Genomic DNA, 54,510 nt, shown 5'->3' on the forward strand with positions numbered 1-54,510 from the left:
GCACTGTTCATATGGTAACTGTCGGATAAAATGGGACTTGTCGGATAAAACGTCCGACAAGTCCTTTCATGAAACGCCCCGGCCCCCTGAAAATTCTCGCCCATTCATTATTTTCAATCTGTTCCCCATACACGTTATGGAAGCGATGCGTTGCCAAGGTATTGGGTTAAACAATTTTGTGCGATCTCGCTCTCTCGGCGACTTCATCCAAGAATGCAATGTACAGGAAGCCGTATCACTATACACTACTTTTAAAATTATTACGCTCACTAATCGATTTCAAAGAAATAATGACCAAGTACTCAAATTAAGATTAGATTGGATCAAAATATTCCTTAACTATTTTTACAAAATTATTTGATATGGTTTTGTTATTTCAATGAAAGAAAGTTATTGAATATGGGTATCTCATTAGGACATAGCGGAGGCATGGATAGTTTGTGATGCGGCTCTTGCTATTAACGAAATACTCAAGGAAATGGAAAATATGTTGTCTTTTGCCTAATATTCAGAAAAAACTACATTTTGAGCATCATGACTTCAGAAGTAGAAGAACATGTCCTTGCAAAATATGAAATAAAGAAGCGACTGGGAAAAGGAGTAAGTGATTATGATTAAAACAATAGTTCAATGAGTGGTTGTTTATTATGTTTTCGGAACGAATTAGACTTGTGCGGCCAGTGAGATGTCTGTAGGCCAGTGGGTACGGCGTGAGATAACCGCGGGCGCCGCTGAGTTCTGCCTTGCGAACTAGGGCATGTTGCAGTATGATGGGGTGATTATTACCATTAGCCTTGCCCTTGAGGACTCCGTGATGATATTTTAAATATTTTTACATATACTTTTGGCCTTATCCTGAAATAAGTCACCTCTCTTCTCGTTTGTGTACGCTCGTTGTGAATTGTGTATGATGGGGTGTCCAAACTTCGCGCACTTTTCAAAAATATTCATCAGGCTTAAATATTTTCACAAAATATTCATAATTTATACAAAACCAATTCAAGAAATAGTTACCACATTGACGGCAAGATCGTAAACTATAAAATCATGGACGAAAATGTAGGTCAAGGGGATTCGACGGTATTGCGATCTCAAAATTCTATTCCGATCGGCAAATGCGCGCTGTGCTGGAAAACCGTTCAGAAAAAGTGTGACCTAATTTCGCGGACCAAAGTTTTTGTGGAGATTTAAACAAAATCTCAAGCTCAAAAAGTGAAATATTTATATCAGATTGATGGCAAAATGCTATAGAATCGGTTTGTACCACATTTAACTCACATTTTTGATGATTTCTGCTTGCAAAATGGTGATATCGTTATGCTTGTTGAGAATATCAGATTTCTTCAAAACGGGCGCTAACGGTGACAAATTTGCCGATCTTTTGTCAATATTTTTCATGAATACTGAACTCATCCTAAAGAAACTTATATCAAAGGGTAATTTTAGGTCGCTTTTCACGTTGATGATGTCAGATTTTAAGGATATTGGCTAGTTTTTTAGAAAATGACCGTCCGCGAAGTATGGACACGCGCGAAGTTTGGACTCACTGCCATACAAAGAGAATGCCACGGGATCGGGAGAGGAAAGAAGTCGCTGCTGCTGACGAAATAAACGGCAGTGAATGGAGTGGTGACTTAAACCAGAAGAATGCTGTACTTTTCATCACAGAGCCTTGAAACCCTCCCCGTACTTGCCTAAGCAGGACATATAAACAGGGGGTGGATTTCCCTCGGAAATCCATAATTAAACTAAAGCTATAAATTATACTATAAATCAGCTAAATTTGTTGGATTTTATTTGTCTATAGACTATACACCTTTATACGCCTAATACGAATGAAGGAACGAAAAAACTGTTAATATAAATATGAAAAATGAGAGGTTTCTTACCAGACTGATCTCGTGTAGATCCCTCGATCCATTCGTAAACATCACAAATACAATACTTTAGGCTTGACCCTTGAAGTTGAACTGCTTTGTTATGACGCAGCTTCGATAACCGATTTACAAAATGCCGTTTTGAAGAACAATTTATAGATGAAATTTAGGCTATTATTTAACAGTTAATAAAATTTGAACCTTGATTATAAATTATTATTATAATAATAATTATTTATAATCAAGTTTCATTTTGTTCTCAAAACGGCATTTGAGAGAAACATTTATTTGGGGGAACTGCAACACTAGTCATGTGTACGCCGCCATTTTACACTCTTCGTTAATTGCTACTTGTTCAATAAATTGATGCAACATTTTCTATCTTGATACCATTTTAGGCATATGGCATTGTGTGGAAGGCCATTGACAGGAGAACAAGGGAGATCGTTGCTTTGAAGAAGATCTTTGATGCTTTCAGAAATCAGACAGATGCTCAGGTAAGACTTGAAAGCTAAAGGTTCACATTCAGAGACCCAGCTTGTCAATAATGACAATGGGGCTAAACTTGATTTAGGTGTCCAAAATAGCCCCTGCAGTTGGGTTCATTTCAAAAGGGTTATTTGGAAATAAAAGGTTGAAGATAACCCTAAGTACAGATTGATTCATTCATTTTGTATACAGTCATTTTGATTACTGTGAAATATGTTTAAAGCCTTATTGCCAGAGCCATAACCAAACCATAAAAAGGACTGGAATTAAAAAAAAAGATGAGATTAGATGACTTTGAGCAGAAGAGTCAGTGAGTTCAGATGAATTGAGAAGCCCTTGAAGTAACGAGGAGATGAAAGGTTGAGTAGATTAGCTGGGTTGAGAAGAGATGACAGCGACGAATGGATGAGCAGGTGATGATGAGATGAGCAGTGGAGAGTAATTGGTGAATAGGAGTCTCACATTCTAGGCAGCTTGACTTTCAATCCTCATTGGTTTACATGTATCTGTCAAGATTCTTATAATGCTCATAGGTCAATGGCAAGAGGTTTACTGTGTTTTCAGTTCATTGCCCCCTCTTGTTTGATGCAAGAAGGCAGTGCCATTAGGGCTAGAGATCAAAGAGTACAATGTGCTTTCACAATAAGTTTCACCACAAATAACTTAGATATTATCCTTCAAATAATGATCATTATGTTAAGCTACAAATATTGTAGATGGACACGTAGATTGTTTCCATTCATTCATTTCGTTTAAATTGTATAAAATGTCTCTTAATTTTCTTCTTGCCACGTTTCTCTTTTATTTTGCAGAGGACATTTCGAGAAATCATGTTCTTACAAGTAAGTTATTACTTTTTCTTGTATGATGTTGAATGAAGTAAAGTCATTAGATGTGGATTCCTTCTAGTCTGGTGTGGGTTTTGCCCTTACTTGTACGTTGCTGTATACAGAGTTGTTGTTTTTAATTCTTTTGACGAATTAAAGACTCATTTACTTCCCTAGATTTTTATAAAGAAAGTGATGTGGATAATATCCCAGACTGCGTTCCATTTAATATTCTTTGAAACAGGGTGCCACTCTATCATTTCTCATCTTAGATTTTCACTCTTTCTTTTACAGGAATTCAGTGACCACAAGAATATTGTTAAATTATTGAATGTGATGAGAGCAGAAAATGATAAAGACATCTACCTCGTGTTTGAGTATATGGGTGAGTTTGATTTTGCGCACCTTCTAAAAAATCTGTGCTGCGTTACTAAGCAGAAATCAAACAATACGGTTCATTGATAGCGGCTCTCTCTAGTATTGTTTTGTCGATGATTATATTAAATTGTATGAATTGGAGAAGCCGCTTGCAGGGTTTACTACAGGAAAGATGCAGCTCTGACTCTTGGCAAAGTTACTTGGACAAATGCGTTTTCATGATTCTCTTGTAAAAAACTACCACCTCATTAAACCCTTAAGAGATTATTTCATTAAAGTACTGCAGTGAGAATATTACAGAAACTATTTTATTATGAAGTGAAAAAAAAAATAGGGCTGAGTCAAAATGTTTTAAACGCTGTTTGAACAAGCGTTAAATTAAAATTACAATTTGGTCATTTTGTCAACGGTTTGACCCGTGAAAAAAGGAGTCTTTCCCAAAAGTTGCTCCAATTTCACATATTTAAATTCATGAATCGTCCATCAATTGCCTGTATTTCCGTGATATTGTTAGAAAGCTTCCAAGAAAATAAGGAATATTACCTTTTACTTGACTGAAATATTGATTTCTGGAAATTTCAGATATTGTTAGATTACTTTTAATGCATCAATTGTGTACATTTGGGACTTGAACAGAACAACACAGGACCAGACTCTGGCGAGGCCGTGTGAAAATTTGTCATTTATTTACCACATGTTATGCCGCTGGGTAATTCAATAATAATAAAGTCATAGAATCATTGACTTTGAACTTATGCTTTTGTGGTTCTTTTCTTGATTTGAAAAAAAAATTATGAACTTCGAGATGAAGTCTTTACACATAATGCCATCTTGCTCAACCTTAGAGCCAATACAATTACTCTTTCTCATGATTTCTGTCTGCATTCCTTTTGTTATAACAAAACTTGTTTAGATATTAAAGGTTCCGATTTTGATATCTGTATCTTTTTTTTTAAACAGACACTGATCTCCATGCTGTAATCAAGAAAGGAGGGATCTTAAAGGACATTCACAAACGTTATATAATGTATCAGCTTATTAACGCAACCATGTACTTACATTCTGGAAATGTAATACACAGAGATCAAAAGGTAAATAAAAACTGGACTATTGCAATTTTTCTTTCTTGTATTTGTTTACCTGTTTTGCACCAGTTGCTTTTATTAGAGAGAAAAAAAAATCAGAATTTGTTTAGAATTTCTACAGGAAAGCGTGTTTTTTCATATTTATAGAATTTGGAGAGTATCATTTTGATTATTGGTTTGATGAAATGAATTTATTGCTTTGGAATTAATCTGAAAGAGCTTTTATGATTTCAATCATCCGTACCATTTTTGGTCATTTTAGTACATGCCATGCAAAACACTCAATAATGTGTGTATTTTTTGTTTTTAGCTTGAATGTATAATGCATTTTTTTTCGTAATACTGCCCTCAAACATCATATTAGACAATGCTTTGTGAAGGTAGACAACTTTGGTCTTACCTTTTCAATAACACAAATTGATACCATCTTGAGTGAAGACTAAAAGAAATGCCAGCGCAAATATTCACTGCTGAATGATACGCGCTGTATAAGCTAAAACAAAAACAACAACATCCATTATGCCAAGCTCTACCAATTATGTACATAATTTCCATTTTAAGGCTTGAATGCTATCTTCCTTTCTTCGTTTTTTCTTCATACTACAGCCGTCAAATATCCTATTAGATACAGAATGCTTTGTGAAGGTAGCTGACTTCGGCCTCGCCCGTTCAATAACACAAATAGATGCAGTCTTGAGCGAAGACAATCCTGCGCTGACGGAGTATGTGGCAACGAGATGGTATAGAGCTCCAGAGATTCTGCTAGCTTCTAAAAGGTACCACTAGGGTTCCATATTAGCCTTTTTATTTGTACTATTTCAACAACCCTAGTAGGGAGTGGAGAGTGTTGGGCCTATACTTAGTGAGCTTCACAAATGCAATTTGATTTCCAATTTGAATTAATTTATTCCACATCTCCTAAAATGTAACAGTACATTAGAAATAATTATTGAAAATAATTAATATGAATATGAAAACATGAATGCAGCATGATTTATGATCATTGTATTACTCCATTCTTATTACATCATAACAATGTCACAGGGTGCTTTACACATATTCTTCTTTGAAGGCCAAGTCCACCCCCAACAAAATTTTGATTTGAATAAAATGATTTGAATAAAAAGACAAAAACCCAACAAGCAAAAACACTGAAAATTTCATCAAAACCAGATGTAAAATAAGAAAGTTATGACATTTTAAAGTTTTGCTTAATTTCACAAAACAGTTATCTGCACATCCTGGTCTGTATGCAACTGATGACATCAATCACCTACTTTTTCTTTTGTATTTTATTATCTGAAATATGACAAATTCTAAATTTTTCCCTGTTGTCCTGTGAAACAACGTTTTATTCCTCCCTGAACACGTGTAATTACCATTGTTTAAACACTTCATGGTTCAGTCAAGTTGGTCATTATTGCCAAATTTGAAAAAAATCAATTATTGTATAAATCAAACAATAAAAAAAAAGAATTAGTGAGCATGGGACATCATTGACTCTCTTTAATATTTGCATGCCACTGAATTGTGCATAACTGTTTCGTGAAAAATAAGCAAAACTTTAAAATGCCATAACTTTTTATTTTACATCCGATTTTGCTGAAATTTTCAGCATTATGCTTGTGTGATTTTTCTCTATTGATTAAAATCATTATCAAGATTTTTCTGGGGTGGACTTGACCTTTAAAAATCAAGTTTTGGTCAACAGTAGATTTAGTCCCTGTTGGAATTAATCTCCTCATATATTTATATTATCTTGTCAGTCATATTTTGGCTTGCCTTTACTCGATATATGCACCTACTCCACTCCTTGCAGATTGTACAACGTCTTCTTAGCTTGTCGTATGTGAGCAAATAGGAGACTGAATGTCAAACATTCTTACCGTTATGTACTGTCTGTAATGTACCGTTGTGCGGTCAGGAACATGGTGACGTCACTATAAGAATTAGGATTCAATGCATTGCGCTTAGTTAATGGAGGAGTAATAAGCGTATGGCTTACCTGGCTAAATGCGCATTGCTGCTGCGGATCAGATGCGTTTTCTTATTTTCATAGATTAACATTGGAAAAAAATTAATATTTGTATTTTCGCTAACTTCCGAGACATTGTACAACACAAATAACGAATATTCTTATTCGTTCAATGGTGCGACATTTCGCATTCGGTGAAAGAAAGAGATACTCTTCAACTCATCTTTCTTTCATCTCATTCAAAATCTCAAACCATTGCACTCATGCCTATTCCCTAATTTGTATACCATTCCATGTATGTATCATTCTTGTATTTAACATCTACCTAATTTTTCTTCTCTTGAAGATACACTAAGGGAGTGGATATGTGGAGTGTCGGCTGTATACTTGGAGAGCTTATCAAAGGCAAACCAATGTTTCCTGGTACATCTACATTCAACCAGCTAGAGAGGATAATGGCCATTATTGACCCACCCAACAAGGCAGACGTAGAGGCTATACAGTCAGACTATGGAGCTACATTTGTAGACATGTCAAAACTCAGGTAAGAAGTGGGATGCCCCATCAATGGAACAGTTAAAATACAGCTTAAAATCAGCCTCTTTGTGTTGTAAAATAAATGATGGTGCACACTCTTCCTTTTTCTTTCTACCTGTAGCTAACCTCAACATTTGATCAGAGTTAAACTGAGTTCACAGTTTTGGCCTGTTTTTTTCAAACAGACTTAAATATATTTTTGTTCTCTCTCACCAGGCACAAGCAGTCGATAGAGGAAGTCTTACCGGGCGCGCCAGCTGATGCAATAGATTTGATAAGAAAACTATTACATTTCAACCCAGACAAGAGATTAACTGCCAAACAAGCTCTTTCACATCCATATGTAGCCAGGTACGTAGTAATTCATACAGGTACACAGCTTTTATAAAGTCAAGACTTAATCTCTTTAGCTCATCAAATTGGCAATCATTGTTAATTTTCTGTATATCATCATTCTTTTAAAAATTCAAATTATAAATATAGCATTGGTCAAATTGTATGATAATAGGGCAATTTTAATCCAAAATGAATAATAATTTACATTTATAAACTTTGATTTTATTTGTACTGCATTGCCAATTCAGAATGTGTAATGAAAAACAGCTGTTATTCAAAAGCAGCATTACATACCACACTGAAAATTATAACAACATATATGCATTGTTCAAATGAGTTTCATAATATGCAAACAATTTACTGATTCAACGTCAAAGTATTTGAAAGTTGCCATTCATTTTCACTAATTTTTTTTTTTTTTTTAATTATCAGATTTAGAATTAAATCTGGTGAGATATTTCTAGACTATGATGTAGTCCCACCCCTAGATGATGATGTACAGCTCTCTGTCAATGAATACAGGTCTAAACTATATGAGGTAAGAAAATATCTAGGATGGTGTTGTTTTACTCCCATACCGCTGGATGCAAGGAGGGTAGGGTACACATGTATATATCCTGCACAAAATGAATGAAAGTATTAGAGGCTCCATGTATGCACAGATAATACAAAGCGTTTTGATATTGATTATCATGAAGCAGCACTTCCACTGGAAGAATAACAAGAACATATATGTATTACGTTCCTCACATAAGGCTGTCATAATAGGTTTGGAGTAAATGATCACCTGCAAGTATATTTATTTTCATTTTATAATACTTATTATTATTACCCTTCTCTCCTTATTACCTTTTACTGTGGTGCTCACTCTTTTGATGCCATGCATGGATTCACGAGGCATTGCAAGAAACTTTCAATCAGTTGAACATCAATTTTGTGTTCCCAAATCAATCATATGTTTTGCAAGTACATGTGATTGAAAATTTGTGCTCAATTGATTGTCACCATTTTAAAATAAGAGGCTTCTTATTTTCTATTACAAAATCCATCTATCAATCTGCAGTTGAAATTAGCATTTGATTTAGCAATTCATTGCAAATAATTTCTTGCAACACTCCATTAATCTCATAAATTGACCCATTGGCAGATGATGAAAGAGAAGAAAGCGAGACACCGTCAGCAGCTACGCGAAGCCCAGCAAGCCCAGAGGAGAGGGAGCCAGTCATCTACCCCACCCTCCGAGCAGGGTAGTCCCATGGTCAATGGGTCTTCGGCCTCAGCTCGGTCTAACCAGGCCGTCAGCAGTAGAGGGACAAGTAGACCGAGACCCCATGCGGTTGGTGCAGGAGGGGCAGCGGCAGTAACTCAGGCCCCTTCATCAACGACATACACAAATTACACAGGTATGTGAGATTCAAACATTGGATGCATGGAATTTTATTCAAATTAAGACTGATAAACCAAAGTCCATGTCACACTGTGTGATTGGATTCTTTTTGAAGATGTTTGTGGTAGGATGTTTTCTCAAATATTTGACTTCATATTATCAATTACTTTGTGAATAGAATATCAAAATTGCAGAAGGCTATACCCCATCTAGTTCTGGACAACAACAAAAAAGGACGAGAATCACAATGACATAACGAGGATCCCTGGTATCTGATATGATCCTCTCTGATTTGAGTAATAAAATTGAAAGCAAATTTGTTATTTCTACTTGGATAATCGTTCTGAATCTCAATCAAATACAATTTACAATACTCCATATCCAATCTTATTACAATTCCTGTTCAAATCCATTAGCATTCTATCACATAGTGTGAGGTGCGCTTTGGTTTTATAGCAGCAGAAAATAAAGGGATCCAACAGTATTCTTAATTCTTAAGGGTTTTGTGGATTGTATTCATGTATTAGTTTATTTGCATGAAACTGTCTTGCTGTACACGCAACCATTTGTGGAATTTGACATTTGCACCTCAATAAACTGCACGTTTTCAATACTCTTTTCAACATGTCCTTGTGTTTCAAAAGTAGAGTAGCATTTGTTAATCGCAGCTTTTTTTATGATAGTAGAAAACGTTGTGTTTTCTTTCAGATTGTAGAGATGGGTTTTCTAGTCCTTCTAATATGTACAGTATACATGTATGTATAGGTATGTTTTGTATATAAAATGATGCCCTGGACCGTATTTGTTGGGCAGGTGCTTTAGAAATAATTGTCTTGATCGTATATTGCCTTGGTGTTTCATTGTGCATTTCTATTTCTGTCTGCATGTTTTGTATATTCTTTGCTGTGATTGTATCTATGTACTGTCTCCTGGTGTTGGCTTGCTGTGTGATGTGTAGCCGAGGCAAGGAAACACAGACCCCCACTGAGCTCTGCTTCAGCGAATGGACACACCCCCACCAAGCGCCTCCACCATACCTCAAGTGCCCCCATGCTACATTCAGGTGAAACACCATCACATTGTTTGGTTCGCATCATTCTTTCCCATCCCCAACCTACATCTAGATTCATTTACATTTGCTTCATTAACATTAAGGAATGATATCTGGAGGAGATTATACAAAACCAAGAATTATAATCAAACATTAGATTGCTCTTTGCCCATCATATAATAATGCATGAAGATACTTGAATATTAATGATATGTGGTTCTCTGTTGCTTATTTCCTTCCTTTGTTTTGTGCTACCTATTGTTTCTTTGCACCAGTGATGCTGATTTGGTCTCATGATTTCAGATAATGAACATACCAGTCAATAAAAGACATATATTTTGTTTATAAGTTTTTTTCCCCATCAAAAGCGAATATGTCTACCTTCAATGTTGAAATGTGCATGCCTTTATGTATGTATATCTTTTTGCTCCACAGGAGTAGCATTTGGTAGAACAACAGCAGACCCCGCTCCTGCCCCTATGCAGAGGAAAAACTCAGTAAGGCAGAACCTACAGAGACAGAGGAGTCTAGAAAACATTACTGCCGTGAGTATTAAATGAAGAAATTAATGATTTCTTGTTCAGGAGATCATAAACATACTGGGTGTATCAGAAAAGAGAAAAACCCAACTTTCTTTCACACTTTATTTGCATTCAAATGTAATCCCGGGGGGGGGGGGGGGGCGTTTCATAAAGCTGTTCGTAAGTTAAGAGCTACTTTAAAAATAACTTGTGATCCTTTCTTACGCACTAAATCATCGCCAATGAATATACTATTTACAACAAGAAAGGATCACCAGTCGTTCTTAAAGTCGCTCTTAACAGCTTTATGAAACACCCACCTGATTATGTTTTTTTAATGTATTAATTTTCATTTGAACCCATGAGAATAACTCATGGGTTGTGGAGCCCTGGCCAGTTGACACAATTTTTAAGTTTTAGATTGGTATGGATTTTTAAAAATTAACAAAAACAATGTAACAAGAAAATTTCACTAGTCAGAATACTTTCCATTGATAACACTTGAAAGACTTTTAGATTGGTATTTGTAGTCTGCAATGTACCATTTTCATGTTTCAAAATTAAAATATTTTTCTAAATTGAACAAACTACCATGCAAGAAAACCAACATATATTACAGGAGCATATCTAAATACAATTTTGATCAAATGGTAAGAAATAGTAAATTTTGACTCAGATATATGTTAACAACAAAAGAAAATTGGATTTCAGCTTCAGCTGACAAATTGGGATGATTGAGAATCTTATTTAGCGCCCCGGGACGGGTCCCCAGTCACAAGTGAAGTCATTTGTAACTTTATGAACAGCTTCATGAAACACCACTTGGGGTTGAATAATGATAGTAAGATTCAACATTTATAAAGTGTTCAATACAAATGGTTCTAAGTGCTGCTTATCATTGTATCGTTCAATACAAGTGGTAATCTAAGCACTGTTTATTATTACCCCTGCTTTAGCACTACTCCCCTGACCAGGCACCCATTTACCTCCTTGTTGGAGACTGGTAAAATACATTTTAATTGTGTGCGAAAGGATTTGAGTGATGCTATGGGATTTGAATCCTGGAACTTGTATTATGTTGTCCTGAGACTTACCCTCTTATAAATGAAATCATCTGCTTCATTCTTTGATCTCTACAGGGTCAGTACAATAGCAATGAGAACCAGTACCAATCATCCGGCTATGGTCAGCAACGTCCATCGTCCGGTCACCACCAGCGCACCAGGTCATTCTCAGCCGGTATACGCAATAGCACCATCACTAGGGATACCAAGGGTCATCAAGGTGGGAGTCTGGCCGTGTCCAGCTCGAGACTAGTAAGTTAGCCAAATTCATCATCATCACCATCACGATCATCATAACCATCATCATCATCACCACCACCATTACCATCATCACCATCATCATCACCATCATCATCATCATCACCATCATCATCATCACCATCATCATCATCACCACCACCATCATCACCATTACCATCATCATCATCACCATCATCATCATCACCATCATCACCATCATCATTGTCGTTGTCGTCATCATCATTATCATTTATTTCAGTCAGCATGTTCTCAGTTATGAATGGTCATTGAATCTCATGCTATGAGGACACTCCCAGGTTATAGGATCATCTTGGAGAAACTCAACATTTTCTTGCGTGAAATTATCAGCGTGTAAATTTTTTTATTTTTTAGATTACATAAGGGTTCCCAGCCCATCAGGAAAAATTATTTTACTTTTTTCCAGTCAGGGAATTTGATAAAAAATACCTCATATCAGGGGAAAATGCCTCAAATGAGGGAAAATTAAGGGAATTTTGATCAGCTCAAAAGTCGAAAGCACAGTTGTCGGTCAGACTCTGTTATATTTTGTTGTATATCAAAACAACATCCATTGAATGACTGGTTATGGTGGTATTATTATTAATAAGTTTTACATTATTGTTTTATACTGAAAATACATGTAATTCACTGGATTAACAGCTTAGAAAACATGCAAAACTGGGAATGGGTTTGAATAATTATCAGGGAATTTTTTAACTTCATCAGGGAAAAATCAGGGAATTGTGTTTACTTGTAAAGCTAGGAACCCTGTACATGATGCATTTTGTGTGTAATTCACTCTGTTTGCAAGAAGTAATTATTCCATTTGACCATTTGGGTCATAGTGCTGTCTCGGGATGAGATGCAAAGAATAGTTGCATAATAGTTGTAACAAAATATGGCAGCTCAAAAGCAATGTTAAAGCAATGCTTTTGTAAAATTGCTTGTCCATAAATTCAAGCAAGAAAGTCCTACATGGTAATCTTGTTTCCATATTCCAACTTGATTGATAATATATGAAACTATTACAAAAATTAAGTTCTTAGATTGGTTACTTTAAAGTCTTGAACTCTGTGAATATGTAATTCTTTTCTCATCAATCCACCGGAATGCAGAAAATTCTATATGTGACTGGGAGCATCGCTCGGATACCAGAGGACAATTCCATTTGACTCTTTCTCAGCTTGCTGAATTAGTAATCCTCGTTAGGATTCTGTATTATTTACTTATTTAAATGAAGAATGCACAGGCATTCCAATGATCACTATCAATTGTAATGATCCTTCCATACCCAGATTAATTTGATATTGCAAATGAAAATAGTTTCTGAATTTGAAATAGGTATTTAGTATCTTAGTGCTCAAAATATTTTTAGTTAAAAACCCTCAATTTCTTCCTGCCTCCCTTCAGTGATAAAATGAGACAACAGATATCCTGGTAGGTTCTGCATATCTTTTTTTTTTTGTGGATGGGCTGAAGTGAAGCAAGGTCACCCTGACCTAGAATTTATTTTAAAAAATATAATGAAAAATCAAGCAAGCATAGTGCTGAAAATTCATCAACATTTTATGTAAAATTAAGGCATTTTATATTTTGCATGTATTTCACAAAATGGTTTATATGCACAACATGGATGCTATGCAAATTAGAGAACCAGTGATGTAATTGAGATCATTGAGAATATGGATAAATGAATTTTCTCAAGTTTGGTTGCTTTTTGTCTTGGAAAGTTGTAATTATCAATCCAACATGGTAACAATCCAAATTGTAACAACTTTGAGACCTTATGGGAGCCCATGCTCTTTAATGTTTCTTACTGATAGATGGCACTGTTCATCACTTTGTGATCTCAGGAAATCTGAGCTCCAAATAGCTTTCTATTGCCCAAGCCATTTGTAAAGCCTTGCTTATCTTTAGTATTGTGTCATGATTTAGGTCTCTTGATCCTTGCAGTGCAGATTCATATCAGATTATGGAGATTAACTTGTGACGTGTGTGAGGGGGTGGGTGTGTGTGTTTGCATCTTCTTCCTCAACACTTACGATAATAATCTGACACAACAAATTCTGAGGTCACCCCTCCTCTAATAATTAAAACAAATATATAAATGTACATGTAGAAGTCCACAGTTTGCAAGAGACATCTCACACACTGGGGGGGGGGGGGGAGGTGTCTCTGATTAGCAACTTGAAGATTCAAACACCCATGTCCTCGTTTACGATTGTAATACCCACTGCGGATGGCAAATACAAATGTGTGTGTGTTTGTGGGTGCACAGATACATGTATGTGTGTACACTCTATCACCATTTTCATGAAATAACCCCTTTCATGCACGCAATTTTTCCCTATTTACCGGTAACCTGAATAGGCTATCATAAGCCAAATAATGATGAAAATATAAATTTCATGTTTTTAAAGTGATTTACACTGCTGGCCTCCAGTACTTGTTCAGGATATTTTGCAATTAGACTTACTTTTGGAATTAGTAGTGCGAATCATATAATGGGCTCTCTCTCTCTCTCTCTCTGTTCTGCAGACAAAAGGGATTGGTCATTCTTAAACTAAAAGTGAGATGTGCCACTGTTCAAGCCTTGAGATATATACACTTGTACATTTTTATACATGTACCTCACTGAGGATCTACGCATTCAAGAATATCTGAAATCTACACAGAAAATTATGCCATTTACTACACAGAAGGCTTTAACAAGAATAAACGATCTGTACTGTACTTGACTACATGTGAATAGAATTTTTCTTTGTTACAATTAAGGGAGACAAGATATTTCAATTTGCAATGGTACTTCTGAATCATTAGGAGTGATGTGAAGTGTTTTTGCATGCTGTTGGGGGTTATTTTCTTACTATATTAATCAAATGTTTCCAAGATAAAGTAGAATTTCTTGTTCCACTCAATTAAACAAATTATATTTAGAGATAGTTTTAAAGTGGCAATGTCCAGATTTTCTTTGCTTGGCTCAGTCTGTCCCCTCTACAGTCTTACAACATATGGGAGAAATGATGGTCGTTGAAATGTTCATAATGATAAAAGGAATCCTTCACAAAATTCCGGCCAAACGTCCAGCTCAAATTTATTTTAGCCTACTTTTTAGAATATCCCCTGATGTTATGATGGTCATCTATTTTTCTGTATCTCTTTTCAGGTCCCTGCACAGAGACCCATTTCAGCCCAAGAAAGCAGGACGTCCCACGCCGGAGGGCGTAAGCAGTTCGGATCCAAGAACATTGGCTCTTCGGGCGCACCTCGGACAACGTTTGGCAGCTACAGCCAGGCCCATGGTACGATATCAGCTAGCAGTTTGGCTAAGCTACAGGGAAGGTAGTCTTCTTCACAGACCCTGCACACGGTTTCTCGACACTAGTGGTTTAACCAGCATGCCAAAAAAGCCCACAATTTTACTAAGCAGTGGGGATGGTAGCCTTCTGCTCCTCACCTGCGAACTGTTTTCCTGCACAAAAGATTATCTGAACTACAAGGGAAACCCACAATTTTACTAAGCCGCAGGGATGGTAGTCTTCTACTGCTAGCCTGCGAACTGTTTCTGTGCACAAGAGATTATTCAAAAGTACAAGGGAAGCCCACAATTGTACTATGCTGCAGGGGCGGTAATCTTGCACTTTATCCGCAACCTTTCGGACAACGCATGTGAATCATTCAGAGAGTCAAGACTACAGACTGGAATCCTCTCTTGTCTGAATCCTGTCCAGTGTTGTGATACATTAGCTAGCAGATTAGCGTTGGCACAGGGAAAATGTTCTTTACATACAGGATAGTGCCCTTTTCCTGTTTCTGGGCACTTGTGGTCTGGCCACTCAATGGACATAAGTCCTCAGTAGCCTACAAGCTATCCAGGGTCCTGTTTTACAAAGAGTTGTAATTGACTCAAATCAATCTCACATTGCCAAGCTACAGCTGGGGTAATAATATCCAAGTCCTTTGGAAGCGCATAGAGACATTATTCATAATTGTGATATGCGCTATACAAGAACTGTTTATTATTATTATTATTGCAATATAATAATAATAATACCAACATGCTGTATATATCACTGCCAAATGCATCCCTATGCACTTAATTGGATATTATTATTGCGGTGGCATTTCAAGGAATAAATTCCTGCCAGGTACCCTTGTACCTCACCTGGGTCGAGTGCAGCACAGTGTGGATAAATTTCTTGCCGAAGGAAATTACGCCATGGCTGGGATTTGAACACACGACCCTCTAGTTTCAAAGTCTGAAGACTAATCCACTGGGCCACAACGCTCCACACAATATATCTGAATATGTGTATGGAAGAGATTAAGATCAATCCCAATTTGAGATTGATTTGAAATCGCAGCTCTCAGTAAGACAGGGTCTTGGAGTTTGCTGTCAGCATGCAGTATGGTCAAGCTACATGGTTGTCGGGGATCACAACCATTTCTACAGCATACTATCGCAGGGTTTGACAAAGCAATAGGAAGTTATGTCAACATCTCGGCACCATTTCATGAAGCGTGTCACCACTGACCAAGTTAGCATTCATTGACACTGTCATTGCGTGTGGATTAATTACTTGTAGTATGTGCCATGCAGCAATCTTCACTGTTGTCAAAACCATTGGAAGGGTAGTGTTTCATGATAGTTGTCAGCATTCCACAAGTCGTCATCCTTTGGCAATCACCTTAATTGCAACATTCAATGCTTCCTGTCAGAATAAGCCTGCTACCACCAACGATTTCACTGGACAGGGGATCGGGGCGATTTTGGCCTCCAAATTCTCAAAAGAGTAACCTGCTTGCTCAGTGACCTCAAATTTTGTAACAAAGTTGGCGGAGTACAGCAAGCTTGCATATATGCCAGACAAGACAAGAGCCATGGAAATTTAAAAAAGAACCCCCCCCCCCCCCCCAAATCCCCATTCGCTACAATGTTAAAGCTCATCCAATGTTGCAGATATAGGCAGTAGCTTATGAGAAGTAGTCCCAAAAATGAAATATTATTTTTTGCCTGGGTCATACACATACATGATGTAGCTCATAATAGTCAGTACTGACAACTTTCATGAAACAATACCCTAATGCTACCATCACACCAAGAAAACAGACTCCAGGGTCCCGTAACACAAAAGCTAGCGATTAATCGTACACTAAATTTTCACGACTGATTGTACATTGTAGTCAATAGATTTAATCGTAGATAAAATGTTCTACGATCATTGCTAAGCTTTGTGTTAAGGCAACTGCACACCTTACGATTGGTCTGCGACCCGATTTTGGAATAAAACATAGTAGAATTTGATACTATTATTGAAACATGGAATATCTTACTGTGTAATGTTCTAAATCATCGCACGAATACCTATCTGTGACAATGCTATCATCCTTCTTAGAATGAAAGCGAATTTAATATCTAGTCGTAATGACGTCATAGCAGTTGTACGATTGGCTAAGATTTGAAACTAATTTGGCCTTTACTCCAAAATAAAGGCTTGCAATCTTTCATAATGGTTATATTGGTATTCTTTCAATTACTTTTAACCTCAAATAAAATGATATTTTCCATTCACATTTTCAGAAAATGAGCAAAATGCTATCTGATCCAAAATCGGATCTCAAACAGTCGTAAGGTGTGCGGAGGCCTTCGTGGGCCCCAGACCACACCAATCAATTATGCTATTACCAATGGCATATCATTGATTGGTTTGTAGTTGGTTTCGTTGGTGTGACTTTAGCTTAACTCTACATCTTGATATGTGCAAGCTCATAACCTAAACCATGAAGTCCTTGGTTTATCTCCAATATTCACCAAGGCATAGAGTGACATCCGCAAACGTTTCAGTAGTGTTCAAATTTGTGACTACCTGCTGGGAATTTTTGGCCCAAAGTACTGATCAGGCATGCTTTTTATGCTTGTGCCTGCAGTGCAAGGACATATATACTTGAATCTAGATAATTGCAGTAAGACAACTAGATTACATTTATCTTCATTCTACAAAGAAAGTACATTTGTGTGAATAATTCTGTGTTTCTTCATTATTTCTCTTTAATCTTCATTTTTCTTAGTATACAATGTCAACAGGTTAATAATATTATGTATTAGATTTATATAAATCACTTTCTGTCGTAATGAGATGCACAACGCGCTTCAGAACAAATAAGATACTGAAGAACCATCCCCCAAAAAAAACAATAGCAAAAAAAAAAAAAAATTACTAGTTTGAAATTTAAGAAAGAGTGTCTAAATGGATGTCTGTCAAAAAGCAGTGTTACCGTATACAGATCAGTATGTGCATGTTGGTTCTCATTTGTCTGTATTATGGAGTAGTTATATAGACCTTGTCAAAATATCTCCCCATCGTTAAATTCATTTGAATGTTAACAAAGATTGATTCTGTGTGCAAAACACGTATCGTTTTTTTGTCTATATGATATGAATTTGAATAATTATTACTATTAAGGTTTTCGAACAGGGAAGTCTGCCTAAGTCAAAACTCTTTGGACCACCGAAATTTGTGTTTGATGTAGAAGAAATTTGATGTGAAAAGGTAAATACATCACATACTTTTCACAATCTAGCTTCCACATAGGCAATTATTTGGTACGTATCTGCCAAGCATAGAATGAGCAAGATGAAGTCTTTGATTATGCAGAAATTACCATCTTAAAATGACAAGTATGTTGCAAAGTTATAGGGAATAAAGATAAATTTAAACCAGGAAATCGCCACAAAGCTTCATTGTATGCAACTTGTGTTTCAGATTTGGACATAGTAGAATAACATGTGAAGTCAAAATATTTTGAACAGTATTTTAACAATAGATGCATCCTTTGATTTACCACATGTTCGAATACTGGGCAGTTATCCCTATTCCCCATTGCCTTGGCTATGCAGAATTTGGGGATTAGAAGTGGAAAATTTGCTGAATGTAACATTTTCTGATGTAAGCCGCATCATCTAATGTCTCTATGGGCTTCCAAAGGACTTTTGTTATACCTTTGACTTAGTGTTGGAAGCTGTTTATAGACTATAGAGTACACAAGCATTTTAAGGAATTCATTTTTGCCAGGTACATAATGAATAAATGATGCAATTATTGATGAATGTATTGCTGAGAGACATTAGTGCTGCAGCAGGGAGTTGAACCTGAAACCTTGTGATTCAGTTGTGGAGACTTATCCACTGGACCACAATACCTGTACACACAGTGGCTCGGGCTTTTATTTAAGGTACCTTGAGTTAAGTTTTGTTCGTCCTCTTTGAAATTGACATTCCAGTTGTATCAAGCCATAAACCAAAGTTATCATTCAGCATTCCCCAAATCTTGGACAGAATATTTATATTTTAGTTTGTAGGCAAAGGGTTAGTTCATTTTGAGATAACCAAGCAGGGGTAGACTACAGAAAACATTGAAATCTCTAGTCTAGTGTCTGATCTTCTGATCATACATGAGGCATTTCCTATTCACTCTGGGGGTCTGGGGAAGGGAGTTGCTCACTCTTTCACAGTGGCGCCAGAGCACTCTGGGGCCATTTCATAAGAATTTAAGCTAGGGTAACTATTCCTTTAGAACAACAATGGTTACAGGGCTCAGCAGCCAATCACAATCAAGATTACCATGGTATTTACAATAATCTAAAAGCTATCGTAGGTGTAGTTGTAAACTGTTTATGAAACAAGGGCCGGGTGGGTGTTTCATAAAGCAGATCGTAAGATACAAATGACTTTACGCACGACTGGTGATCCTTTCTTGTGCTATGTGATATCTATACATGTATGTAATTGAGTTATGACCTAAGAACTTGTTCCAGTCGTGCGTAAAGTCGTTCATAACTTTACGATCAGCCTTATGAAACACCCACCAGGTCAGGCAAAGGTTTGGAAGGGCAAGCCATTGTGTGTTGACAACGGTTCAACCTTCCAAACTTGTTGGTTTAGAGCATTCAGACGCCACTATTGTCTAACATTATTTTTGGTAACAAAATTCCAACTTTATATGGAATATTACACAGATGTTATATAGAGAATTATGTAATTGAGCATATTGTATTCCAGGGAAGTCTTTGCCAAGAAATGTGTAATTGTTGAAGTATTCATTGTATATTTATTTGCTTGTGATATATCATATTGAGAATTCTTCTACCAATGTCTTCTTCAATTGGAAATATTTATCGACATATCAATATTTATTTTGAATTATTACCGTTAGCCGTGGTGACTTTAGATACAAGGGGCACGCAAGGGTCTTGGCAAGGACCGGTCTTTCGTGTTACCCATGCGCTGTATGAGGCGCTTTCTAGTAATGTAATTAAATCAGCACCACGAAAGACGGTCCTTGCAAAGCTCTTTTGTGCGATCAGCCCTAGGAGGCTCTGAATCAACTTTAGATAAAGATATCCTGCAACCTATTTTTTTCAAAATAAATTTTTTCGTGTGATATCATGAGGCTGTACATGTATTTTATAAATGACAAGAAGGTGAATATCATTGGAGGGGGGGGGGGGTAGTATTACGGATATCGTTATCCAGAAGTTTGTCAATAGCCACTCAGGAGTCGGGGATGGAGTTTCACAAAGATGTTTGTAAGTCATGCACAACTTTGTGTATGTCATTTATAAAGTCATTCTTAAATTACAATCAGCTTTATGAAACAGCCTTCTGGTGTATGAAGTGCCACGGTTGAGGGTACTACTAAAAAAGTGAATGAATTTAGCTGTGATTATTCAAGATATATTTTGTGCTAAGTACTGAAAAGTGACTTTACTGAAACCTTGATTATTGTGAGAATTCCTAATGAATGGCTTACAATTAGAATGTGTGTGTGTGATTCCAAATGTTTATAATAGAAGTGTCTTAAAAAGTTGTATAGATCAGTCGGTTGTGAGTATAATTTAATGTTCAGTATGCGTACATGTATAAATGAACTTGATTAAAAGTACTTGATAAAGCAATTTCTTTTGTGACAATGAAATTAAAGAATATTAATTAAAGAGACAGTGATACTGTTTTCTTAAAAATGAGAAAAAATATTATGTGATGTGTTGTTTCTGGTGTGCAATTATGCATAAGCTGTCTTGTATTCGATAGCAAATTAGAAATTTTACTTAATTGATGGGCCTGTTTCGTAAAACTTTTTTATAATAGCAAATTTGCAATAACAGTTAAAAGTCACTGAAATCTTTCAATCTGATTGGTTGATAGTCTATTTGGTATAGATATTGTGTATTTGCTATTATAACAAGTCTTTACAGGACCCTGTTCCTCATTTAAGAGCATTATGTTAAAAGAGCAAATATTATGAGGAAAAAACTTTGGTTTGATCAACACAGCACCCCCCCCCCTTTCCCCAATAAATAGATGAATACAGACCGCAAGGCAGAAAAGTTGGCCTATATGGTCTTCAGATTGAGCTGCCAAGTAAAAAACAAGTAAGATTTTTGAGCCAACCCCCCCAAATTACCTAATTTCATAGTTGTTTTCTTTTTCCTTTTTTTTTGCTTGTCAAACTTCTTGGTACCAAATTGACCTTCATTTTGTACTGAAGTCTTTTTTTTTTTGCTTGTCAAATTTCTCGGTCAAACCCCCTCTGTAAAACGCTAGACCCACCCCTGTAATCACTTCTGTATCACCATTTGAAACCCGCCTCGATGTGATAGCATGGTGTGCTTGTGTAATCATAAAAGTTCAGTGGATTTTGAGTCGTTTTTGTCTGTATGTTTTTTTATGTAACAACATATGTATAGTAAGTAACTTATGGTAATGACACAGGTAGCATCCCTCAGTTGTATCTCCTTGTTATACATTATGTGTCTCCTCAGTTCCAAATTTTACTGACTTGGGTAGCGGAACTGTGATTAATATCATTAAAAAAAATGCAACTATAATGATTATGTATGAATAGTGTATATGTTATATTGAAGAATGTACTTGGACAATCCCTTCTTCATATTTAATACCTAACATTTTTTTTTCTTGGGGGGGGGGGGGGCGGGGGTCCACATAAAAAAGGCAGAGCTGGTCAAATTAGAACTGCTTTCTTTCTTTCTGCTTGTCAAAATTTCTTGGATGACAATGTCAACCATTTTTTCAAGTTAATCATTTTTTTCTTTTACTTGACAGATCTAGAAGGGCATTTAAAAAACTTACTGACCCCTTATTTATCTTCATCATCATGCTGACCCCTCAGATGGTTAAGGCATTTGTCAGAAATTTTGAAAGTTAAAATTAATTTCTTGTAATGTAATGAATATTGTGGGATGCATGGGGGGGGGGTCAATTTGTCAAATTTTCTCAAGTAGCAGAAAAAAAACGATGCCTGACAAAGAAATGGTGACTTGTTATTTCATTTTGCGGACAAGAAAAGAATTTGAAAGAAAAAATATATTACAGGCTTGCAACTACAATTGTCACTGAGCTTGATCACCAATATGCTTTCATTAGATACTGGTCATCGATCTGCATGTATTTGGCATTAAAAAACACACACAAAAAAGCCCCTCAAAAACGAAACCAAATCAAACAGATTCAGATTTTATAGTTCTCCCCCCTTCTTTCTCTTTCCTTGATGGTTTTAATGGCAACCATATATCATGACTATTTTGCCAATCAAAGCTGTAAAAAATGATATATAGTTTCTTTTTTTGTTCTCTCCTTCAGTTTGTTTCTTTTCTATTCCCTTATTTTTTTTTTCATTTCTCTTTATATCTTCTATGAATTTTTTTCTCTCTTCTTTTCATTTTTTTTTTTGTTTTATCTATTTCTGTTCTTTTTTGTTTCCTTTTCTTTCTAGCTTTCCTTTCCTTTTTTCCTTTCCTTTTATTCCTTTTATTCTTTTCCTTTCTTTCCTTTTCTTTTCTTTTTCTTTTTCTTTCCTTTTCTTCTCTTTGCTTCTCTTCTCTTTTCTCTTTTGCCTATTTTATTATTATTAATTTCAGAAAAATAGGGGCTAACTCATAGAGATATAATTAGTATACATCTCTATGGGCTAACTCCAGTGACGACCTTGACTTTTCTCTCTGCGAAATTCTGAAGAAAATAGGTGACATGGATCGTGAGATAGCCCAAAAGACATGGGAAATGTCTAATAACGTTGAACTTGTTCAAAATGTTGATGAGATTTACAAGTACGACAAGAAACAACAACACGAGATACTGCAAGCAAAACCATGGTCGAAAGAGTAAGTTGTCCTCCCACAGTCAGACTAGTCCCAACCGTTGCAATCTGTGTTGTAAATTTAAGAGGGGATAGGCTTGCCACTGGCTTGCCTTGGCCGGCCACTTCACAATTCTACAAAAACACTTTTTCTTCGCACGCCATGGCCATGGCACGGCTAACTTCTGACTTTGGCATTGACAGGGGGAATAGCCATGGAAAAAAAACCCTAGACCTAGTAGTAGATTAATAAACAAGAATGACTGAGGAATAGCATAGGCCCTACAGTTATTTTTCCTTTGTCTTTCTGTCTTTGCACTGTCTGTGTCTTTTTTATGATGATTCATGATTGATGATTTTGAAAATGAAGTTTTGTTTTACCTGAGCTGATCATGCGTCAACATTGTCTGCTTCTCATTTGTGATTTGGGTAAATGATAAGAAGATGTTCCTGGAAGCTCAGCTGTTGATATGTATGATGGGGTGACCATAATTTGCGCACATTTTAAAAATTATCATGAAGTTGATTTTCAGTCAAAAAATTCTCATAGTTCACACAAAATTAATCAAAATCATAAATACCAGATGGAAGGCAAAATCCCAAAGTCAAATTCGCTTGATGAAATTATAAAGTAGGTCAAGGGTTTCGCTCGTATCGCGATCTAAAAATTCCATGGCGATCGACTAGTGCGTGCTTGGCTGAAAACTTGCCATTAAAAAGTGTGACCTTAATTTGCGCACGATCATTTTGCAAAGCTTTAGAAAAGAAATCAAACAGACAAACGTAAGATAATTATATCAGATGGAGGTTAAAATGGCATAAATTCGGTTGGTATCACATTTTACTTATTTGGAGACCTCTGCTTGCGAACTGGCGATTTCTTGATGATTGTCGAGAAGATCAGATTTTCTCGGAGCGGACGTAAAAGGTAACAAAATTCCCCAATGATTTGCCAATATTTTCACAAATTGAGACCTTGCCTTCAACAAAATTACCATACTGGATAATTTTGGGTGGCTTTTCTGTTGGTTATATAAGTTTTTCAAGATATTAATTAGATAAAGAGATATTCGACTGTGCGCAAAATTAGGTAACGCGCGAATTAAGGTCACACCACCATACAACATTCTTCCAGTAATGAATTAAGTCATGTTGTAATCAAACAAAACTCAAAAAGTTTGCAGCCACCTGCTGGACTTCGGTTGATATTGTAAACCGAATCGCCATGTTTTTACTTGCACCCTCCACCTTTTTTTTTGTAAATAACCTCCAACATCCAACGTCACTGTCGGCCATTGACTGCACATGCACCCATCCCAGTTTAGCTTCAAGTATGAGCTGCAAAAGGGATTATTTCTTCAAGGTGCAAGGTTCTAACTGGCATTCCTAAAATCATCTGAGCATGAAATTATAGACATCTATTTGGAATTTATCAGACTAACACCTTTTGTTTATTTAGCAAAAGATCTAATGGTTGTTTAATAGGGTTGAGCTGTGCACAGCTGTTGCCTTGAGGAATGTTGGCGCTAATAATAGATTTCATTAACCGCAGAATTATGAAATTTTCACCCCTTTTTTCCAAGCTCTAATTAGCCAAATATTTGCGCAGATTTCACAGTCGCTATGATGAATCTCTGTCGGTGCATTGTCGACAGAATTCAAACCACATCACGCATTGGCTTCAATATTGATGTTATGGTTCTACTTCAAGTTTCATTTGCACTTCGTCTTCTCTGCCTTTTTATATATGGACTGAAGCTACATGTAGCTATCAAAATACATTCGTACCTGTCAGTTCCCGGCAAAACCTGTAATGGTACGATAAAACACCAGAAGGTGGTCTGTATTCTGAGAGGAAGAAGAAGGTTTCACTAAACATTTGCATCCTAGGATTTTAATTGCTAACTTCAGTCCATGTTAAAGCTGCATACAAAACAATGAAGCTGATGTTAGACTGAGACTAGAAGCACAAATCCATCACACAGATGTTCTTGATGCCCAATGTAATTTATCTAACATTTTGGGGATCAATTGATTAGAGAATGTATTTGGGGAGAAAATTCAGCTCTGAAATCAATTAATTGTTGTAATTTTTTGCTTTGGTCTTGCTTTTATAAAGGGATTTCCACTTAAGGAGGAAAAATATATACACCCCTGTATATGTATTCTTTTCTTCCTAAGAAAATGTATTATTTGGCTTTATTAAACTGTTACATGTAAATCTCCTTACAAGTCTTCCTATTCTCTCTGCACCTTCATTGACAGCAACCAGTATTTCAAGTATATCAAGATCTCAGCCCTAGCACTGTTGAAGATGGTAATGCATGCAAGATCAGGAGGAACACTAGAGGTCATGGGACTGCTCCTTGGAAAGGTATAATACCTATGTATATTTTTAATTCCGTTTGCACACTTTCTATTATCTTTCTTTTTCTGCTGTCATGTACATCGCAAAGTTTTCTCATCTTGTTTCATTGATGAATTGCTGATTTATCTACACCCTTTTTCATTTAGACCAACTGGTCATAGGCCAAGTTATGAATATAAACCCTTTCCTTTTCACTATTTACAGGTTGATGGTGAGACGATGATAGTAATGGATTGCTTCGCTCTTCCTGTTGAAGGCACAGAGACGAGAGTCAATGCTCAGGCTGCTGCATATGAATATATGGCTGCTTATATTGAGAATGCCAAACATGTAAGTTCCTTGTGAATACAGTTGTGCTCAATAGTGAACCCTACCCCAAAACACACTCCATCATGCAGAGTGTTGAATGTAGACAACAGGGCAGTTCCATGGTTACAGAGTGACATTCAGAAACAACTTTTTTGCATTCAAAAAAAGATATCACCAATATTTGAATAGCTATTTGCCAAGAAGTGGTACCTGACAGTAGTTGCTGAAACCCACTTTTCAAAATGATAACATTTGTTATTTTGATCCACTGAATTAATGAGATGAATATTCATAAACATGGTTATGGAGTGACGCAAAATAGACATATATTTGAGGAGAAAACATATTGCTTATACTCTGAACTTTGAATTGCTATCATAAGTTTGATTTATTGATTGGATTCTATGTTGTTCTGGCTGTAATATGCTGCATTACATTATAAAATTGGTGTATTATTTCATTAATTACAACTTAAAACGTAAACCCATACCCGGTTACGGAGTGACATCAGAAATATCCTCTCACGAGCAGCGTAAAATGAACTTATATTTTAAAATTTTCGTTTGATATGATGTAAAATGATGACCTTCAGATTATCTAAGAGAAAATTTTACAAAACAAGCAATTGTTTTCTGTTAAATTGAAATTAAGTAAAAACCAATATATGAAGTCCCATATAAAGAATTTCTTGTATGGTTTGGATTCTCCTATAAGGAGATGCGTAAGAAAAAAAATTGTAGCTAATTATTTTCCCCTTTTGTATTTATGAAATTTCAGTTTTGAAAGAAAAATTTGATCCAGATTTGAAATAGAGTCAATACAAATTTTTGGAAAATGTCCACTTTTGCTTGGAATTGCCCAACACTACAATGTTCGAAAACAGTTTTATTGGATGTAATGTTTTATCACCTGACTTCACTATTGGACATCTAAAGCATGGCAGAACTTGAACACGTTTATTTTCTAGTGGGGTTCACTAACTAATTTTGAGCACGACTGTATATATATCTGCGTACTGAAAATGCAAGACATGTAAGGTCCTTATTATGAATATGTAGTTGCTTATTGAAAATACCAAACATATAGGCCCAAATTCACAAAGGTGGTTTTGAAAACCCACGGTTGAGTCCATGGTTTATGCAGATTTTCTGTATAAATTACGCTTAATTTAGTGCGTATCGGGCGCGTGTATAAAACATGTCCAATGCTGATGCGCGCATTTGTCACAGTGCGCCAAATTGACGCCTGTTACCATGGTTAGATACGCTATTTTATTCATGAGTCCACTCTTCAAACAGTGGACTCATGAATAAAATAGCATATCTAACCATGGTAACGGGCGTCAATTTGGCGCACTGTGACAAATGCGCGCATCAGCATTGGACATGTTTTATACACGCGCCTGATATGCGCTAAATTAAGCGTAATTTATACAGGAAATCTGCATAAACCACGGACTCAACCATGGGTTTTCAAAAACCACCTTTGTGAATTCGGGCCATAAAGGTTCTTATCATGATTATACATTTTAGTTGCTTATAAATTGAAAATGACAATTTTTTATGGTTTAATTATGGTTATATTTAAATCTGCTTTATCTACCACCTGTTTATATAGACTACAAGTTTGGTTTCTCTTGAATAATGAGACATAAATTTGTTTATATTGAAAATGCCAAACATGTAAGTTATTATTTGGTTCAAATTATGAATAGAGTCAAACCTACTGTACTGACCAATGGACTAAAAAGATCAAAAGTTGTATTCCATTTAATAATTCAACCCATTCAAACATGTATTATGTCCATTAAGTTCAGCTATTGGGTGTCTCATGCAGCTGTTTGTTAAGTTACGCACAATGTTACGAACGACTGGAACATGTTCTTAGGTGCTAAATCATTTAAGTACTAGGGATATATCTTAAAGCACAAGAAAAGGTCACCAGTCGTTCTTAAAGTCATTCGTAACTAGCAATCAGCTTTATGAAACACCCACCTGCTTAGAAAGACCACTATTCCTGTCTTCCTTCTTTGAAGGTCTTTATCCACAGGTTTCACTGTATATTTACTACTTATATTGAAAACACAAAACATGTAAGTGCCCAGACCCAGGTCTGCACTGGCAAGGGCCTTCAGTATGCAAGTCATTGTAGGCTACCCATTCAGATCCTTCGATGGCGCAGTCACAGTTTGCTGACGATAGCCGTCCGGTGAGTTGAAAACAGCTGTTTTTATGATTTTTGTACCAGCTTTCTGTATGTGGTTCATAAAGGAATCCGTAAAACGGCTGTTTTCAACTCACCTTGTGGACATCGTAGGGGAAATGTGACTGCAGCATAAGTCAAGTAAAGGATATGTATTGTACCTTGTATCATACCTTGTTGTGGGCGTAAAGTTTTACCTATAAAACTTGTTTGCCCCTCTCCTTCCAATTTCTTGAAGTCAGTAAATATGCGCAGCAGACTACCCAGACCCTTTCAGTGATGTTGGTAATTCTTATTGTTATTTACAAACCCTACTATGTTTTTAATTGTCCTTATGATTACAGGTTGGACGTTTAGAAAATGCTATAGGTTGGTATCACAGTCATCCTGGATATGGGTGCTGGCTATCAGGTATTGATGTAGGAACACAGATGTTAAATCAACAGTTTCAAGAACCTTTTGTGGCCATTGTGGTAGGTGTATTTCTTCAATTATAATGCATTATTATTATTATTATGAATATAAAGCAAATTGCACATCATATTATCATTTAACCATTAACGTCACTATGTGCTTCTAAAGGACTTTGGATATTAGATGCTTTATTAGCCTGGAAGATTTTACAGTGGACAAGCATTTCAAGGAACTATAATTCCTGCCAGGTACCCATGTACCTCACCTGAGTCGAGTGTAGCAAATGTAGCTTTATGTCCTACGAAAGGACATTTGTGTTGCAGCAGGGATTTGAACCTGGTACCTTGTGATTCAATGTCCAGAGATTTATCCACTGGACCATGAAAGTTTAAATCCCTGAGCCCCGTAACACAGAGGTTTGCAATGGATTGCAAATAGTGATTGAAAGCACGATTCTGATTGGTTCCTGGTCTGTAGTTTGAACATAATGTGTATGAAATAGTGAGCTTGATTGGCCATTGCAAAACACAGCTCTGGTTTATGACTTCTGGGAATTTCAGTTAGCCTCATGCATTTGATTTAAATGGTATGATATTCTATCCAAGTACATATTATTTTATACGCCCGTGGGACGTATTATGGTATTGCGCTTGGTGTCCGTCCGTCCGTTATTTTTTCCTTGTAAACGCTCATATAATTTGATGTGTATGATACTAACGTGGATCCCAGAAATCCTATTGATTTTGAGGTCAGAAGGTCAAGGTCACAGTTACATGTTTTCATCTTACCCTTCTGAAGTCCTTGTAAACGCGATAACTTTAGTTTAACTTAACCTAGGCTAATATAATTTGGTGTGTATGATACTAGTATGGATCCCAGGAATTCTATTGATTCTGAGGTCAGAAGGTCAAAGGGGAAGTTGCCACCTTCCACTTTTCTTGCTTGATCAATAACTCTAATTTCTGTGTTACAGGCGGGCGTATTATGTGCTCGCTGTAGCGACACTCTTGTTGTCACATGCAGTTTGATACATAAAAATCTTAGATAACATTTAGTTACCAGCTTAAGTATGGCTTGTTTTTCATACAGGTTGATCCGGTCAGGACAATATCTGCAGGAAAGGTCAATATCGGTGCTTTCAGAACGTATCCAAAGGTAATGTTTCTAGGTTGAACTCTGCCACCCTGGCTCACCAGAATGCCACTGATGGGATTGGGTTCTTTTATCACTTCTGATGTTGTGATGATACAAGTATCAACCGAGCAGTAGTTCATCTGAGACTGAAACTTTTACTATTCCTTTTATTTCACTGAAATTGAACTTTTAAAGTTGGATTCAGCCTCGTTCATACAATTACAAAGCTCAGGAACATTCGGTGTATATTGTAATTCTATGGGGTATAAGGTGTAAAAAAAAAATACCTGGGCAACATTTGCGTACTTTAAAGGTCAAGTCCACCCCAGGAAAATTATGACTTGAATAAATAGAGAAAAATCAGATCTTTTTGTTTTGATTTTCAGAAAAAAAACTAGCATAGTGCTGAAAATTTCATCAAAATCGGATGTAAAATAAGAAAGTTATGACATTTTAAAGTTTTGCTTATTTTTCACAAAACAGTTATATGCACAACTTAGTGACATGTAAATGAGAGAGTCGATGATGTCCATCACTCACTATTTCTTTTGTTTTATATTGTTTGAATTATACAATATTTCAATTTTCACCAATTTGACATTAAGGACCAACTTAACTGAGCCGTAAGATGTTATAACAAAGGTAATACCACATGTTCAGGGAGGAATAAAACTTTGTCTCACTGGACAATGTGGAGAAAATTAGAATAATTCATATTTCATATAATAAAATACAAAAGAAATAGTGAGTGAGTGATGTCATCAGTTCCCTCATTTGCATACCGAACAGAATGTGCATGTAACTGTTTTGTGAAATTAAGCGAAACTTAAAAATGTCATAACTTTCTTATTTTACATCCGATTTTGATGAAATTTTAGGTGTTATGCTTGTTGGATTTTTCTCTTATTATTCAAATCAACTTTTTGCTGGGGTGGACTTTTCCTTTAAGGGGACAAAATGTGTTTTCCAAGCAGATCCTTGTTAAAATTTAGTGTGAAATAAATTTTGTCATAAGTTGTGCTGATGAAATAAGTAAAAGTTTGGACATAAACAGACAGACAATAAGAAGTTTATTAAAGAATGATAGTGAATTTCATTCAAATGTCCTTATCCTTTTCTGATTTCTATCAAACCTTCAAGTATATTTTTTTCAATGTCCGTCCCCCCCCCCTCTTTCGTTAAAATCATTTTTTTTTCTTCCAAAATTGTGTCCCTGTTTAACGAAAGTGTACTTTTCTCCTCCCCCACCCTTCCCCATCCCAGGGATACAAACCACCTGATGATGGACCGTCAGAATACCAGACCATTCCACTCAACAAGATAGAAGACTTTGGTGTCCATTGCAAGCAGTATTACAGTTTAGAGATCTCATACTTCAAATCAGCTCTGGATCGTAAGCTGCTAGAATCACTCTGGAATAAGTACTGGGTCAACACACTCAGCTCATCAAGTTTACTTACAGTAAGTCAACGGATTGATGCGATGCTTTGCATGATTTTTTTTTAAAGTGAAAATGCTCAATAATGATTTCAACTTTATTTAGAGACCGATCTCTTATGGTTTACAATGAGTGTTGTACAATGACTACTTAGCTTGTTGTACACGATTAAATGGGAGGCTGAATGTACAAAGTTTGTACCGTTGCACACGTACCGTATAAAATGTACTTTTCCACGGCTTAGGTGTCTCAATTTTTTTGATTTTGTTAATTGCTCTAAACTGCAGTTATAATGCGCACTTGGGGATTTTGCTAATTTCTTTCACCTGTCAATTCTAACCTCATTTTCATAGATTAGTGTAGGAAAAATTGATTATTGTTCGTATCTTCGTTAAATTCTGAGGCGTTGTACAACACAAATATTCTTATTCATGCTATGCTATGGTGGTCAGCGGCGATCAGAACCGTCCAACACTCAAAATTTCTGTCTGACACTCAATGCAATAGGACACCTGCCTGCCCAGTAGTAACTTACACAGAAAGTTATTAAAAAATGATAAAGTTTACTAGCTTTCTTTCCCCTGAGGCAAGGTGTCAGGCAATTTTCTAACCACGACTAAAATGTCCCCAATGACAACCCTGTTTACAACTCTAACCCATTTCTCTTATCTACTCCCCTACCACTCACTGTCACCCTTTCTCTCTCTCTTTTTTTTCTTCCTCTTCTCCATATCCCTCTCTACCCTTATTCTTTTTCTTCTTGTTTCCTTCCCCTGTACTTTTCATATTTTCTCTTCTCTCTCTCTCTTTCTCTTTCACTTCTTAAACAATTCTCTCATCTTCACATCTCCCATTCTCCCTTTTTCCTCTCCTCCATTTTCTCATACATCACTTCCTCTCTACTGTCCAATGTTACCCTTTGCGTCCCTTCCGCTCCCTCTCACTCACATACATCCCTCTGATAGAATGCTGACTATACGATAGGTCAAGTGTCAGATCTTTCAGAGAAGCTTGAGAATGCTGAGAGTCAGTTAGGGCGGGGTAGCTTCATGCTTGCTGTTGATCATGAAAAGAAGGCTGAAGACAAACTAGGAAAAGCTACAAGAGATAGGTAAGTAATACTTCTACTTGTGGATACGTCGTGGTGTAGTGGCTCAGTCACTTGAATCGTTAACCATGGGTCGAGGGTTCAAATCCCACTCGGTGCTTATGTTCTTTGGCAAGGTACTTATCCACGTTTGCCACTCTCCACCCATGTGTTAAATGGGCACCCTGTAGGATGTGAACATCAATGTGATTAGATTGGCACGTGTGCCCTGATAAACAGTTGCCTGGCCAGGATACTCCCCAGGGAGTGGCGATGGTGTACTTTTTATGTGTCGAACAGTGATGGATCCTATGACTGGGGTAATAATGATTACAATGAAAAGCGCCTAGAAGCACTATGTAACTATTATTATCATCATTTACTACATACTCCCAGGATACTGCCCAACTCCAGTAAACATGGTCAAACAGGCAAATATGAACTTCTTTTTTGATATCTAGCACTCTCATGTAGGAATCATTCAGTTCCTCACAAGAGAGCCTTTGAAGACTTATCTTAAAAATTTAGTGTTGGTTTTTCAGGAAGCCACAAAAAGATTATTTTATGAGATTTTCAGTCCATTCTACACTTTAGAAATGGTTTCCAAAAATAAATAAAATATGTATTTATTTTGATTTTTGTCAGGAATCCTTAATTTTCTTTTTAAAGGCCAAGTTCACCCAAGAAAAATGGTGATATGAATCAATAGAGAAAAATCAAACTAGCAGGATGCTGAACATTTCATCAAAATCGGATGTAAAATAAGAAAGTTATGACTTTTTAAAGTTTCAATTATTTTTCACAAAAGTGTTACATGCACATCCTGGTCGGTATGCAAATGAGACAGTTGATGACGTCCCTCACTATTTCTTTTTTTTATTTATTTGAATTATACTAGTACAATATTTCATTTTATAACAGATTTTACAAAAAGTACCAACTTGACTGAACCATATAGTATTAAACATTGCTAATTTCATATCTTCAGGGAGGAATTAATCGTCTCACTTGACAATGAGGAGAAAATTTGAATATTTCATATAATAAAATACAAAAGAAATAGTGAGTGGATGACATAATTTTTTTTTCTCATTTGCATACTGACCAGGATGTGCATATAACTGTTTTGTGAAATTAAGTGAAACTTTAAAATGTCATAACTTTATTATTTTGCATCGGATTTTGATGAAATTTTCAGTGTTATGCTTGTTGGATTTCTTCTCTTTTTATCAAAATCAACTCTTTGTTGTGGTGGGCTTTTCCTTTAAATAAAAAATTGCATACCATGCTTTATGCCTTATTATTGTCCTTTCTTCTTTGCCCCCTCAGCTGCAAGTCCACCATAGAGGTCATCCATGGTCTCATGTCACAGGTCATCAAGAACAGATTATTCAACCAGGTCCACAATCGCTGAGAAATGAGGCATTCTTGTTCATTTGTAGGAAATCATAATATTTACACAGGACTTTAGGTTGTGATGTTTGCTCATTCAAAATAGCCTCCAAGGAGGCCCTGTAACTCAAAGCTCTGTGATTAATGATAGGAAGGATATCTGTGACTAATTGTATTGGTCATTATGTACAATTGATCACAGTGCTCATTCATAAAAGCAAATGCTTATCAAATGTTACAGGATGTATTTTTACAAAAATGTTTATAATTTACAGCCACCTTACGATTGGCCTTACACCCAGTTTTGGAATAAAAAATTATAACAGTTGATGAGAATATTAAATCGTAGAACAAACTAGAGCCCAAACTTCTGAATTGTAGTATGAAAATTTATTGTTATTTCATTAATCTTCATAGGTATGAATTCGAATTCAATTCAGAATTGTAATGACGTCATAGCAGTCGTAACATTAGCTATGATCTTAACCACTTTTAACCATTTCTGCCAACTGAATATATATGCTACTATTAAAAAATTTGATATCAGAATTCTGATATTTATCCTTGAGGCCCCGATAAGATATTTATGTTTATGTCATAAAAAATGTCAAATTGATGTTTCTTCCAAAATCGGGTCGTAGGTCAGTCGTGAGGTGTGTGGTGGACTTTAGATACTACTTTCCTGGTAACTTGTCTTGTGATAAACTTGTTTTACTGCAAGACAGAGGTTTTGAGTACCCTAAATCCTGATCAAGTCATACAAGTATGACCGTGTACTCAGATGCCTGTTAACAAGAATTTCATCTATGGAGATCAGATTCAACTTGAGCTTTTTGGGAATAAAATGATAGATAATCTGGGGCTCGTTTCATAAATATTTTTTCTAACAAGTTAGATCTGACAGCTTTCCTTGATTTTGATTGGCTGAGGAGCACAGTTCCTATGGAAACTGTCGGGTAAAACAGGCTATGTTTGATAAAACATCCGACAAGTCCTGGGCCCCGTCTTACAAAGAGTTACGATTGATCCAATCGATCGTAACTTTATGGAAATCCATCAGTGTCATATTTTTTTCTACAGGAAATTTGCAAAATGTCCTTTGTAAACAAAAGAAAACACACCAAATTGTCAAGAAATCAATGACTTAATGGATATACACTCATATCTAGAACAATTTTTGAACAAACATGCATTTCATATGTTGACTTTGCTGGCTTTCCATAGTTGTGATTGATTGGATCAATCGCAACACTTTGTAAGACGGGCCCCTGCTGGTGAAGTGCTCCTCTGATTTGACCCTTCATCATGTTTAATTTATCTCTCTTTCTTCTCTGGTCATTACACAAGACCTGTCCAGTGGGGGGTAAAAGATCTGGCTTTGGGGTAAAAGGACTCCAGATCTTCGGCAGTGCATGGCTCTGGTAGGAGGGGGCATACCAGATGGTTTTGCATGTTTAATTTATCAAACAGCTTTATAAAACATCTCCAGCACTTGTAAAGTATAAGAAATATCAATTCAAGAAATATTAGCTGTTATTAACTCTGTATAACTAATGCATTTCAAAAGAGAACGTGTGTAATAGAAAAATAGCTCCCATGAGACTTGTGTTGTACACGTCAGAGAGACATAGATCTATATCATCACTTTAACTATCAGTTTTCAAGTAGGAACAGCAAGATATACTCCTACTGCAGTAGAAATGGTATCAAGATTTTCAGTATGTTTTATATCTAAGCATTTGATACATCATTGGAAGTGATGGTAAGGTCAAGGATGAAAAGAAATTACAAGTGTCTCTGATAGAAGATCATACCTCTAATGGCCTTTTGAAATGCAAGTGTTTGATGTCTGTAAAGGTAACTCGTGGAACTGCTCAGTATTTTGGCAAGCTCATTCAGTGAGGGTAAATGTGTTCTCCAATTGTACAGTAGGGATCCTCTAATAGATCGCTGTGCTGTGATGATGGTCCTGATAAATCCATGGAAAAATGATGAAGACTTCAAGATAATCCTCTACAATCCAACTTCAGTAATAAATTCATTTTTGTGAAAGGAGAACATAATATTGAAAATGAAGTGTTGAAAGATATTGCACAAATAAATTATGGCTGATTGAAAAATGAGAACACTGAGACCATGTAAATGTCAAATTAGCAACTTGGTAAGAAGATTTCAATAAGTGGTCAAGAAATATCTCCCATCAAAATAAAATATTTAGTATGGAATTTGTGATATTCTTCAAAGCACGGCTTTCTACATGAGAAGGGTGTTATAACATTGATAGTCTATTGATATATGTCTTTGTAAAAGTAAAAATACCAACATGATCCTGACTAAAATCGTTTTGTGTATGGGAGCAAAGGAGTTGTCCAATCATAGGTTCATGTACCTTGTCAAAAGTTAGAGCCGCGCCTTTTGCCTGGGAATCCCGCAAGCGGCTATCTCACTGTTCATCATAGACAAACAACATTACGGAATGCAGGAAAGTTACTATGAAAAGACGCATAGTGCCTTTACTGTGGAATTCCTGCTAAAAGACCCATCAGAAACGTTTGACAAGGTACCTTACTATCATAGTAACATACCAATCTGGTCAATTAGATATCCCTATCGGGGTAGTGTTGAAAAGTTCATATGATTTTTTGAATTGTTTTGTTTTCAATTTATTCAAAGTTCTACCAATCTACTCTCCTGTTTTGTGATTTGACTATTTTCTGTTCAAACAACTTTGTATTTGATTTGGATTCTTGTTCATAATGATTTGGTCAAACATTTCTAGCTGTTGAAATGAATCTGAAAAAAAAATATGTATAACCCATGTTGGAAAATTTGTGTTTTTTATCCTCATTTGTATTTCTTTTGTGAGTATTCTTCTACTTTACAGGAAAAATAGCATGTTGACTCAATCCTATTTCTTAAATCAATATAGATAAAATGTTAGTCATAGATTTATTCACTAAACACTTAACCCTAAAAGGACTGGGCTAATTGCGATGTATTGAGGATGGGGGGGGGGGGGGCATGATGGTTAATTTGTAGGTCTATTTTCCTCACAAGTCTATATAAATGATGCATTTTTTATTTCACATTGTTACTGCTATATACTATTAAAGGGATATCCGAATACAAGCCTTTTTTCCTGTATTGTTGGTTGATTTATGTTTTTGAATGAAGTTTTTCAAGACTGTGCCCACTGTATATAGTTGCCAGATGCAAGTTTTTGGGACTCCTTGATTACATAATGGGATGCACTAGCGTACCTACGGGGGGGGGGGGGGGCAGAGGGGCAGTCTGCCCCCCCCCCCCTGACGAGCCACCACCCATGCATGTATCCCTGCCCCCCCCCCCCCGACGAGCTTGAAAGACCTTTTTGCCCCCCCTGACGAAAATCCTAGGTATGCCACTGATGGGATGGATGGGGATCCAGGACCATTGCACAAATAGTCAAGTTTAGATGCTACTAAAAATGAAATTAAAGTTTAGATGCTACTAAAAATGAAATCAAAGTTTAAATGCTACTAAAAAATGAAATTCAAGTCACTAATATGTGCTTCATTTTGGTTGAAAATCAACATTGTGGCGTAAAGTGGGCCTTGTGGCATTACCGTGAATTCTGTAATGCAGTCTCACAAAACCTGCGCATCTTAATAACATGTCCACTATCATAACCAGTAGATTAACATTTTTAAAGAGTTTCTTTAGGCTGAAAAATAAGCATATCTACAATAAATTCCTAGAAATTAAATCAAAATTTTGTGGAATAGGGTATGTGCATGCCATCATGAATATGCGATAGATGAGCTGATGATGGCCTGTCTTCACTTTTTTCTTAATATTTTATTAGGCCAACATGAAATCTTAATTATTTCATACGTTCATACAGGAGTGTAAAAATATGAATCCTTTGTAACAAAGTAAATATAAGGAATTATTTTCTCATGTAAGTCAGTTGTCATATTTTTGCATTCTTGGAGGACAAAATATGAATAAACTAAATTTCATACAATCAAAATACAAAAGAAATAGTGGGGATATAATATCAGCTCACCCATTGTATATGCATCATGTTCATTGACATGTACATGTATGGAACCTCTTTCTCCGAACTAATGCAAAATTTTGAAAAGCCATTATAATTATTTTATCCTATTTTGATTAAACTTTCAGTGTTTTATTCAGGGTGCCCTAAGCACGATTTTTAAATAGGGGGTGCTGGGGTTTTGTTAAAGAAATTACACTAAGCCCTCCCTCCCCCCCCCCCCAAAAAAAAAAAAGTCACTCCAAGTTGATGGGGGTTTCTAATATTAAGTTTGACAAGCAGAAAAAAGGTACTGCCAAAATCTTCATTTGGGAGCAACAACCCCCTCCCTGTTATTTCTTTGCTTATCAACCTGATTTCCAGGGGTGCTGCCTTAAATGTAGCACCCCCTGAAAAAATCTTGGGGGGGTGCTTCAGCACCCCAGCTTACCGGGGCCATAGTTATATTTTTCTGATTTCAGTTGAAATCACATTATTTTCAAACTAGAATTCCCTCTTTAATTACAACATTGAGTTATTCTTGCTCTCTCACAATTCTCTTGATTCTTTGCAGTACTATCATCACTAATAAAGGAGTATAAAGAATAAAAAAACATATTTCAAGGGAGTAAATGGAAGCAGGGTTGTATTTTGTTTATTCTTCAACACTAAATAGTTAAATTATTTACTGAACTGACCTCTTCGGGCAGATAGGTACTGTACTTAAGTGAATGTGCACAATCCGAGTAGATTAAGCTACAATATCGTAAATAAAATACAAAGACATGAATATACCAAATAAACATTATAAGTCTAGTTAACATGCTATAAATCTATAGTATTTTTCAATGAGATACTCGACACTCATCATTTTTCAATACCAAATGGGTTTACAACATAGGCCTAATAACAGCAGGCTTATTGATCCATGCAACGCAGGCATAGAAACAACATCATTACTTAAAAATTCATACTGATAGTACACACTCTTCTTCCCATATCATCTTTGGTTCAATAACGCCATATTAAACTTTAAACCAAAAAGTTGAAAATGTAATTTATACTGCGTATTACATACATGTACATAATTATATACAACTTGATATAAGGACAGTGTCGAATTATTGGCAGTTTGTTGGGGGAATGCATGAAAGTCTACCTTTAAAATTCTAATCCAATACGTAGACTATCAACCAAATTCCTACATGTTTCTGCCATTTAGCTTGCAGCATCATAAGAGTTCTTTAAAAAGACACACTGTGTATACCTCCTCCTTTGCTTCCTGCAACCTTTAGAATTTGCTTTGATAAAAAATGAATCATAACCAGGGGCGGATCCAGGATTGATTTTCCAAAAGGAGGGACATATTTTCCCGAGGAAAATTTGACACAAAAAAAGGTCCTCGCTTTCAAAAGAGGGGGGGGGGGGGGGGGGGCACACTTGTGTTAGAACGGCATATTTACATTACAAATTTTATTTGTGCCTCGGGGGGGGGGGGGGCACGGTCCGGCTGTGCCCCCCATGGATCTGCCAGTGATCATAACCATTCATTCTGTGTTTCAATGACATAATATTGTACATACAAGTCTTGCAAATGTAAAAACCGAACAAAAGCAAAGATTATAATATTCTCCAAAAGATATTATTCAACTACACTTAACGCAACATAAACTGCTCGTAAACCAATACATAATGATACGTAACAGTTGGGTATATGTGAATAAAATGCCATTCTGTCACATTTGTCTTTTTATGTAATACACATTGAATTTATTTGAATTTATTTGAATTTAAAGTACATTAACATTTTACAATAGTAATAAAAACATATATGTATATACAAATCATTAATAATTTGAGACATCATAATCAACATGCTAAACGAGATGAGTCTCAGATGAAAGTTTGCAATCATTGTTTAAAACAATTCTAATTAAATCACAATATTTGTATATATCAGACCTCATTATCAAATTACAATTCATGTTATTTCAGACACTTATTTAAGAACTTATTTATTTACAGTAAAAATACCATCTTTATTCACAATATCGTTACCCAGAAAATAGTCGTTGAAGAAGTGTACATATATCTTCGACCTCGCATTGTTTAATTTTAATTTCATTTATTTTCATATTTCTCATTCGACATTTGATTTACATAAAAATAGCAACAATATTGCATTACTATTGAATTATAGATAACTGAGCATTATACAAATATACCATAACATAGTGATACAATCAGCCAAGTTAAAAGGTTAAGCTTACTTTAAGTCAAGGGAATATTATGGGACCTACATAAAAGCAAGCTTGTCAAACTGCGGGCCTCGCAGGGGAATAATTACATGTAGTACTAATATTTCAGGTGGGGGATGACCTGTGTTACCATCTCCCAATAATATTATTTTATTATTCAATTGGCATTGTTTTCAATATATCTTTGTAACTGAGATTATTATACTCATATCAGATAGTCAGGTGTATTTTATCATTATAAAGTTGCAAAGGGATTATTCAAATTCAATCACAACGCATGCATTTGTTGATAGATAATATGTATGAAGTAATACAGCGTGCGATGCAAAAAAATATTCAGTATCATACATACAGTTTTGCAGTCAGTCTTTAGTATATATATAGTCTCTATCTGTATGTCAATCCGATGGGTGATATGTTCTCCAATATTTCAGGTGGGGATGGCCTAGCTGGGTTATCACCCCGGGGGGGGGGGGCACTCGACCAAAAAAGTGGTAGGGGTGTGCCGCGGGCGAGGCAAAAAACGGGGGCCTTGGAGCGGGCTTATTGTAAAAAGGAGGGTCCTCGGAACGGGCTTCGGAACTACAAATGTTTGTGAAAACGGGGGTCCTCGGAACGGATCTCCGTATCTCTGTGAGTGCGTATGCATCCCTATGGAACGGGCCATCGTGCATGACGCAGCTAGCGCGGCCTCCGCCGGGTGCGCTCTCGCTTAGGCGATGGTCGAAAAGCGCTCTACGGCCGCTTTTCACCAAATTGCAGCTCCTTGTAGCAAATCAATGCGACCGGAACGGCGTAACGAAAAATATGCAAAGCTTTGGAACGGATTTCTTTCTTCTTTTTTTCTCGATAAGAAGGAAATGCTATGCCTTGGAGCGGCTTTCTTTGTTCTTTTTCTCAAAAAGACAAAAATGCTATGCCTTGGAACGGAAATTTGAGTGTAAAAATGGGGGTCCCCTCCGCGGCACATACCCACTATGCATTATATACTGAGTGCCCCCCCCCCCCCGGGGTTATCACCCCGCCCCCATTTTTTTCCCGGTCGAACATAATATCTTTCATGAATCATGAAGTATAAGGAGGGATCGAAACGACGACCATGATGATGGTAGTATTGATTGTCGTATATACCAATGATGCCCATCATTTTTTTGTTCTCGGAATTTTCTTACGTTTATTGTCGAATGAAGTTCATTTCAGATTGTTTTTATACTTGGTATAAATAAATCACTGACACATGCAGACTTTGCATTCCCTTGTCAAAACTCTCCTCTGCCGAAAAACGTTTTGCATAATGGTTAGTCGCGTGCATTTGAGTGTCCGAAAGTCCATACACACAGCTTCAACACAGGGAACAGTGGTTTTCATGAACGTAATATTGCAGAAATCCGGGTATATCTTTATGACTATTAATAATCTCACACCAGATTGATAAGTGTGAAAATTTTATCCAATTCCATTAATTTGATGTAAACAATATTACAATTTATTAATTCACTATTTACGTCTCGCTGTTCATTTGAAAGTGTCCATGTTCCCAACTCTTGCAATGGCAAACGGTCTGAAACCACCCATATTTTCGAGACGCTGGTACCTTTGTTTTCCCACTGGAATATCCCTAAGGGTAAAAAGGTCGAGATTGATTGTCATCTCAATGCTATATAGATTACCTATATACAGTTTGATGTATATATTATATATACTTTGATTATAATGGTTACATCTCATTTTTCTCCCAAACTTTGAGATCGAGCAAACAGAACATGGCATATTTCTGAGTACAACGTCACGTGACTAACGTATGATAGTTTCCGTTCCTAGACCCTTTTCATTTGAAACAATTATTAATACAGTCCAAACAAAATTAATAATAAATTAACGCATTTAATGTTGAAAGTAACAATGTTCTTGTACTATAAAGCTTTGCCTACTGATATTTATAATATAGCTACAGTTTGAGGACGCAAATATCGAGTCCGGAATTGATTTTGATTTGCAATAGTGTCTGCGTAAGTATACTATATACTAGCAGGCTAGCATCGTCTGCTACGTAGACCAAAATGAGCGAACATGACCGAAACTAACCATTATGTGTAGCAGCTGCCAAGACTTGGAATGTTATCCCTCTTTCAATAAGAAATGCTTCCAGTGTTCTTGGCTTCAAATCTTCCCTTAAGACATACCCTTTTCCTCAATAATTGATTCCCCTTTTATCTTGAATATTGTAGTAATTATTACAAATTTTAAATTATTATTCATACATTGTACGCGCTATGGTACTTTTTGTTTTTAGCGCTTCTAAATATTCATTATTATTATTATTATTACTAATGGTACTTGGTATGACGTTCCTCCGAAATACTCCAAGAAGAGTTTATAAACAGGTTGACAGAGACAGAAAAAAAAATCCAGGATGAAATAATAGAATAGCATGTTTATGTTATGCTTTTATAAATTACATTATCTTTTAAAGATTTACCTCTCCCAGCAACCTATTACATGGGGGTGTGTCCCGCTAATTTTATAACGCTTTTAAATGTCACCTCATGTTTGTCCTGTTTTATGATGTAAAATAAGTGGAGAAGATACAACAGAATTGAAAATGAAAATATATAGTGCATAAAAAAAGGAAATGTTGCCCTTTGCGCCATGTCTGACTCCCTACAAAATGGAGCCCGTTACGCCCCCAGGACCAAAATCCAATTGAAACCAGTTGGATTTCCAACTGGTTTCAATTGGTTTCAATTGGTTTTAACTGGTTTCAATTGGTTTTAACTGGAATTTAACAATTTCCAGTTGAAACCAATTGAAACCAGTTGGGCAACTGGAAATCCTAACTGGAACCAGTTGGGTAACTGGAAATGACTTCCAATTGGAAATGATTTCTAACTGGAACCAGTTGAGTAACTGGAAATCCCAACTGGAACCAGTTGGGCAACTGGAAATCCCAACTGGAACCAGTTGGGCAACTGGAAATCCTAACTGGAACCAGTTGGGTAACTGGAAATGACTTCCAACTGGAACCAGTTGGGCAACTGGAAATCCCAACTGGAACCAGTTGGGCAACTGGAAATCCTAACTGGAACCAGTTGGGTAACTGGAAATGACTTCCAACTGGAAATTATTTCTAACTGGAACCAGTTGGGTTACTGGAAATCCTAACTTGAACCATGCAGTTGTGTAACTGGAAATCCTAACTGGTACCAATTGGTTGAATTGGGTAACTGGAGATGACTTCTAACTGGAAAGATGGGTAACTGGAAATGAATTCTAATTGTAACCAGTTGGGTAACTGGAAATAAAACTGGAACCAGTTGGGTAACTGGAAATGATTTCCAATTGGTTTCCAATTGGAAATTTTCCAGTTACCCAACTGGATCCAATTGAAACCAGTTAATTTGCATATTATCTGCCAGTGTGCACAGATTAATGTTTTATGAGATTCATCATCATTAACAATGTATCTATTTAATTATTTTCAATTTCAAGTACCACACTTTTTAAAGATAAGTATTTAGAATACTTAGCAGTGAAAACCATGTTCATAAATGTTATAGATTATAATTAAAACAGATTAAAGGATAATTAGTACACCACTAACTGTTACCAAATTACATCAAATAAAAATACATATATTTGAATATCTTCCATATAAATATATACATATGAAAGTGTGTATTTTATCAATGTCCTTTACATTGGTATTAATAGACATATAACACTGCTTCTATGTTGGCATGAGCAATAGTTAGTGCAAATGCTAATTAATTTGTAACTAATTAAGTTCATTCCAACTGGAAGTTCCAATTGGATCCAGTTGGAAACCAGTTGAAACCAGTTGCCTCCAATTGGTTTCAACTGGAACCAATTGGATCCAGTTGCCTCCAATTTGATTCAATTGGTTTAAATAGGGAAATTGGAACAACTGGAACCAATTGACATCAATTGCCAACTGGTTCCAGTTGCCCAAATGGTTTTAACTGGAACCAATTGGCAACTGGTTTTCAATTGGAACCAATTGGTTTTAACTGGAACCAATTGGCAACTGGTTTTCAATTGGAACCAGTTGTTCCAATTTCCCTATTGAAACCAGTTGGCCAACTGGTTTCAATTGGTTTTGCCCTAATTGGTTTTAACTGGATTTTGGTCCTGGGCCACAACCCCCCCGCCCCCCCCCCCCCCACTAAACTATAATAAATGCTTCACAGAGAACAAAAATTGTGTAAGTTATCTCCCAACCGTGAACACCACTGCAGTTATCAAGAAGTCTAATTTAATTCTTAATATTAGTTTGGAGACGTAAAAACTTATGCATGACTGATCTAAACGTGCTCTCATTATTAGGAATGAGAATTTTCAACATTTTCGTGAGAGTGTAGGGGCATTCGGGTCATGCGTCCTTCCGATAAAAAAATAACACGGTCCATTAAGTTAAGTCAAAGGATACAAAGGTGAAAATGGAAAAAGCTATTAAAAAGTATAATTAGAACTTGTGATACTAATCCTTTAATCTTAGCTCAAATTGAATTATTGCCAAAAGGACACTTATTTGCATTAAGAAATGTTATAGAAAGGGGGTGATATACTAATAATTTAAAACAACACTATAAAGAAAAAAAAACCTGGCATTTCAGATTTTCAGATGCAATATGCAATTGGTGTGCTCGGACAAAGTAGGCCAAAGGTAGACTCAAGAGGAAATTTGTTGCACTTGAGAAAAAAAATCACCGTAATAAGTGAGCGTAAGTTTCTATTATTCTGTAGCTCCGTTTCCCGCTCCTCTCACTATGCTCCTCCTCTACCCATCCATTCCCCGCTCACGCATGTCGCCATGCACCCACGAGTGAATGCATAGCTTTATATTTGAACTTTGTATACCCTTTTTTCATCGACACGATAAAAAAATTATGTAAATATTTTAATGGCATTTCCCCCTTTATTTTATACCTTGAAGGGTATATCGCATCTGTTTGTATTTCAAAGTAGCCATGATCACGCCCAATCATGTTTAATATTTTTCTGTCAATGTTGGCAGAGAAATCAACCAATCACTTAGACGTGCCGTTGCACCCTTGGAATCATTTGATGCGACTAACTCAGATGTCATTGCAATCATTTCTTCACGCTTAACGGCGTTCTTTATTGATACACTCTCAAACATTTCCCTCAGTTTCTTCCCATAAAGGGGAAGACTAAAAAGTTCATTTTTCAGGTGATTAACATTTTCGGGTGTACTGATGTTTTCATTGGCGGCCTCCTCCAATGCCTTTTTAAGTGCTTTCATTTCCTTTTCACATTCTTTTAGCGTTTTTTCTAAGTTTTTCAGCAGTGATTCGTTCCTTATCGGGCTTTCTTTCTCCTGCCTTATCGCCATATGTAAGAAGTCAACCACTGCGTCATTGAATGGTAGAAGAGCATTGGCCTTATAAAAGACGGCATATTGTGCACTGGCCTTAATGATAGTCGCTTGTTCGCGTTTTGATGCGGAGATTTCGTCATTGATATTAGCCAATAGTAATTCTTTCTGTTGCTTTTGGTCACTAAGCATTTGTACTTCACGTTGGACTTCTGGAGAAAAGAACTCCTTTTCAGTTAATATTGTCTCGTAAGCAATGTGCATGTGCTCCTTATATCTGTGGCCGCATCCACGACAAACTCCATCCCAGCCTATTGCTTCACAAAGGTAGAGTTTTAGGCTACCAATTATTGACCCTAAAAAGCCAGGAATCCTACATTCATCGTGACAAATCTTTTCGTAGACTACGTGACTGATCTTTGCCTGACCGACTTCAACATGTCTGATGCACCTTTGATTAGTACACACTGTCCTGTTATATTTCAGTTTTTGTTGTTCAATATCATATGCTTTGAACGTGAGGATATCTTGCAGGGCATCAAGATCACAATCTTTCTCATTAACCTTTGCTGCAATATCTTCAGCTGCCACTATATTTTGATTTATCAGTTTTGAAATTTCTCCCATCGGCCGTGATATGGCTAAGATGACTCTCCAAGCTTCGTGTATATCTATAGTTTTTTGCAAATTGTGTGGCTTCAACTCGCGTATGTATGCAATGAGACCTTTTGTTTCTTTCACAGACCTATCCCAACTAGTCTTAAATGCCGTAATTTCTTCATCTTCAAACGTGACGCAATTCTTCTTGCCAGCAAGAAATCGGAATGACTCGCTATCAAAATAAAAGCTGTTTTTGCTCTCAGCTTGAATTTTCACCTCACAAGCATTTAGTTCTTTGTTAAGAATGCCCAAGGTATCTCCTGGGCGGAAAAACGTCGTCCGAGCATGCGTGAAACAGAACAAAATATTTTCCTTGGCTGAAATGTGCAACTGAATTAAAAGTTGTTGAATGCAAAATCGGAATCTTTGTGTCAGCCGTGAGTGGTTCGCTTTGAAAAAAATACAAATTGCATGGAGCTTTGAATAGCGCGAAAGGCAATTGACAATATTCTCCATATTGATTTTATCCTGATCGATACCGTCAGTATCCCCAATGCCAGGTGTGTCAATCAAACGAATTATCATTTTCCCCATCTTGAATACATGTACCCGCGACTCTTTTGTAGCTGATTTGCCCTCTTCAAGTCTCTCGATCCCATCATGTCTACCTACCTGAACCAGCGTTTCTATACCATCATAGGGATTACGGAAAGTGAAACAGGCTGGAATCAAAACGGGAAAATCCTTAGCATTCATTGCCTCTTGTAAATCTTTAAATGCAAGGTAGTTTCGAAAAGCATTGATCCAAGTTGATTTACCAACACCTGTTTCACCTAAAATCAGGATATTTATTTGTTCCATCTTATCAAATTATAGGGGGCAGGGCAGTAAGGGTCTTAATTTTTAGATTTTCTTTGGTTACCTCTGATTTTTGTCACACAAACATAATATAATTATAAATGAAATGATTGGTGCAAAATAAAACAGGTAATTGTAAGTTCCATATAAAGAATATTACGTGAGACCGGAAGCTAACCAAAGCTATTCCATTAGCATTATTTTGTTGTTACAAAAAAGAAACATAATAAAACATATATGTAAAGGTAGCATACATAGAATTACTCAGTGCAAAGGATCGGTTATTTCGGAGTTTACAATGTAGTCATGGTTGCGTAAGCTATCTCAGCGAATATCATAACATTCAATGTCTCATCATCCACCGTCTCAACAAGATGTACACACACTATCAGCCTGCGTGGTCGTCTTCGGACTTTGGAGGAACATCAAGTTCTGCAAATAAAACGTATCAATATACGAAAATGCACAGTTTTTGTTTCAAATTGCTCATTATAAGGTGTACTAGGTGCTTGCAAAGCGTACATCACTATAAGAAAAAGTTTACCCAATATTGGGTAAAATGGAAATAATGTATGTTTGCTAGGTAAAAGGATACCAAATGTTTAGATTTTACCCAATGTTGCGTTGTGCCCACGTAATGGAGAGGGGGGGGGGGGGGGGGAGAGGGGAGGGTAAACAACTAACATGCTTGTTTCCTTTCTACCCAATGATCTTTACTCAATTTTTTAGAGTGAACTTAATTTTGTGCTCACCTGATGATCATTCAGTGGCGTAATTGAGGCAAATTTTTGAGGGGGCTATATAATATTGGGCAACATTTCGATAAAAGCTGCGAAGTTGCCTAATTTTGATTTTTTTTCTGAAACAGAACAAACTCATTTTGTGATAGATTCTTTCATTTTATCTCCTTTTCTTATCGTGACACACCCTTTTTTTTAAAGATATAGAATACCTCCTGACTCCTGTAGACCTATTATTATTACATTTTTTCTATCCTCAATTTTCTATGTGATAAATGTGTCCACGACATCCACAAATTGGCCCAGTCAAATTCGTTAAAGTCTATGTAATCTCTGAAGTTAATCTGCATGGACATGTCATTCAATCTTCTGAAAGTAACTAGGTCATGGCGCCGTCATCTTGGCGCCATTTTTAAAAAAGAACACATTCACGTCACATCGACTAGGTAAACATTTTATTAGTTGGTGTCATGAAGGGGCGTGTAAAGAATCACGGCAGCATTCAAAATGCTTTAAAAATACTGATTGGACAGTAGCCTATACGTTTCAGAACATAAGCATTTCAAAATATGAGAGTAACGACATTCGTCAATGTGAATATGCTGCATGGTTTCATGCCATTACTTAATTCATGTAATTGATTACCTCGTTGGGTTTTTTGATCAACTTTTATGACCATTAACAACAGGAATGAGCATCTATCAGTTTAAAACACACGCACACGAGCTCCAACAATTATGGGCACAACATTCCCATAAAAAATCGCTGTAGCTCTTCGAAAAGAAAGGAGACCCTCAATTCCATTATGAGTTATGATTTCATGACTCATTTGATCCTTGAGGACTGTTATGAAGAGCTCAGATCCAAATGTTACTACATCCACTTTTAAAACAAATTGAGTTATTGTATAGGCCTACCACCATTATCCACGTATATCATTAGTTCTGGTAAATCCGTCAAATGCGCCCATTATTATTCCAATTCATCGCTAGCTAATATGAATGTGAATGCCCTAAAACAGTGTGATGGGGAGGGTGTGAAATAAAAATGTGTTTTACAAGTAATATTTTTCGATTTAACATGAAAATTAGATTTGATCGGGTGTCCGGTTAAAAATGATATATCTACGGTTTTTTTTGTATCATTCCAAAGCATGGGATGGGCTGTAGGATATACTCTTTGTCCCTAGCTTTCGGATATCCAAGAACCAAATAGATAAGATGAATGCTCAAAGACTAATCTTTTAAAGAAAAAAAACACATCGCCGAAAGAGGCAGCTGAATATTTAGGATTTTAATATTTGAAATTTTCACAGAGAAGCGGTGGTTGGAAGAAGATCTGCCGGCCTCTATAGACTTTTGTACCATTGCTAGTTAGATTCAATTCAATTCGATTCATTTATTTTCTCTTTCAATCTTTTTACATTTATTTAGTTCAATATACATATTTACAAAATATAACATTTAAATAATTTCTATAATACAATAATACTATGAAATCGAAAGAGAAGGAGACCAACTGAAAAGCAGAGCTTGTAGGGTGAAGGCCCCTTTCATAAGTACATTTTATGAATAAAAAAATAAGATAAAATAAACAATGTATATGTATAATGAATAAAAAATAAACAAAAATAAAAATAAATAAATAAAAATAAAAATAAATGATTCAGTATACACTGAATACATAAATCATAAAACGATTAAACATATATACAAAGAGAAATTAATAAACACATTTACATATTAAGTTCTGAATTACATTACTTTGTGAAAAAACGATAATCTAATATGAATTCAAAAGATATTTTTTAAGTTTTCCTTTGAAATTTTGTATTGAATTAGATTGTATAATATCCTTTGAAAAAGAATTCAATAATTTTGAACCAGTAAAAACAAATTATGTCTTCTGTGCAAACGATGTTCTATTCAGAGGTAAATGAAAGGAACTCGCCTGGCGAGTGCTTATGAATTGTATCATTTTTTACAAACATATTATTAAAAGGTAACGGTAATTGTTTATTGCTAAACTTGTACATTAACTGTCCGAGTTGAAAAGAATATAAATCTTTAACCTTCAAGACTTTTTTTGTCAAAAACAGAATATTTGTATGTGCCCTGAATTCTACATCACTAATAATACGAATCACTCTTTTTTGTAATATAAAAAGTCTATTAATTTGAGAATTCGCTGCGTTACCCCATGCAACAACTCCGTAATTCAGTTAAGCTAAAATTTACGTTGAATATAATAATAACAAAATATAATGGGGTAAGAAGTGACTTAATTTTCTAATGACACCAATGTTTCGAGCAATGATTTTACAAATATTATCAATATGTGTTTTCCAAGAAAGTTTTTCGTCAATGATCAGTCCCAACAATTTAGTAGATCGCACTCTTTGAATCACAGTATCATTTAAAATTACATCTTTTGGTACAGTCGTAATCTTGTAGCTATTTTTTTCAAGGTTAAGAGAGGAGGATATTTGCTTTACACTGAGCTGTGATTTACATGAAATGGCTTAGGCTTGATTTCCATTTTGGTAATCATTGTCATGCTTGAAAAAAGTGTGGAGAAACGAGTATTTAATGAAAAATGAAATGTAAACCCACTTTAAATGATAAAAACATAGTGAAAATGCTGGAGATGTCTGATATAAACTTAAACTTTTGTTCAGATTTAGTTATGTCCTCAGATCCAGCTGGCACAAAAAATGTGAAGGTTGTGCTTACTTGAGTGATGAAATTTCAATTTAGGTGGCAAAATTGTTACAAAATGCTAGAATGTATCCGTTTTATTTCAATTGACTAAAAGTGCAAGGGAAATGTGTGAGAAATGTTGTGCAGGGTAGGTTTGATTTCGCCCTTTCCCCTTGACACAGCGTGAAAACAAGCATTTCTGCGCAAACAGATTTCTGTGAGCTTTACAAAAACGGACAGTGCTCACTCAAGTGGAACATTCTGTCAAAACTTTTACTTTGGTTGGACAGTGCTTTTTCAAAGTGTAAACTTTTTTTGATACGTACTGTATTTTGGTTTTACACTTGCTAAAAAATCGTCATTAGCCTTATTTTTTCAGTGAAATCATCATTCAAATTACGATTTTTTTTACCGTGTGAAAGGGCGGTTATATTGTTCAAATACTAGTAATATCATCTTCTGCCTGGAGCACCTTTGATCATCCATAACGTTAGAAATAATCTTACCTCCAAACACCCCATGAATGGAATCCTGACAAAGCATGACTTTGAAAGAAAAGTGATGTAACAACATGGCACATAATTATGATGCAACGTTTGGCTATGATTTTAAAGTGCATTCCACTACATGTTCGGCCTTTTCACACGTGAATCTTGAATCATCACTGTAATGATTGCAATTCGTCTTTAGAATCATATCGGACCTTTCACACAGAAAATTCGTACCGGAATTCATCTCCGGAGTAGCTAGAATTTGAATTCGTAATTGTGATTAGCGTTCGTGATTCTGGTTTGGTTTCACACGTGCTAAAAAAATTGTCATTAGCCTTATATTTCACTGGAATCCTCATTCAAATTACGACTTTTTTATCGTGTGAAAGGGCAGCAAGTTTTATCACATTAATGATAACAATAACTGAATTTATTGAACGCTTTTTCCTGAGGATACAAAGCGCTGCTACACCGGTTTAGCTGTGCTGTCAAATAGGCGCTGAAGTATTAAAAGAATTTCTTCCTAGTATACCGAGTACTCATTCACCTCACTTGGGTTGAGTGCAGCCCAATGTGGGTAAATTTCTTGCTGAAGGAAAACACGACATGACTTGGAATCGAACCCACGTCCTTCATATTGAAAGACTAGAGTCAAAACCACAAGTCATTAAAGGACAAATTCACCCCAACAACAAATTGATTTGAATAAAAAGAGAAAAATCCAACAAGCACAACGCTGAAAATTTCATCAAAATCGGATGTAAAATAAGGAAGTTATGACATTTTTAAATTTCGCCGAATTTCACAAAACAGTTATTATGCACATCCCGGTCGGTATGCAAATGAGGGAACTGATGAAATCACACACTCGCTATTTCTGTTGTAGTTTATTATATGCAATATGAAATATTCTAATTTTCTCCCCATTGTCCTGTGAAACAAAGTTTAATTTCTCCCTGAGCATGTGGAATTACCATTGTTTAACATTTTATGGTTCAGTCAAGTTGGTCCTTATTGTCAAATCTGTAAAAAATAAAATTTTGTATAATTCAAACAATAAAAAAACAAAGAAAGTAGTGAGTGAGGGACACCTTCAGTTGCGTGTGACTAAATTGTGCATATAACTATTTTGTGAAAAATACGCGAAACTTTAAAGTGAATAACTTTCATATTTTACATCCAATTTCGACGAAATTTTCAGCATTATACTTGTCTGATTTTTCTCTATTGATTTGAATCAACATTTTTCTGAGGTGGACTTGACCTTTAAGACAAGCATATATCTGACATTTTGACAAAACAAGACATTAAATCCTATAATGTCTTCTTACCAAGAATGACTCTGACCCAATACTTCAGCAAGAGAACAGGCTGGCCCATCCGTTATTAGTATCGCCGTGGCTCAGCTATTGATTGGCTATCGATAAACTATACCTGAAAAAATAAAAATGAGCATTAGTTATCTCGTAACTTTCAATAAAATATTATTTTCTATTGTAAATCAAAACATACTTTCGCTTTAGATGCTTGTACGGCTCTATAAGTGGAGTATTCTGTATCCCTGGATTTCATGCATGGATGTGATTAAGTGCGGATCAATATATATATATATATATATATATAATTTATATATATATTTAGTTGTACTCAAAAGTTAGTGAACCCCACCACAAAATAATGCCGAGTGTTGAATGAAGACAATAATACTACAATGTTCGGCGAGCTCAAAGAAACAAACTTTATTGAATGTAATATTTTATCACCTGAATTTACAATTAAATATCTAAAACATATGGCAGTACTTGAACACTTTTATATATTTTCATTAAATGATGGGGTTCACTGATAACTAAAGATCCCGTACTTACAATCTGTAACAGCTATTTTCGATGACTTCAAGTTCTGTTTGGTTTAAATCCTGATCTGAAGGCCTCATGGGTACTTGATCAAGTCGTTTTACTGAATACTTCTGTCGTTCATGCTCATCGTACCCATGGTACTTGGATGCAATTCGGCTAACGAATGAATCACGGGCAGATCCTGGACTGTGTCTCTGGGAGAAAAGTAACTAGTATTTGATTCATTATCTTTGAATAATATTGTTACGCCTTCTCTCGTAAAACAGCAAATGATGATAGGGAATAATCAGCGCATGCGTGTGTATGTTTTATGATAACTATGAACACGCACACATTTTATTGACATAATTGTACTATAGGCATAATTATAGAGGCGTTACTTCAAGACGTTGATTGTTTTTTTTTTCTTAATGAGGTACTCCGGCTTGAAAATAATTATACCTAAGTAAATAGAGTAATATTCACCCAGCAAAATGCAAAAAAAATACATCATAATCTGATATCAAATGACTAATGGGGCATTGAAAGAAACTTGCGATGAATTGCAAGTCTATTTTCGTTCTTGAAATCAAGCATATGTCGTGCAATTAATTGTAAATTTGCGATTGATTGCTAATCTGCTCCATGAAACAAGGAGTGTAATCTGATTTGCGACCGTTAAAAGTGATCAATCAATTGTAAAATTGTAACAGAATATTTGCGATTGATTGCAAATATTTTCTTGCAACACCCCCTAAGTCTTTGAATTCTGAATTTTATCAATTAAGATTCATGTGTCGTTTTGTTTTGAAAATATATATATGTATGGATATATATGTATATATGTATGTATATATACATATGTATGGATAAATATGTATATATGACTCATTTATGAGAAGTTCATGAAAGACTGTGACCAAGGAGGCATGACCCGTACACAAAGGATTACAAAGGTTTAAGGTCCATCATTGACATTTCGGCGGATTAAAGTAATCTATTGTGTCGAATTGGATTAAGGCCAGTATTGGATGTTACACAGGAGGTGTTTGGTCCTATATATGTCGGCAAGGATTCGTCAATTCATTTTTACAATTCATTTTTCAAATACATGTCACACTGATCTAGGTTCTTTGAATTGTAGAAATATATATATATATATATATATATATATATATATATATAGTGTGATGATAAGTTTACTTCTACCAATCGCTGTTGAGTTGTGAATATTAAACATAATGAGATGAGGCGAGGCCAACTCAACAGATGACGCAGGACACCATTATTTGCTTTAGCTTTCGTCTTTTAATTGAGACTTCGTCAGAAGCGTCTGAAAAACATAAGGAGGTACAACATCCAAGTTTGTTTTGCACATCAATGAATTATCACCAAGTCAAATATATTCCATAATGACAAATTATTTTAATTGAATTAATTATTTATTATTCATTAATTTATTTATCTGTTCATTCATTAATTTGTCATTATGGAATATATTCAACTTGGTGATAATTCATTGATGTGCAAAACAAACTTGGATGTTGTACCTCCTTATGTTTTTCAGACGCTTCTGACGAAGTCTCAATTAAAAGACGAAAGCTAAAGCAAATAATGGTGTCCTGCGTCATCTGTTGAGTTGGCCTCGCCTCATCTCATTATATATATATATATATATATATATATATTTGATTTGATTTTGATTTGATTTTATTTTATTTCAGCATTTTTCCAACATAAATAATTAACAAACATAATGTACAACATAAAGAAAAAAATAGTGATACATTTCTTTTTACAAAAATAAATACAAATAATCATTAATTTGCAAAAATGTATATAAATAGTAATAGTTTGCAATATTATAAGTTGTACTTTGTTGAGTAGGGAAAAAAATGCTGGAGACCGCTACCATAAGCAGTGCTTGACTAGGGTAGCGGCCTCAAAACGTATTAGCGAAATAGACAAAAAAGAACGAAGTACATATATATATATACAGTGCGTATAAAAAAACGGGACAGTTTTGAAAAGTGTATAGAAAATTTGTTTCAAATCATGACATCTATAATTTGATGTTAATAGATGCTCTGAACTCTTATCTTGAAATGCCATTTAAAAAAAATAAATTTTTTCATGCTTGAGCAAAGACGGGACGTTTTGTCGGGGGTTCAAAAAGAGGCTTGCGCCAAAATGGCAGAAATGAGAAATTTGATGAGCGGACTTCTTGCTTATCAGTAGACTTCCTTTTAACCTTTTCATTATCTTTGCCGCGATTTTCGAATTATGCTGTCAAATTTCATTTACAAATTTATTTGTTTACTTGAATTATTTCGTTTTTTCATTTAAACTTCTTTAACCTTTGAA

General features: G+C 35.8%; 2 protein-coding genes across 3 annotated transcripts; both read left to right on the forward strand.

Moving 5' to 3' along the window:
• The first annotated feature begins 242 nt into the window (after positions 1 to 242).
• LOC129279937 (extracellular signal-regulated kinase 2-like) lies at positions 243 to 17,973 on the forward strand. 2 transcript variants are annotated; one of them, XM_054915996.2, is made up of 14 exons: positions 243 to 600; positions 2,276 to 2,374; positions 3,179 to 3,208; positions 3,488 to 3,578; positions 4,532 to 4,662; positions 5,263 to 5,432; positions 6,978 to 7,175; positions 7,385 to 7,519; positions 7,937 to 8,042; positions 8,652 to 8,907; positions 9,850 to 9,954; positions 10,378 to 10,487; positions 11,603 to 11,779; positions 14,955 to 17,973. In XM_054915996.2, the coding sequence occupies exons 1-14, from the start codon at positions 535 to 537 to the stop codon at positions 15,132 to 15,134; spliced, it is 1,854 nt and encodes a 617-aa protein (XP_054771971.2). In that variant the 5' UTR covers positions 243 to 534; the 3' UTR covers positions 15,135 to 17,973. The 2 variants fall into 2 exon arrangements, with proteins under 2 accessions (XP_054771971.2, XP_054771972.2); XM_054915997.2 differs by lacking the exon at positions 9,850 to 9,954 and having other exon boundaries at positions 396 to 600.
• A 3,796-nt stretch (positions 17,974 to 21,769) lies between these two features.
• LOC129279938 (COP9 signalosome complex subunit 5) lies at positions 21,770 to 36,417 on the forward strand. The gene is made up of 8 exons (XM_064112543.1): positions 21,770 to 22,969; positions 25,210 to 25,318; positions 25,517 to 25,642; positions 28,168 to 28,296; positions 29,327 to 29,392; positions 30,635 to 30,832; positions 31,775 to 31,920; positions 33,226 to 36,417. The coding sequence occupies exons 1-8, from the start codon at positions 22,836 to 22,838 to the stop codon at positions 33,308 to 33,310; spliced, it is 993 nt and encodes a 330-aa protein (XP_063968613.1). The 5' UTR covers positions 21,770 to 22,835; the 3' UTR covers positions 33,311 to 36,417.
• Positions 36,418 to 54,510: the final 18,093 nt, after the last annotated feature.

This window comes from Lytechinus pictus, chromosome 17, assembly GCF_037042905.1.
Source record: "Lytechinus pictus isolate F3 Inbred chromosome 17, Lp3.0, whole genome shotgun sequence".
Lineage (NCBI taxonomy): Eukaryota > Metazoa > Echinodermata > Echinoidea > Temnopleuroida > Toxopneustidae > Lytechinus > Lytechinus pictus.

Coding starts and splice junctions, on each gene's coding strand:
- LOC129279937 (XM_054915996.2), top strand. CDS start 535: ATGACTTCAGAAGTAGAAGAACATGTCCTTGCAAAATATGAAATAAAG. Junction 2,375..3,178: donor GAAATCAGACAGATGCTCAG/GTAAGACTTGAA, acceptor TTTATTTTGCAG/AGGACATTTCGAGAAATCAT. Junction 11,780..14,954: donor CCGTGTCCAGCTCGAGACTA/GTAAGTTAGCCA, acceptor ATCTCTTTTCAG/GTCCCTGCACAGAGACCCAT.
- LOC129279938 (XM_064112543.1), top strand. CDS start 22,836: ATGGATCGTGAGATAGCCCAAAAGACATGGGAAATGTCTAATAACGTT. Junction 25,643..28,167: donor ATATTGAGAATGCCAAACAT/GTAAGTTCCTTG, acceptor TTATGATTACAG/GTTGGACGTTTAGAAAATGC. Junction 30,833..31,774: donor GCTCATCAAGTTTACTTACA/GTAAGTCAACGG, acceptor TCCCTCTGATAG/AATGCTGACTATACGATAGG.